Source organism: Malus domestica, chromosome 03 (genome assembly GCF_042453785.1).
Source record: "Malus domestica chromosome 03, GDT2T_hap1".
NCBI lineage: Eukaryota > Viridiplantae > Streptophyta > Magnoliopsida > Rosales > Rosaceae > Malus > Malus domestica.
In genome coordinates this window covers 26,899,010-26,959,149 of record NC_091663.1, presented here as the reverse complement: position 1 = coordinate 26,959,149, position 60,140 = coordinate 26,899,010, and the positions used below count along the sequence as shown (strand labels likewise).

The 60,140-nt window shown below is 39.4% G+C and overlaps 4 protein-coding genes and 1 long non-coding RNA gene across 8 annotated transcripts; 2 read left to right on the top strand and 3 right to left on the bottom strand.

Moving 5' to 3' along the window:
* Positions 1-18,655: 18,655 nt before the first annotated feature.
* LOC114824129 (uncharacterized) lies at positions 18,656-19,897 on the bottom strand. Its single transcript, XR_011579399.1, has 2 exons — positions 19,268-19,897; positions 18,656-18,907 (listed from the first exon to the last, which is right to left on the bottom strand). It is a non-coding gene; the product is annotated as an uncharacterized lncRNA (long non-coding RNA).
* Positions 19,898-24,440: 4,543 nt separating this feature from the next.
* LOC103407948 (psbP domain-containing protein 6, chloroplastic) lies at positions 24,441-26,848 on the top strand. The gene is made up of 3 exons (XM_008346826.4): positions 24,441-24,855; positions 26,193-26,509; positions 26,622-26,848. The coding sequence occupies exons 1-3, from the start codon at positions 24,531-24,533 to the stop codon at positions 26,790-26,792; spliced, it is 813 nt and encodes a 270-aa protein (XP_008345048.1). The 5' UTR covers positions 24,441-24,530; the 3' UTR covers positions 26,793-26,848.
* A 12,507-nt stretch (positions 26,849-39,355) lies between these two features.
* LOC103428719 (reactive Intermediate Deaminase A, chloroplastic-like) lies at positions 39,356-41,444 on the bottom strand. The gene is made up of 6 exons (XM_008366846.4): positions 41,102-41,444; positions 40,787-40,902; positions 40,641-40,685; positions 40,066-40,139; positions 39,931-39,980; positions 39,356-39,649 (listed from the first exon to the last, which is right to left on the bottom strand). Exons 1-6 carry the CDS (start codon positions 41,283-41,285, stop codon positions 39,555-39,557), a joined length of 564 nt encoding a protein of 187 aa, XP_008365068.3. The 5' UTR covers positions 41,286-41,444; the 3' UTR covers positions 39,356-39,554.
* Positions 41,445-43,214: 1,770 nt separating this feature from the next.
* LOC103428729 (NEP1-interacting protein-like 1) lies at positions 43,215-45,497 on the bottom strand. The gene is made up of 5 exons (XM_008366855.4): positions 45,203-45,497; positions 44,898-45,049; positions 44,678-44,761; positions 44,392-44,565; positions 43,215-43,827 (listed from the first exon to the last, which is right to left on the bottom strand). The coding sequence occupies exons 1-5, from the start codon at positions 45,393-45,395 to the stop codon at positions 43,699-43,701; spliced, it is 732 nt and encodes a 243-aa protein (XP_008365077.3). The 5' UTR covers positions 45,396-45,497; the 3' UTR covers positions 43,215-43,698.
* A 7,918-nt stretch (positions 45,498-53,415) lies between these two features.
* Positions 53,416-56,730, top strand: LOC103418992 (uncharacterized). Of its 4 annotated transcripts, XM_070819212.1 has the most exons (6): positions 53,449-53,584; positions 54,034-54,142; positions 54,395-54,696; positions 54,804-55,441; positions 55,924-56,154; positions 56,347-56,730. In XM_070819212.1, exons 3-6 carry the CDS (start codon positions 54,448-54,450, stop codon positions 56,474-56,476), a joined length of 1,248 nt encoding a protein of 415 aa, XP_070675313.1. In that variant the 5' UTR covers positions 53,449-53,584; positions 54,034-54,142; positions 54,395-54,447; the 3' UTR covers positions 56,477-56,730. The 4 variants fall into 4 exon arrangements, with proteins under 4 accessions (XP_008355332.3, XP_008355330.3, XP_008355331.3 ...); XM_008357110.4 differs by lacking the exon at positions 54,034-54,142 and having other exon boundaries at positions 53,416-53,584; XM_008357109.4 differs by having other exon boundaries at positions 53,447-53,584; positions 54,395-55,441.
* The last annotated feature ends 3,410 nt before the right edge of the window (positions 56,731-60,140 follow it).

The window sequence follows — 60,140 nt, the reverse complement described above, 5'->3', positions numbered from 1 at the left end:
TCTCTTTCAATAACAAAGCAAAGGAGATAAAAAGAAGTGAGCCTTCCCACACCCAAGATAGGTACAAAAACACTTTGAGGGAACTGGAACAGAAGGTATACCCTTTTCCAGACTCCGACATGGATGCAATGCTGGACGACTTGCTGGAAAAGAAGGTGATTGAGTTGCCTGAATGCAAACGCCCTGAAGAGATGAATCGTACCAACGATCCCAAGTACTGCAAGTACCATCGTATCGTGGGTCATCATGTGGGCAAATGTTTCATCCTAAAAGAACTCATCATGAAGTTGGCACAGCAAGGGCGGATTAAGCTCGACCTAGAAGACACAGCCGCAACGCATACCACTACGATCGTGTTCGGGTCCTTTGATCCTGTGCCTCTTCAAGAAATACCCGACCATTCCTATCAATGGACAAGTTACACGGCACCTTCTGCACAACCATCATTGGGGGCAAACGACCAGGATGCACCTATCGATGATGAAGAAGGGTGGACATTGGTGACCTATAAGAAGACGAGGAAGCCAAGACCACAAGCTATAAAGCCAAAGGGGGAGCAAGCGAGAAAGCATCGTCGCCGCAACAATAGGAAGCCTAAAAGAAGTTTAAGAGCTGCTAAGTCAACATATGCTGGGGAACCTATGGAGCAAGAGCCACGTATTCCTGTCTCTTTGCACGAATACTTCCTGGAGGACTTCTTCCAACAGTGCACTATCACTGCATGTCACATGGTCGAAGTAGAAATGGAAGAACCCTCAAAAGGCAAAGCTGTCACCACTGAGGGGGAAAAGACTCCTACAACTGAAGAAGGTCTGCCAACACACTTTAGCATCGAGGGAGCGCTCCGGTTGCCAAAAAAGATGCGAAAAGCACTGGCAACGGTCTTGGCAAGTTCCGACGACCATGAAGTGCAAGAAAGCAAGAACGAAAGCTTGAAGCTTCAACCACATGAATGTGCCACATGTTGTGTCGCCGAGGACGCAATCCACTTCACCGACGAAGACTTGCTGCTAGGATCCAAGCCTCACAACCGACCTCTTTTCATCTCTGGTTACGTAAGGGAACACAAAGTCAGCCGCATGCTTGTGGATGGCGGATCAGCCATAAATATCATGCCAAAGTCAACAATGACCACAATCGGCATCAAGGTGGATGAACTATCCCTAAGCCGTCTACTAATCCAAGGTTTTAACCAAGGAGGACAAAGAGCAATGGGCATGATCCGAGTAGAGATGACCATTGGTGAACTCAAGTCAAGCACAATATTCCACGTGATTGATGCAAGAACTTCCTACAGTTTGCTCTTAGGAAGGCCTTGGATCCATGCGAATGGAGTAGTACCGTCCACCCTTCACCAATGCTTAAAATTTTACCGAGAAGGACTAAAGGTGATCTATGGCGACACCAAGCCATTCACCGAAGCCGAATCATATTTCGCAGACGCCAAGTTCTACATGGATGAAGACATGGTGCCCGAAACTCTTCCAAAAGAGATCAAATCCATGGGCAAAGGAACACCTAAAAAACAGGAGTGGCAAGCCGTGCCCAATAAGCAAGAAGAAGAAGTTATGCCATCTTCAAGCAAAAACGACGATGAGCTTGCTAAACCTGCAACAACCAGAGGGAATAGGACGCCTTCAAATGGACCAAACATACCCGTTTTTCGATACATCCCAACGTCGAGAAGAAAGAATGGTCAATCCCCGTTTGAAACTGCAGCAAGCAGAGCCGATACACAGCGGCACATGGATAATGTAAAGTTGCTCAAAACAAATGCAGTTTTGCCTCTGACACAGCTAAGCGACATTAAGGTTGCAAGGCCATCACAAGGCTTCATAAAAGGCCTGCCAAAGGGGGTAGAACCAAGCTTTCTCCCAACCAAGAGGACCGAAGAAGGTTTTGATCCAAACGCCTACAAACTCATGTCGAAAGCTGGGTACAACTTCACCTCCTCTGTAAATTTAGGAAAGAAGGATTTGAACACCATCAAAGACAACGAACGTGATCTTACTAAAACTCAGAAGAAGTTGGAGGAGCATGGTTACGGGGTCAACAACAACAAAGCTGGACTTGGCTTCACACCAAATGCACCGGTGAAGATCTCCAGCAAGGCAAAAAATGCTAGCGCTCAACACATCAGCGTGAGCATTATACAAGATAAAGAGGAGCCTCGAACTGCCCCTCAGACGTCAGTATTCGATAGAATGAATCGTTCAAGGACCAGAGTTTCGGCACCTAAACTCATTGGCGGTCAAAACAGAACTTCCGTCTTCAAAAGGCTTAACACTTCAGTATCTCAAAGCTCTGTTTTCAAAAGGTTATCGAAACCTAAGAAGCAAAGCGATACGACTAGCTTTCCTCCACGACAGTCAGTTATGGAAAGACTTGGAGAAGCCAAAGAGCCTTCCAAAAGGAGAAAGACAACACCAGAAGTAGAAAATATCGATCGTCTGGCAAAAAAGGATGACGTTCGAAGTTCCATTCCTTCAAGAATGAAGCGCCAAGCAATTTTAGAGGTTAACACAGTTGGATCACTGAAAGTGAAAAGGTGCACCATCATCCACACTGGACAATCTTCATGCCAACAAGCTCGAGAGGTCAACACCGAAGAAAAGGCCCAAGACGTCTTCCACATCACAATCCAAGAAGGTGAAGAAGATGAAATCCTCGAGGAAGATGTCATTGCAGCACCGTCACAACTCGAAGATGGGGGGCAAGCCACAGTTGACGATCTCAAAGAACTCAACTTAGGCACAAGTGAGGAACCAAAGCCTATCTTCGTAAGTGCATTACTAAGTGCAGACGAGATAGAGAAGTATTACCAGCTGCTATTAGAGTACAAGGACGTCTTTGCTTGGACCTACAAGAAAATGCCCGGCCTCGACCCTATCATTGTTGTGCATCATCTTGCAGTCAAGCCTGGAACGCGACTAATAAAGCAAACTCAAAGACGCTAACGATCCGAGCCCATCCCACAAATCGAGGCTGAGATTGACAAGTTGATCGAAACAGGCTTCATTCGAGAGGTGCAATACCCTAAGTGGATCTCTAACATCGTCATAGTTCTTAAGAAATCTGGACAAATACGTGTTTGCGTAGACTTCCGAGACCTCAATTATGCTTGCCCAAAGGATGACTTCCCATTGCCAATCATTGAAATCATGGTGGACGCGACCATTGGCCATGAGGCACTATCATTCATGAACGGCTCTTCTGGATACAATCAAATTCGTATGGCTCTTGAAGATGAGGAACTAACAGCCTTCCGCACTCCAAAAGGTATCTACTGCTACAAGGTGATGCCCTTTGGCCTGAAGAATGCTGGAGCTACATATCAACGCGCAATGCAGAAGATCTTCAATGACATGCTACACAAGAATGTAGAATGCTATGTAGACGATGTGGTGGTCAAGACAAAGAAAAGACCATATCACTTGAAGGATTTGCGAGTAATGTTCGAAAGGTTGCGAAAATACAACCTCAAGATGAACCCGTTAAAATGTGCATTTGGCGTCACATCTGGAAAGTTCCTCGGCTTCATTGTCAAGCATCGTGGCATTGAAGTGGACCAATCAAAGATCAAGGCCATTCAAAGCATGCCCAAGCCAAGAAATCTGCACGAGTTGAAAAGTCTACAAGGACGGCTAGCCTTCATCAGACGCTTCATCTCCAACCTTGCAGGGCGTTGTCAACCGTTCAGTCGACTCATGAAGAAAGATGTTCCATTTGTATGGGACAAAGCATGCAACAATGCTTTTGAAAGCATAAAGAAGTATTTATCAAGTCCACCTGTCCTGGGGGCACCTGTACCAGGGAAACCATTCATATTGTACATCGCTGCTCAGGAAAGTTCAGTTGGAGCACTCTTGGCACAGGAAAACGAATCCCGGAAAGAATGAGCGCTCTACTACCTCAGTCGAACGCTCACCGGCGCTGAGTTGAACTACTCCCCAATAGAAAAAATGTGTCTTGCCTTGATGTTTGCCATCCAAAAGCTCAGACATTACATGCATGCTTACACCATCCACTTGGTTGCTAAAGCTGACCCGGTCAAATATGTCATGTCCAAGCCAGTTTTGACAGGACGACTAGCTAAATGGGCATTGCTTCTCAATCAATACGAGATCATCTACGTCCCAGCTAAAGCCATCAAGGGACAAGCGCTAGCAGATTTCCTTGCCGACTATCCAATCCCAGCCGATTGGAAAATCTCAAACGACTTGCCTGACGAAGAGGTGTTCTACATCGACATATTTCCGACATGGACGATGTTCTTCGACGGATCTGCACGAGCAGACGAAGCGGGGGCAGGAGTAGTATTCATGTCGCCACAAAGGCAAATACTACCTTATTCATTCCAACTAAGCGAATTATGCTCCAACAACGTCGCTGAGTACCAAGCACTGATCATCGGGCTTCAAATGGCAATCAATATGGAAATCATAGCCCTTGAGATATATGGCGACTCCAAGCTCATAATCAATCAACTCTTGACTGAATATGAGGTTAGGAAAGATGATCTCGTCCCATACTTCCGGCTGGCAACGCAATTGCTATAAAGATTTGAGGTCGTAACACTAGAACACGTGCCAAGAAAAGAGAATCAAATGGCAGACGCTCTCGCCAACCTAGCCTCAAGCATAACGTTAGGAGAAGACGAAGCCACAAACGTGCCAGTCTGCTAAAGATTGGTAATCCCGCCTGTCACTGAAATGGTACTAAGTGATACAAATGTTATTTCCATACTTCCGATCAATGTTGAAGAATGGAGACAGCCGCTGATCAACTACTTGGAGCATGGAATACTCCCAGATGATCCAAAACACCGTTCTGAAGTACGTCGACGAGCGCAGCGCTTCCTCTATTACAAAGGGACACTCTACCGACGATCTTTTGAAGGAGTACTTCTGAGATGCTTAGGCGAGGAAGAAGCCAATCAAGCCATGGAAGAAGCACACTCAGGAATATGTGGAGCGCATCAGTCCGGACCGAAGCTTTATTTCCAGCTCAAAAGAATGGGCTACTACTGGCCAAGCATGGTAAAGGACTGCCTAGAACACGCCAAAAGGTGCCAAGCCTGCCAATTTCACGCCAACTTCATACATCAACCTCCTGAACCATTACACCTACAGCTACTTCATGGCCATTCGATGCATGGGGATTAGACGTAGTAGGACCAATTGCGCCAAAGTCATCTGCAGGAGAAGCTTACATCCTGGCTGTAACAAATTACTTCTCCAAGTGGGCTGAAGCCATACCCCTGAAGGAAGTCAAGAAGGAAACTATCGTCCGTTTCATCAAGGAACATATCATCCACCGATATGGCGTGCCTTGCTACATTGTCACTGACAATGGAAAACAGTTTTCCAACCAACTCGTGGACGAGCTCTGCGAGAAATACAAGTTCAAGCAGCACAAATCCTCCATGTATCATGCTCCGGCCAACGGTCTTGCAGAAGCATTTAACAAGACATTGTGCAACCTCCTAAAGAAGGTAATCGGCAGAACAAAGAAAGACTGGCATGAAATAATAGGCGAAACACTTTGGGCATACAGGACGACATATAGAACGCCTACCCAAGCTACACCTTATTCTCTCATATATGGCGTGGAAGCTGTTCTACCGCTCGAAAGTCAAATCCCCTCGCTAAGGATGGCTCTACAAGAAGGCTTGACTGACGAAGAGAATGCAAAGTTGCGCCTTCAAGAGCTGGAAGCCTTGGATGAGAAAAGACTCGAAGCCCAGCAACACTTGGAGTGTTATCAAGCACGACTCTCCAAGGCCTTCAACAAGAAAGTTTTCCCTCGTTCTTTTCAAATGGGAGATCTCGTCCTTTCATTGCGTAGGCCTATCATCACAACTCACAAGACAAAGAGCAAGTTCACGTCAAAATGGGATGGACCATATGTAATACAGGAAGTCTACATCAATGGTGCCTACTTAATCATGGCAGAAGACGGCTTGAAGATCGACCCTATCAATGGCAGATTCTTGAAGCGCTACTACCCCTGAAAGGCGACAACTCATGCTCTTTGTTCGCACGAGCCTAAACTGCATGAACCAAAGCTCCTGGCCCGCAAGAGCATAAACTGTGTACGACAAAATCATCATCAAAATTACTGTTAAATTCATCACTCATTTGAACTACGTTATGGCTTGATCTCTTCTTTGGAAGGGTACGTAGGCGGCTCGAACATTCAATTTCGAGTTCAGTCATATCAAAATAAAAAATATATATAAAATTTGTATTAAAGAAAGTCAATTTTATTACAAAAGAATAAATAAATAAATACATATGTTATTATGTATTTACAAAAAAACAAAAAAAAAGAAAGAACAAAACAAAACAAAACAAATGCATTGAGAGAAATAAAGTCCGTTTTTATTTATTTTTTCTGGAAATTTTACATAAATTTGCATTATACATACTTAAAAAAAAAAATCAAATCAAATTTACAAGAGGGGATCTTCAAGGACGATCAGGTGCCGCCTCACCACTCGGCAGAGCTCCAGAAATGAGAGGCGCCGGAGGTTGACTGTTTGAAGCCACACCACTCAGCGGAACTCCAGGAAGAAGAGGAGCCAAAGGTTGATCATTTGGAGCTTCATTACGCGGTACAGCCCCAGAAGACGAAGGCAAATACTGCTGGAACAAACCCACAAACCTCTGATGATCAAGTAAAATCTGACCATCAGATTCCTGCATCTGGTTAATCTTCTTCTTCATGTTTGTCGCATAGCTATGTGCGAGCTTATGCAACTGTTTATTCTCCTGCTTGAGCCCTCTAATCTCCTGTTTGAGACTCATCACTTCAGCCGCCAATGATTCAACTTGACGGGTTCGAGCAAATAGGCGTTGGGCCATATTAGACACAAAACCTGCACACTGTACACTGAGAGCCAGAGAATCCTTAACAGCCAACTCATCAGACCGTTTGGAAAGTAGTCTGTTATCTCTGGGATTGACAAGGTTTCAGGCCACCACCGCAGCGGTCATATCATTCTTCACCACTGAATCCCCAACGGTAAGAGGACCAGTAGGGGATATGAAGGATGGGCGCCATATGTTATCTGGAGAAGACGGGACTACCTTTTCACCAAGGTTCAAATCAAAACGACGGTCGGAGGGTCCAGACATTTTCAAAGGTGTTGAAGAAAGAAGAGGTCGGACAAATCAAGATCTTAGAAGTGCAAGAAGGGAGTTTCTACAAGCGAAAATTCAAGTGTGCTTTGAAACGAACTGCGTGCCTCTATAAAGATCAACACTCGACGGGATTTCAAAGATCGAAGAGGCGAGCTCAGAATTTGAAGAGGCCAATTCAAAAATCAAATAGGCAAGCTCAGAAATCGGAGAAGCATCTTGCTTTTCCAGACGCGTTAGCACCCGTCACGCGCAAACTCAGTTTTGCGGAAATCACGAGCAATTTGTTAAAGCGCCAATCCCAGATATCGAAGAGGCGCCAGTCTTTTTCAGCTTCGTCAGCACCCGTCATGCACAAACTCAGCTTTGCGAAAATCACGGGCAATTTGTCGAAGCGCCGATCCCAGATATCTAAGAGACGCCAGTCTTTTTCAGCCTCGTCAACACATGTCACGTGCACACTCAGCTTGACGAAAATTACGGACAATTTGTCGAATATTTCTGATAAAGAAGAAAGCACGTGAAGCCATACTGATCAATCACGCATTGGTTGCCGACACGAGTAAAAGAATAGTACCTCTACAGGTACTAAAGAATTTCCTATAACTGTCCACATTCACCCTCCATAGCAAGGCAGACATACATAACCTTTCTTCATCTCCGAGAACCTTTCTTCATCTCCGAGAATGCCTTCCCAACAAAGCCTCTCGAGTCACTCAGTGTTTCTTATTCCTTGGGGTACCTCTGCAAACAAATGACACCAAAGCAAAAGTATCTCATATCACCAGGGTAGAAAGCAAGAGTATCTCATATCATGTGTTCTCCCTGTCCTTTCCTTTTTCCTTGTTCTTACCTACAAAGACAAGGATAAAGAAAACAATATGCCGGAACCTCCACTCAAACTCGGATGCCACATTTGCCTGGAGAACAGATAAGGCAAGTGAAAATGATACCTTGCAGCATGTGGAGACAACGTGCAGAAGAAACAAGCAGAGAAGAATGCAGTCTTCACAGTCAGCTCAGCAGAAGGAGTCCGAGCTGAGGAACTCAAGAAGCTGCCACATCTGCCTGAAGAAACAAGCAGAGAAGAATGCAGCCTGCACAGTCAGCTCAGCAGAATGAGTCTGAGCTGAAGAACTCGAGAAGATGCTACATTCTACCAGAAGAATAGATAAGACAAGGGAAAATGATACATTGAAGCATATGGAGACAAGCACAACAAAGCACGTGTCGATTCATCCGCTACTTCTTCAAAATCAAAAGTATCTCATATCATCAGGTTTGCAATCACTATGGGTGGAGGACTCGTTTTGACCCTCAAAATTCTTGGGTCGACTTGCTAGGCATTGTGGGCTGCATGTGTCGTTTCACCACCCTTGAATCAAGTCCTTAAAGATCAAGTCACCAACTGGAAGAAGAGCCCATTAATCTTGAAGATCATACCGTTGACCAAACTGCTCAGGTGTGAATTAGAAAGATTGAACAAAGCAACAAGTCGTCACCTTCACCTCGTGCCTGCTTGCCATATGTTCGAGTCAACCTTCAAGAATCAAGCATCAACGGCCCTTGAAGAAGTTTCCGGCCAAATTCAAGATCAAGCCTCGACGGCCCTTGAGGAAATCACAAGTCTGATTCAAGATCAAGCATTCACCATATTTGAATCAAATCCAGTTCAAGAATAAGCTGTGGAAAATCAACAATTGGAGGAATCCAAAAAATCCTCCTACCCAGTTCAAGATCAAAGCTGTGGAAAGTCAACAAAGCGCAAAAACAAATACGTGTCGATACATCCACTACCAAATCCAAAGATCATCTACCACATAAAGCTCCTTGTGGTCCAATTTCAACCTTCAAGATCAAGCCTCAACGGCCATTGAAGAAATTTCAAACAAAGTCCAAGAACAAGCCTCAACGACCCTTGAAGAAATCTCCAGCCCAATTCAAGATCAAGCCTCGATGGCCCTTGGATTGACAACTACATTAAGGGACTTCAAAACGCATCTCCTACATGTAACAAGCACATGTATACAACGCGCCTTGAAGTGGGGGCATTTGTAGACATTGAAATTTCGGTGGCATAAATGTTAGCCATTGCATTAAGATTACATTTGTAAACATTGAAATTTTGGTGAAATAAATGTTGACCATTGTATTAAAATTACAACCTTCATTCACTTCACCTACATCATACACTAAGTTCACCTACAACATCCACCAAGTTTCACCTACAAACATCCACCAAGTTTCACCTACAACATCCACCAAAATTCACCTACAACATCCACCAAAACAAATGGATGGTGGTGATTCGTTCCCAAAGCCTATAAATAGGCTCCTCCATCAAAGAATCAAGGAACCAATTCACAAATACATTTCTCTACTCCCAAATTGGAAGAGAATCCCCCAAATCTTTGAAGCTTTGAAACTCTAAAGCTCTCAAGGTTCCCGAAGAATCAAGAAAGCTCTCTTCGTTCTTCGTTCTTCGTTCATCGTTCTTCCAAGATCAAGCCCCGACGGCCCTTGGATCAACCATCCACCAATTCAAGATCAAGTCCCAAAGGCCCTTGAAGAACTTCCACCAATTCAAGATCAAGCCCCGACGGCCCTTGAAGAAAGCACCATCGTTCATCATCCGTTCTTCCAAGATCAAGCCCCGACGGCCCTTGGATCAACAACATCAACAAATCCACACATCCAACCGTTCTTCAAGATCAAGCCCAAAAACCCTTGAAGATCCGTTCATCACCGTTATTCAAGATCAAACCTTAACGGCCCTTGAAGAAACACTCATCCTCAAGATCAAGCCCCAACGGCTCCTTGAAGATCCGCTCAAATCCACCTTCAAAGATCAAGCCCACGGCCCCTTGAAGAAACTTCCAACAGTTCATCCAAGATCAAGCCTCGACGGCCCTTGGATCAACGAAACATCCACAAATCAACACCTTACGGAGATCGAATCAGAGGATCAAATTTGAGAGAGATTGTAACCCAAAATCATCAAACACAAATATTATTTTGTGCACGTTGTTCTTGTCTCTTTCGTTTCAGGAATTTTCTGTGTTCATAATTATATTACCTTAAATTGGGCAGTGATGGAGTGGTGGCAATTTGGAGAGATGACGATGATGGTGGTTGTCACTCATGATTCGCCAGAAAAAGGGAGACAAGGACGAAGTCGAGGGTTGTGGTCAGAGATGGTGGTTGTTGATGGATGGCTGCAGTTGAGGACTCGACTCAGGCTCAAGTCGTGAATGAATGGGAGAAGGGGTCTGTGTGAAATCCCGTCCCCAAAATTTCACTATTCATTATGTATCTCGTAATTTAAGTTCGTATTTCACGTTTACATTATTTTTATTACTTAATTTTAATTCCGTAAATTTTGGGTATTAAATCAAATAGTTATCGCGTTTGAATTTTTTAAATCAATCTTTATATTTTGTTGACTTTTTGAAGTTTTAACTAGTGTTTTTAAATAGATCTCGAACCCACGAACGCATAGGCGAAAGCCGTTTACGAGTCCGAGTTATAACGGTATAGTTACGGACGTTTGAAGTTGTGAACTATAGATTGTGGGAATTATTTAATTCCCACATGTAGGTTAAAGGTTAAGTTAATTTAAAAGAGGACCAAATCAGATTTTTAGGAGGAGGAAAAAGGACCAATAAGGGAAGAATAAAAAAAAGGGGGATTTTTCCCCTTCCATTTTCGTCATCCCGTGCACCCACAAACCCGACTTAAACCCGGCTGAATTTCGACCAATCTCCACCATTTTTTCAGGTGATTCTCAACCCTCCACCACCTGCAATTTATTCCACAACCTCTCATCTACCTTATTTGCTCAAATTGAAGGGTTTTTAAGGTCAAATTCGGGTAAAACTCCACCGGAGAACCCGGGGGTTCTCAACGGCGATTCGTCATTCTGGTGAGTATCACCATTCACCATCACCCTTGATCAACTTCTCTTGGACCCAAGACCAAGACCCAATCAGTTGTAGGGGCATTGGAACACCAAGGAAGCCGAATTGAAGAACACCCACCTTAGGGTTTTCGACGGATACGAGTCAATTTGAGGGTCTTCTTCGCCAAATTGGACTTGGCCACAGGTATAAAGTTTACTCTACTTGTTGAGATCTTTATTCCTGTAAAATTTGAGAATTTTTGGAAAAAGTCAAATTTCCCGGTGTGTGACATCTGATTTATGAAATGCTGATGGTTAACATTATGTATGTATAGTCTTATTTGAAAATTTCCTATTTATCATGTTGCATTTGTTGCTTTAAAGTTAGTGAATGCATTAATGTAATGTTGATGATGGGGAATCGACAATTATATTGTCCCATAATGTGAAAATGTTTCTCTTCATATTTGGTAAAATTTTGCTAGAGTTGTTAGTATACATTTAGTCAGATGTGGTCCAGATTTTATCCTTGTGATGACAGTGAATAGACATTGTTGATGAGCATATTGATTCCATCTCATTGGTTTAGCATTATCAGACATTTCTGCTTATGTCTGAAGTTGAACGAATCCTTATATGTATGTATAAATTAATGAAGGGATGAATTTGTTTCCTTATTTACCGTATACATATATCTATGTATGCATATTCAAAGGAACTTACTTATATCCCTGGATATATATATATATATATATATGCACCAACTGCCAAGGCTTTTATATACAGGTACATCTATATTTATAAGTAGCATCTTCACTTATTTTCTCTAAGTGTTTTCATTCAAATGTTACATTTATTTTGATCATGTTAATTCAAGTTAACCAAAATAGTACTTGGATCTCATAGTGTGAATTAGTAGTTCCAAGTAATCTAATTAAGACTAGAGTCAGAAGTGATGCATTTAGTAATTACATATACTTGAGAATAGGAGTTGATTGAGGTGATGGATGCTTGTAGTAATAATTCGAAACAATGCTTTGGAACCTAGATGGGAAATACAGAAATGGATGGTGTATGTGCTCATGTTGTAAATCATAAGTGTGGAGGTAGGAGGTAAGTTGTGTGTTGGTTTGATAGCACCATGTAGCATTGGTACATTGATGACCCTGCTTGGTTAGTTATCTTGACCTTGCTTGGTTAATCCGCATTGGGGGGTCACTGCCTACTTGGTTACTTTCTCAGGAGTGGCTCTGCTTGGTTGATTCACTTTGGGGGGGGGGGGGGGGGGGGCACTTCATATTTGGTTACTTGCGTAGGCTTCGGCCAAACAACGTCTCTTTAGCTCTATTTTGAGTGTATCTGTGAATTTTGGCTTCGAGAACTTTGAGTTTGATTTAGAAAAGTTGTTGGATGTCTATGTGACTCCTTCGGAGTTTGCAAAGGTTTGGTATTAATTTCTTATGAATGATTTATATTCAAAGTTTATAAATTGTGATTGATGGTTGGTTTCATCATTATTATTACATGCTTTGTATTATTATCGCTCACACGAGTTTTGCAGCTTATCCGGGTTGTTGGTTGCTCGATGCACCATTTCCATGATGTAGGCACTTATTTCACATGCGACAGGTCTGGGTAAATTATGAGAAACCGTTCGATATTTTGATTCCAAAGTGGTCCAGAATCCTTGCTCTTGCTCATTTCCATAAGGTTATCTTAGAATCCTAGATTCGTGTGAATGAGAATTACCCACGATGGATCTTATGAATACAAATTAGAATGACCATGTTATTATCCATAACCCAAGTAAGGAATTACGTAGAGTTCTTTAATTAAATTCGTGAAATGATATGCTATCTCACTGATTGATTAACGTGATTAAATACTAATATTGTGCTTCATGATTCCTTGATATGTTACAAGCTATGGATTGAGATATAATGTTAGAAGCATAGTGATTGGTATGATGTAGTGAATTGTGTATTGGAAATGGTTGTGATATGTGATTGAAATGCATATTAAATTGCTTGGGAGATATGAGGTCTAGTAATGGACCGATAACCCATTGTGATGGGAATTTATTGCTCGATATTGTTTCATTTCGTTGAGTCTTTGTGAATTGAGTAACTTGAATCATGTCTTATTCTTTTGAGCCGTTGTTATGCTTCCTGGACTTCCGTTCAGTTCTTTTGAGTAGTCCGGAACTGAGTTCTGATTGGATTTCGTTGAGTGATGGTCCGGAATCCCTTCTATTTCACGATTCCGTTGAGTGATGGTTCGAAATCATATCCTGATTGGATTCCGTTGAGTGATGGTCTGGAATTCCCTTTGGTGCCTTGGTTCCGTTGGGTGGTCCAAAATTCCCTTTTTCAGAGATGTAGTCTTCGGCCGAGCTATGGCGCTCTAGCCCGCATTTTAACGTGTTGTATGTGTTATTAATGATGTGATGGTTGGCATTATTGATGGATGTGATTATGGAATGATGTTGGTTATGGTAATTATGATTAGACTCGTTGAACTTTATGACTAGTGAATATGATTGTGTTCTGTTGTTTGTCCCTTGTAATGTTACATGTTATGTATTGTGATATATTGTTGAGACATAGCGATTTAATTGATGAATATTCGAGTGTAGTGAAATGACAAACTACGAATGGCTTGATCCCTAATGAGGGTACGTAGGCAGTCTAACGAGGAGGTTAGATGTAGCCATAAAGTATACGAAAAACTACTATGCGATTCGATTCTCGAGTTGTGCTTTGTACCATATCCTAGAGGCGGGGTATGTTAGATATACGGGTATTGGTGTCATCACGTGTCGATCCTGGATGTATGTTGGGATCGGAGCGTGACAGTCTGAGACTCAAACTTTGAGTCTGTGAGATGAATGAAAACTTCCAATCAACAATGGAGAGTGTATGACTTGATAATCATAAAATCCCAACCAATTACCTCAAGTTAGAAACGGGCTGGGCCGGGGGCATGTGCCCTTTTATTTTTAGATCCGCCTCGCCTCGTTTTGTGTTTTGAAATTTTGGACCCGCCTCGTACCCGCCCTGAACTGCGAGTACCCGACCTTACCCGCGGGTACATGACTTGTTTGCCCACCCCTAACTGAATATTTGTTCTAGGCGACGATTGTTCGTGATGCTTCGACATTCGTGCTAGGGAGTTGTAGCGCGGACCTCAGGTGAGTGGGTCTTTTTCCTTTTTATAGTGTGTGTGTGTGTGTGTGTGTGTGTGTGTGTGTATAAACTTTATGGTTTCCATAAATGTTTTTATATGGAACTATGTTTTGCTTGCCATGTCGTAAATAAGTTACATTTTAAATATTGCATTATTACACTTGTGAATTGTATTGTGTGATGCTGCGGAGACTCGGGCGAGTATTATGTGATTAAAATGGTTGAATTATATAAGCATGCATATATTCATTAGAGCTCATCATGGTTGCACCCTGGTATTAGTGCTCCCACCCGGGGCTAGGGCTAACCTTCACATGATTGTTCACCTCCCACACCGCACGCTCACCTTGGATTCAAGTGTAGTGCTAGCCTGTTGTACAGACCACAATAGGTGGTTCCAACTCGTAAGTGACCCGCGATTTATCGCACAGCTTTCACGTGATCGTAGCACTTGAACGTACATATTTATACCCAGCCTGTCGTACAGGTCACACTAGGTGACTCCAACTCATGTGCTAGCCTAGGTTGATGAGCTACAGGTCTAGTTGTACAGGTCACGTTAAGTGACTCCGATTGGCATACTATTTTATATTGGTTTCACACCTGGCTTACATTTATTTTGCTGAGATATTGTGACATGGCATGCTTTTGTTGTCACTGCTTTTATGCATTGGTTTTTCATACTTATGTAGTATGATTTTCTGAAAACTATACAGGTTTTACGACGAGGGGTTATAACGTTTTCAAGAGGTTTTTATTAAAACTTTATTTTCAAGCCCACTCACCTTTGTTTTTCGCCCCTCCAGGTGTTAGTAGCAGAGTTTTCGTACTGACGATGATTATTGGCAAATCTTGGTGTAGGCGATTATCATCGATGGTATAATTCTCACCTTATTTTACTGTACTATATTGTACTTATGCTCTGTCATCACGTGTGATTTGGGTTCATTCTCGCTCACATCGCACTCTTGTATTTAGGCACTTTTAGGTTTAAATTTATTCACATTTTCCACATCACTACACTTTATGGCTTGGTCACCTTCCTGATATCAGCCAGCACAGCTCGATTCAGAGTCCTAGTTGACATTCTGGGTCGGGGTGTGTTACTCTGTCTTTGCAGTCGAATTGAATTATTGCATTTATATATACTTCATTCAAGGTATTAAATATCGATGATATCGGAAATATCGGTAGTCCAAAAACACGGAAATTTCGATGGAAATATCGGGATATTATCGATATCGATAAAAATTGAATAAAAACCACGGAAATTGTAAGAAAAACTTGGAAATTTTTATTGAAACTTTGCAGAATGTTTATTTAGTCAATTATCTATTAGTTTATCACAAAAAATTGGAAGGAAATGCATTGCATGATAGATATAACTGATTTAAGTTGATTATATAGCGAGCTGACAAACATTGTGAGTGTAGAAAATATGTAGTAATTAATGAAAGAAGTTTAAACACATCATAATCATTTATATATAATGAATTAGTACTATATTTTACACTTTATACATTGCATAGTAAGATACATGAGTGACTTAGTAAGGTCTAAAATATCGATGATATCGGAAATATCGGTAGTCCAAAAACACGGAAATTTCGATGAAAATATCGGGATATTATGGATATTTTAGACCATGACTTCATTCAATTCGGACTTAGGGTCTGTTTCACTTATATATACTTCATTCAATTCGGACTTAGGGTCTGTTTCACTTATATATACTTCATTCAATTCGGACTTAGGGTCTGTTTCATACAATTTTTAATATACTTAAAACATAATCTTTCATACAATTTGTAATATTGTGTTTAAAGATGTGTTACAAAATTTCGAATAATTTTTTATTATCATTAATACATATTTACCAATTTATATATTTATCATGGTTATTTATTTGATCGCCTTCTTTTGTTAAATACTTTGTTGCTCCTACATTAATATTCTTACCTGCTTTTGTCCATATACCATATACAGGTTATCTTCATTGGAATTACTTTTTTTAGTTTCCTTGCATAACAAAAAAAAAATGCTAGAATAGGTATGGTCTGTATCTCCAATCACAATGCAACGACTTAATGGTATGTTTTTTTTAACTTTCATTTCTTGTTGACTTCCTTTTAAATTCAATATTTACTGATCTTTCTCTTTAGGGGAATTGGTTGCTACCGATATATATACAAACTGTCTTCTTTTTACCTAATCTGAATACATGTGGCTTATTCCTTGTTTGACCATTGATAAGTTAGGTTGGATATATGTATAAAGTATATCTTCAATCAAAGTATCTGCATTTATACTTGTATATGTCCAGCTTAAACTTCTCATTGGACAAGCAACCAATTTACCATGTGTTTACAATAGGTCAAAAGAATAAAGTAATTGGGTATAAATTGGTGGCACCAATTCCTCTAAAGAGAAAAGATGTAAGTGATGATTGAGCTGAAATAAGTCAACAAACAGTCTCTCTATATTGCAAAGAAACACTGAACTAGATATATCTAATCCATCTTTTTACACATATCATTTCACTTTTCAATCTGTTTGATTGAATTCTACCATTTACACCAAAATACCTAAATATTGACATCAAATTTTGAAGTCAAAAATCTAATAACATTACTATATTTTCAGTTTGATTCAATAACACAATCTATTACCTTTCTTTTAAATTACTTAGATTTTAACATATTTCACTTTCTTTACAATCAACCAATACTTTTTCTTACGTCACCAAACAGTTATAGCTTACTATATCCATTTTCTATTTGTGTTGTTTCTCTCATGCTCTATCACAATATACAGTAACCTTAATAAATTGGCCAAATTGGATTATTCATCCCCTTGGTCATAGGAAACTTGCATGATGACCCCCGTAGTGAAAAAACTAGGAATTAAACCCCTGTGGTCAAGAATGTTAGGAAATTTAGTCCAAAAGTAAGATTTCTGTTAAATGACTGTTAAAAGTATAGGTAAAACTGTATTTTCAGTTCCAATTGACATTTAAAATAAATAATTTTTTTATAACAATTAACAAAAAAAATAATGCTTAATTTTTTAAATAAAAAAAACCCCAATTCAATGTCAATTGGAACTGAAAATACAATTTTACCCCAACTTTTAACAGTCCTTTAACAGAAATCTTAGTTTTGGACTAAATTTGCTAACATTCTAGACCACAGGGGTTTAATTCTTAGTTTTTTCACCACGGAGGTCATCATGCAAGTGTCCTATGACCACAGGGATGAACAATCCAATTTAGCCTAATAAATTTAATCTTTCAACATAAATGATCTTACAAAACTCACTGATGTATTAATCTAATTTTTAAGTTTTCAATCTTTTTAATGGATAGTATGCTATTTGGGCAGCTTTGATCTTTGATTTCAAATATGTGATTTTGTCTAATTCTTTCTCATCCCCGATTTCTATTGTCATTTATGGTTTAATAGAGATTCTTGAATGACGTTCTTTAAATATCTTTATATATTATGCTCACACATTTTGTAATCCCACATCAACGCACATGCACTATTTCTATACTAACTATTTGACCGCATGTGTGATAGTTGCATTATTGTCAGGTTTTGAAGTGTTAATTATAATCTTTTCAAAAAAAAAAAACTCTATGGATGTGATCGTTCATTATATGCCGATACAAAGTGATGATTATTGATCTTGATGCACATCAAGCGAACAGTCGATTTCTCAATAAAAGTAAGGTACTTCTCAGTCCTCATAGGGATTGAATATTTAACTTGACCTTCTTCTAGAATTTGAATAATTGTTGTCCATGAACAGGTCGAGTCTATATACTAGATATGTACGACCCTCGAATATATCCAATTTTGAGTTTCCTGCTCTTCTAATATTCTAAGATCCAAGATTTTTCCACCAAAGTTACCACCTGTACTGCTATAAGGCTGCGTTTGTTGCACCGAACTGTCTCGGACTGGACTAGCTTCATGGACTAAGCTGGACTGACTTAGACTAGACTAAGCTGGACTAACTTAGTGAAGCGTTTAATGCAGTGTCAGACTAAGAAGCAGGATAATAAAAACAATACTGTCACCAGAAGATTGGGACTAAAAACATAACAAAATCTGGTGAGCAATCGGCAGAAGATTGGGACTAAAAACATAACAAAATCTGGTTCAAAGCACTACTACTGTGATTTTATCTAACTCTACCATAACAGTAGCAGCTCTTGAAGCTCCATTGTCAAAACCCGAAGAGAGCCACAGCCAGAAGCACTCGGTGACCGAGCGAATTGACAAACCCTTACCTTAGAAAGCAAGCAGCCGCGACCACCGGTCTGCAAGCATCTCTGGTCCTCGCTGACATAGCGAATTCAAAAATAAGCGAAGAATAAACATTGTATAACTAGAGCAGACATTCGGTAGGGATTCAGATAAACTTGATACATATTAAAGACGTCTTAGTTGCATTCAAATTATTTGCCCAATAGCAGAACAGTTTTACACGTTCTCCTTCATCTAATATATAAGCACATAACAAATTTAAACAGTAGGGCATTAACAAAGATCGACTCCATGCTACGGAACTTAAATCCACTAGAATAAATCATGAACAAAATTAACACGATCATAGGTCAAACAATACATCAGTCGTGCAGTGTTCCCAGTATATCCTCATCTCGATATAGATGGTACCTAAAACAGCAAAAAAATAATAATTAATGAGCATCTAATCGGACAAAGGAAGTGAATGGTATAGACCAAAGCTTCCAGTCGCCAAAGCTCAAGTGAAAAGTTTCAAGTCGCCAAAGCTTGATGAATGGTATAGACCACCTATCATAGAATGAGATTACTTTACACTGGTGAGGGTAGCATCTGGAAGTGAAAGTGATAACCAAAATGTTGCAAATATGCAAGAGCACATATTTTCTATTTCTACAGAAAATTTATCAACATTATTAGTTCATTCCACCATTTAATTTCCATAACTTTCTGTGCAACTAAACACAAAATAAACATGACAGAAAAAACATACAGATTAAGAAGCAAACTTACTCGAATTGATAGGCATAATCGACAAGGTCGATGTTGGGAATAACAACAGGGCGTCTCGAAGGACATGCACGGAACGATTTTCTCAGAGGAAGACGATTGTTCTCTGCAGGATCAAACATTCTCCTAAAACAATATGATTGATTTGTAGATCAAATTAAAACCCAGAAATCAATCAAAACCCAGAAATCCCAGAAATAAATCAGAATGCAGAAATCCCAGATGTAAATCAAAACCCATAATCGATTAAACCCACTAATAATTTCACGAATCTTCAAAACAAAATCGAAGAAAATGAAGAAGATGAAGTGGAAGAGGAAGCTCTGAGAGACTTATGAGGATGCGGCGTTGGTCGAGGAATGGTCCGACAATGCTATGGAGCAAAGCGGGACGACGAGAGAGATGACAGTCTTACTTGTCCGCTAGAATTCGGGGGGTCTTGCTAAGACGATCTAGCGAGCCCCTTAGTCGAGGCAAGTGAAGGGTAATCCCACTAAGCTAGTCCGGTTGTGTAATAAACATAGGACTACCCTAATTTATAATCTAGTCTAGTCCAATGAAACCTAGTGAAGGTAAACAAACACACCCTAAAGGTCTATGAGAGCAGGACTCTAGCATAAACAAAGTGTTTAAATCCACCTTTACTTAATCCTCTCTAGGATTATCAAGCAAGGAGATACATTGACCAGAAGGTTCAAGTAGGTGAGCCATTACTACCACACTCACATATCATATATTAGTGGTTAGGTTTGTCATTTAATTTAGATCTTTATTACCTGCTAATAATAAGTCATCAAAATTTTCTCACTTATATATGTTTATGATACGTATAATGAGGTGTAGAATCGTCTGAAAGCTTTTAATTGTATAAAACATTACACTTGGAAGATATAAAAAAATTGCGTTGCAAAGATTAATGTTGTTTCTTGGAAGATTTTTTTTTTTTTTTTGGTTGTTTGAAAGCACTGAAATTTTAAATTTTAATTTGGAGATTTTCAGTTGTGGAACAGACCCTTTTGAAATTAGGGTTTCATTAACACTCATTTTTCTTATATGAATTTATATTATCATAAACTCTAATATCTTCCTTTTTTTCGTTGCTTTGCTATTTCAAGACAATTTACATGTACTCTTCTGATAAAAGGTAGAAATGACTCCTTCAACATGGAACATAGAGATGTGATTAGAGTTCCTGCAAGGGCTTCTATTTACTTAATTAACAATAACAATAATGAACCTCTTCACATTGCAAAGCTCATTTGTTCTATTAACAGTTCTCGACGATTTGAGGCAACCAAGATCATCACTTTATTTCATCAATATTAGTTTTGGTAATATATATATATATATATATATATATATATATATATATATATATATTGTTTGAGTGATTAATTAACTACAAATCCAATTAAATTTTCACACAGAAACTTCAATTTTGTTTTAGTTTTAATATTTGCCGTTTGTAATTTATATCATTGCTTTAATTTCTACTGAAATTCTTCCCTGCTGGTTTTGGAAATCCCAAGTCATACTTCAACATTTCAGCAATGACATTTTTCAATCTGTCTTCAATGTAAATTACAATAATTTTTGTTCTTTGTCCTTTACTTGATTTAATTTGTTCATATAAATTAATTATGCTCTAATTTACAAGTTTTAATTATTTCATCGGACCCCAATAAAAGAGCTAAGAGCAAAACTTTAGACAACAAAAGGGCCAACAAGGGGGTCAAGGCATAATCATGAGCTCCCCAAAAGAACAACTTCAAGCACTGTTTGGCTGGTCACCCAGCATTGGTACCTCTAATCACTGCACATGTATAGTCTCTTTTTGTATTACCTTCAATTGATGACAAACAGTGGTTTTTTTCTCTGCCACAATTCTTTTTGGTTCCATGATTTCAAGCATTTACAATTCCATCTATGTCATAATTAATTCATTCACGCTTGCGTTCTATAAAATGGAATCCGCGTTATGAAAATGCTTTAATACGCTACTTCTCTATTTCCAATCCTGCTTAAATATTGAAAAATGGCTATTCTTCCATAGTTGACAGTATAGCAGTAAGTCATTTATCTTCATTTCTCATTGACCTTAGTTTTTCTTGATAACATAGTTGACACTTTTTTTAGCCTGTTATTATAATCACTGTTAACAATTACTCTTAGAGAGAGAAATGGATATACCAACTCATGCATTTTCAAGGAGTACTATAACAGCATTATTGCAATTGGATAACAATACTTGCTATAACTTTGGTAAGGAATCAGTTGACAGTGTGGGATTCATGAATTTGCATTTTGCATTCTATGATATTAACCAACGAGTGCAAACTTTGATTGATTTGACAGGTAATTTGGGTATCCTGTTTACATTCAACATTTTATAATTATGATAGAAACCTAGATTATTGTATTATATGTTTTATTAGCATTCAACATTTATAATTGTGAACCATCTTTGTCTATTTATCAATTTATTTTTTGGTAAATCTCATATTACTACCCTCAAGTCTTGTGGTTTTCAACATTTAGTACATAAATTTTTTTTCGTCTCGGAGTCATACCTAAGATGTTAATTTTGGAACAGTCTCATACATCTGTTAGTCTGGCTGTTAAGTCTCCCGTTAACTGATGACGTGGCGCCCACGTAGACAATGACTGGGCACCACGTGTCAATAAAGGTCCTATGTGGATATTAAAAAAAAAAATTAACATTAAAAAAAATTACAAAAAAAAAAAAAAAAAACTGTCTTCTTCCTCTAACCCCCGACCCTCCCTCCCTTCTCCCTTCCTTCTCCCTCCCTTCCATCTTTCCCTTATGCCACCCCCCCCCCCGACGACGCCGTCTAACGCCATCGCTTGCACGCCACACCCTCACTCATACTCTGCCACACTTACTACGCCAACCACATATTCCCCCTTGCCGCCGTCGAAGCCCCAAAAAAATCGAAAAGCTCCACCTCAAGAGGATGGACAGGGGAGGCAGGGCAAGCCAGATGGTAGATCTGGTCAACCTCAAGCATATGGTAAATTCAACCCTGCCCGTCACCAAGGTTCTAAAAAACGCTAGGCACTAATTGGGTGGCGGGCTAGCGCCTAGGCGGATTTTGGTAAATTTCTTATATATCTTGTAAATAAGTGCATATTGACACCTAAAATGGATAATAAAATAATGATAAAATGCAAATTAGGTACACTATTTCCATAAGTATTGGATGAACTTGTAGTAAATCCATCATTTGCAAATTAGATACACCATTTCCATAACTATACCACCATGAAACCAAAAAAGAAAAAAGCATGCAATTAATAAAAATAAATAAATAAATAAAAACCTCATAGGACTGCTTAGGACCACCTAGGGCCACCTAGGACCGCCTAGCCCGCCAAGCCATCTAGCCCGCCTAGGCCCAACCCGATTTTTCCGCTCGATTTGCCTAAAAACGCCTCTGTTGATAGGCGGCCGCCTAGGGCCTTTTTTTTATAACATTGCCCGTCACGACGATTCGGAACCCTTTTTGTTTCAGCCCCAGTGGCACATTCCCGCTAGAACCCCAACTATTCAACCCGAATCTGCGTTTGTAGGCCGGCTTGTACTGGGTCGTCGTCGACAAATCGAAGTCATACTGAACATAGTTCGAGATCGGGACGTTGCCGGATGCGTAAGGAGAGCAGGGGGAAAATATATGAAAATGTAGAAAAATTATCGATAAGTGGAAAATGCCCCTCGTTGATTAAACGTAATTTTACAAGGACATATTTTATCGTATTTCTTGACATATATGGATGGCGTTCGATCCTACGAGTGTGTAGGCAAAAACCGTTCGTGAAAAGGAGTTATAGCGAAGAAATTAGAGATGTTTTTGTTATTGGGAAAAAAAGAAATAAATAAAAGAAATGGGGTTTGAAGCTACTAGGTGGCAGCAAGAGAGAGGGGAAATGAGGGATGCGGGAGAGAAAATGAGGAGAGGAGAGGACCAATGGGCAGAGGGAAAAGGGAGAGAAAGGAGGGAGGTGAGGGAGCACCGGATCCTTTTGGATCCGTGCAACCGAACCGACTTGACCCGGTTCCTTGACCCAGTCTTATCTTCTCCGTTTGACCTCCATTCAAGGTGGTTCAAGTTTATATGGAAAGCTCTCGTCAATCCCAACGTCACTATGGTGTTAGATTTGTAGATTTCTAACCCAAATTCACAAATCGAAGCCACAAAACCCACGAGTGTCTCGATGGTTTTATCCTTTTTCCGGTGAATCATACAGTGATTACCATCGATGACCATTACCAAAAGACTCCCCTCAACCCTAGGGACAAGGCTCAATCCTTGGATGAGGTGTCGGAGTTCGTTTTGGTGGCAAATCGACAACTACCCAAATCGAGGGTTCGGGCGGTTCAAGGGATTTTCCGGCCACTTCCCGGCCGAATTGGACTTCGTCCCAGGTATGAAAGTTGTTCCTCTCATTGAACCCTACAATCTTGTAAAATTTGGTAATTTTTAGAGTTCGTCGGAATTTGGAGTTTCCATTCGCCGGAAACCACGGGCGGCGACGCGTGGACAGTGAGCCGACGCTGTCTTTCTAAGCTAATTTCGATACTCTGAATCTATATTTGATATGCAATTGGTGTGAATTGCTTGTTTGAACTTAGTGATTGTTAGTTACTTGAATGATTTTGGAAATGAGTTAGAAATTGAATTTGTGAACTACGTAAGCAATCTAACGAGACAGTTAGATGTAGCCATAAAACAACCCAAATTTATTATTGTACTTGGTTTCTTTAAGGAAAGAGATTTATTATGGTTAACAGCGTAGAGATTAACCATGATTTTAATTTTGGCCTATCACCGGATATTAGCTTCCAAAATGAACATATACGCAATATGACAATTTATCTTCATTTCCATTCTTGCATTAAACTTGCAAGTCAGTTTATACTAAATGTTGTTTAATAATTTACAGAAAACGTTTGAATTGATTGTCATACAATGCAGTTGCAAACTTGATGATTTAGAATTAGCTTATCAATCTTCCCATACAGTTTATGATCTCGCAGCAATACACGAGTAGCAATTTCTAGTGTATAAACTAAAGAATGACGTGCCAAATAAGAACCTTTAGATATTGTTGGTGAAGTGAAGTGAAGTGGAACCAAGCAAAAACCAAAGAAAATGGATATATTGGATAAGGGCGGGGGGGGGCCATCTCCATCGGCTAAAATATTATACCTATCATCGTTTCCTCCTTTCTTTCTCCTCTTCCAAGTATGGCTAGCGCTCCTTTACCTCCTCCGATACCTTCCTCTCTCGCCTCCTCCAAATGCCACTCTTCCTCACGTTCAAAACCGCCGCCACTTGTCTCGCCTTCTCCTCCGAATTCAATTCCATTACTTCCCAGACAAAAACGAAGGGAGTTGCTGCTGAAAACAGGACTTGGTCTGCTTCCTCTGGCTCTGGTTGAATCAATATTGAAAGTGCCTTCCGCAGAAGCTAAGGATGCGGTCGTGGGCTCCTATCTCCCGCCCTCACCTTCCGATTCTTCCTTCGTCGTCTTCAAAGCCACTCCTAAAGACACTCCCGCCCTTCGCGCTGGTACTCTCTTCACTTTTATTTCATGTTTCGTTAAAAAAATTTCTTTATCAGTAACACTCGAGTGCTAACCAGTTGGTAACGTACCAAGTCAACTCCGCAATATTTCTCATGATCTGAACGGATGATATTGCGCCTAGTTTTATTTTGCTCTTGTGGAACTACATTTTGATTACTGCTTCATCACCTACCGACCGCGTTTGAATGTGTCTGGCTCCGTTAGCATTATCATGCTTCGAGTAGAATTGCGGATAAATCTTAAAGAATTTCCAAATTCATAATCACAGTTTTCACTGAGTGGAGAGAGCATCCTTCAATTACAGAAGATTTCGTGGTTCAAACTTCTGAGATCTTACACTGTTTGGAGTGCAAAAGTAAGGAGCATTTTGTATAACTTAGGAGAGAACTGGAAAAGTGGCGAAGATAGCAATGTCCGGATGAAAAAGAGGAAAGGAGTATTAGGAGGTATCCCGATAGGTACATGGTGATGTTCGCGTCATATTTTGAGGGCTGGTTTGAGTTGAAGAAAATCGACAGCTCCTTAGGTGAGGTACTTTCTTTTTGTTTACAAAATTGAACTACAATGACATGTTAACAAGAGTTTTCATAAATCAGGTGAAGTAGTCCAAGAAACATGTACATTCCAAATATGTACAAATTGGTTACACAATGTTGGATGTTCGACTGTTTGTGCATAATCTCTATTTATGCGGAAGTTAGTCTCAACCAACGGAACCGGGCTCCTTTTGTGAGGATATCAGAATATGTTTTCTAATTTATGTGTCTATAGAAAGTTGGGGCTGAGCAGGGTAGGGTTGTTGAGAAAGGGGAAATTTATGTTAGCGTCCAAGAAGTAAAAGAGGTAAGGAGAATGTTCAGGAGCAGAAAATCGGCTCTTCCTGCAAAGACATGCTAAATAAAGGAGAAGGGAAAACCATCGAGTTTCAGAACTGGACTTTCGAACACTCTTAAGAAGAGTGAAGTGCGCTACTTTGGTAAAATGACAGTTTTTGGATATTAATACGGACTGAAAGAAAGCAAAAGGAGTAGAGTTTCTTGAAGCTGGAGTTCAAGTGATGTTTGGTCTGTCCATAGAAAGTTGGTTTTTTGGTAGGTAGTTACTGAGTTCATTTCATTTTTGACCTCCATAGCTTCCCGTGCAGATTTCGGCATTTTGAGTTTGTTATTGGTCGTTGCATTTTATCTGGATGACATTCTATGTTACCTACAAAGACGAAAGAAAATAATAACAGTAATTCCTTAAGTTCATCATGTTTTCGTCAATAACATGTTTTTCGTTATGTATATACTGATGATACTCGAAACTTGGTTCTTTGCAGGAAATGTGGAGCCCTACCAGTTCATCATTCCCCCAACCTGGAAACAGATGCGCGTAGCAAACATTTTATCTGGTAATTACTGCCAACCAAAATGTGCAGAGCCGTGGGTGGAGGTAAAATTTGAAGACGAAAAACAGGGAAAACTTCAGGTTGTGGCTTCACCTTTGATACGCCTGACCAATAAACCGAACGCAACAATTGAAGACATTGGAAACCCTGAGAAGGTAATTGCTTCTCTTGGCCCTTTCGTCACTGGAAACACATACGATCCAGATGAGCTCCTTGAGACTACAGTTGAGAAGCGTGGTGATTTGACGGTATACAATCTCTCTTGAAGTAAACTACTTGAAAAAGTTTTTTCCTTTTATCTACCTTCGTTCACAAGAAAGTCAATCTCAACATGAATTCAATCTTTCCTTTCGTATGCAGTACTACAAGTATGCGCTCGAGACCCCGTTTGCTCTCACAGGTTCTCACAATCTTGCAGTAGCAACAGCAAAGGGTAACACTGTTGTATTATTTGTGGTAAGTGCAAGTGAGAAACAATGGCAAGCATCTCAGAAGACGCTAAAAGCCATGCTCGATTCCTTTCAAGTGTAGTTCATTCACTGCTAAATGAAATCGAAAAGAAACTTGTTTTGGCATGGAGAGAAAAATTGTAGAGTTCATATCGGGTCTGTTTATTAATTCAGAAATGATCAAATGTTCCTTTCGAAAAAATAAAATTGCAACCTGTTCGTGGTGGAAATTTCCCGTGGGGGATGCTTCCTGTCCGACGAGCACACAGCTTCCCGAGAGGTTTGGCGCCGGTTGATGCTTTTCTGTTGGGCTCCTGCTTTACTGGCCAGCTTGTCGGGCAAGGCTGAAAGAGAAGGACAGAGTTAACTTTGAAAGGTGCCTTTGTGAGGCCTTAGGTGTAGGCCTTAAGGCTCACAATCAAGATTAACTTATAAGTGTTCAGGCGTGCAACTGCCATCTTCAGTATGGCAGATGTAGAACGGATGTTTGAGTTTAATTATATATTCGAAAGACTATGTTAGTTATTGACAGGTGCTTTTGTGGGGCCTTAGGTGTAAGCCTTGAGGCTTCCCATAAATAACTAACTTAGTATTTGAACATATAAGGTTCCTTTTCTTGGTTCTGTAGATCTTATAACCATCATACTTCTGATTACCTGAACTTAAAGAGCAGAATGGATCCAAATAGGTGCCTTTGCGGGGCCTTGAATAGGCCTTGAGGCTTCCCATTAGAACCCCTTCCATTCTCAATGTTCTTGCCCGAGAAACAGGATGAATCCAAATAGGTGTCTTTGTGGGGCCTTAGGTGTAGGCTTTGAGGCTTCCCATCAGAATTCATCCCGTCCCCGAATGTTATATGGTAATCATAATATCACAGCAATAAAACTAAGTGACAGGTCAATTACTTATGCCCCGTAACTTCGGACTTCTTGTTATCAAAGCTTGTAGTGGATGGGTTAAGTCCACTTCAGGTTCTTTTTTATGCCTTGAGGCCAAGGACTTTTAGGGTGATCAAATCTTATATGCCCGAGGGCTTAGAACTTAGATCTGACTTGAACTGTGGAGACATATTCAAATCAGATCTAAGCACTGAGAGAATCTTTTGATAGCCATATTACTAGAAATAACTTGGATATAACTTGTAGTATACAACATATTGCTAGGCTAATGAATGCACAGACAAAAACAAAGAGGGTCGGGCAAGGTTTAACCTTGTCGGGCAAGGCTGATCGTCTTGCAATAGGTTTGAAAGCTTAGAAAAAGGGTAGGGAGGTGAGTTTACAGGAGGAATCGATACTACAACAAGAGTTGAACAGGGTAGCAGAGCTATTACAAAAGGTTTATCCCGAAAGGGATGAAGGCTTGGGCTGACTACAGCTTCGTTTTGAAGGCAAATCTGGCTTTTGAGCAGAGTTTGTGCTTGTATTTGTTTGTTTTAGTGTCCTTGATTCTGACCTCTCCTACTCCTTTTATAGACACCTTGGCTTGGCATCCTGTAGCAACAATCTTGTCCGAATGCAATTTGAAGGGTAGTGACTCATCAGCCATTTTACTTGTACTGCCATGTAAAAGTACTTTTTTGGGCTGGATAGCTGGCTGGTCTATACCACTTGGCCTTTGGGTAGGTAAGCAAGTGGTCTGCATGGTCTGCACCTACTCAGAAATGGGCTTCTCCTATCTTCTGGACTTCGGCTGGGTTCTGACTGGGCCTCCGAGTACCTTTCCCCTTTAGGCTGCTCTTTGGGTCAACTTCCCCCAAGCCCAAAGTTTAAGTTTTGATCCAAACAGTGCCCCCTTCAATTGATATTTAGCCTGGAATTTCAGGCGCCAATATTAATTGAATAGCTGCATGCGTCTGTACCCTTGCTCTCGGAATTTGTATCTTTTGATTGAGATTGACGTCACCCGGAGTCTCTTGATCTTCCCACGACCCCTGAACTACCTTCTGGCATTCCTATAAATTCTAGTTCTCCCCACAAATCATCTTCAATCTTATCTTCTATCCGCTTTAAGTTTTTCTCCCAAAACTGTGAAATGAGTTCTTCAGAGTTTAAGTGGGGTTTCTTAAAACCTCATTTTCGTGAGAAAAAGAGTCCTCACCAGACAACTACTATCCCCAACACCTTTGGTCGATCACCCCGCTATCTCCAACACCCTTGGTCAGGCGGTTTCCTCATGATGGCTTGCCTTTCTGCTTGTCGTCGTGATAAATCAGGCTTCACCATCACACGTGGTGGTAATTCTGCCTGAGGATCCCCTACCAAGGATGTGTTGGCCGCACAACCCGATCACCTGATCGGGTCCTATCCAGGGAGACATTGGAAAACCAGTTGAAAATAACATTGTATCCCGAAGGAATCGAATGTAGTACTTCGGTCTTTAGATCTTTTTGTAAATATCACCAATTTGTCGAAATGAAATAAACATTTGTTTTTAGCAACTTTTTGTTTTTCTGTCTTCTTGAATGGTTGGTATCATACTCTGCACCTTGATATTCTGATATCTGCTCTACCTTGCATCCTCTTCAATGTAACAATCTTTAACATCCCATAATGTAGGACAATACTTTTTCAAGAATTTAACATTAATGGGATGTTTCTGCTCCTTCCCTTCAAGGTCTGCCAAGTAGTATCCCCATTTGCTCAACACTTGACTAACAGTGAAAGGACCTTCCCATGTCGGGCTCCACTTTCCAAAGCCCCTAAGCTGAGCTCCTAGAGGGAGGATTGTCTTCCATACTAAATCTCCCTCTTTAAAAGACTTCATCTTCACCTTCTTGTTATAAGCTCGGGCAACATCTTTCTTTCCTTCTTGAATCTGATTCAAGGTTTCAATTCGAGCTATATCTAAGTCTTCAATTCCTTGACACATGGCTTCGATATATTCCTCGTTGTGTAACCCAAACTGATTTTGAATTCTGACAGAACTTACGTTGATCTCCATGGGAAGTACTGCGTCTTGCCCGAAGGTTAAAGCATAAGGAGTTGTCCCTGTTCCTACCCTCTTGGAAGTCCTATATGCCCACAAAGTGTTTCCCAGCTTTTCATGCCAATTTTCCGGACTCTCAATCACCATTTTTTTAATAATGTTTACCAAAATCTTGTTACTGGATTCTGCTTAGCCATTTGATTGTGGGTAGTAAGGACTGGACTGGACCATCTTTATTTTGTATTTACTTGCAAATTCTTCAACTTCCTTTGAAATGAAAGATGGCCCTCGATCAGTCACAATAGTTTTGGGTACCCTAAATCTGTACAGAATCTTGGTTTCAATGAAATTCTTGACTGTGGCTGAGGTTATGGACTTTACTGTTGATGCTTCCACCCATTTAGTGAAGTAATCCGTTGCCACAATTATGAAAATGTGCCCCTTACTAGAAGCTGGATATATCTGCCCGATGAAGTCCATCGCCCATCCTCGGAAGGGCCACGGTTTGACTACTGGATTCAAAGGTACAGAGGGTACATGTTGGAGAGGACCGTGCCTTTGACATTCTTCACACCCTCGGGCATAGAACTTGCAATCTTTTTCCATGTCGGGCCAGAAATATCCATACCTTCTGAGCAGCCACCTCATCTTTGTTCTGGCCTGATGTGCTCCACATACTCCTTCATGTACTTCGGCCATCACTCTCATGGATTCCTCTTGGCCTAAGCATTTCAATAATAACCTGTCCGGAGTCTTCCTTAGCAGGTCTTTCGCCCACAAGACATACTTAGTTGTTTGCTGTCGGTTCTTTTTGCTGGTAGGTGAAGAATGATCTTTCAAATGGTGGATGATGGGCGATCTCCAATCTTCTACCTCGGTTTCCTGAACCATTACATCCAGGCTGAATCTTCTTTCTAGGATAGAATGAAGATTTCTCCTTTGAATCTCGACATCCAACCCATATCTTCTCTCCTGTATTGGTATACATGAGGCCAATTGCGCCATCTCATTGGCTGCTAAGTTGGTTCCCCGGGGAACATGACTCACCGATATCTCAGAATCCCAATATCTCAGCAACTGCGTGGCCGCCAAATAATATCCGGCCATGGCGATATGTCTGCACTTGAACTCCTCTTTTAGCTGGTTTATCACCAATTCTGAATCACCAAACACCTCAACTTCCATTGCCCCCAGCTCCATCAAGATTTCCAAACCAATTATTAAGGCCTCGTACTCTGCCCGATTGTTGGTATTCCCTTGATAGTTTAAGATAAATGAGTAATAATGATAAATTCCCTGAGGGTTGATAATCACAATCCCAGCTCCTGAAGCTTTCTGAGTATAAGAACCATCAAAATATAGCTTCCAAGGAGTAATCCACAAACCAGCCACTCTTCTTATCTCCTGCTGGATCCATTCCTCCTTGCCCGATATCCCTTTGCCTGGCGGGATCCAAACATTAATAACTTCCAGGGTTCCTGGTATATTGATTATCTCATCTCGAGATTCTTGATGTTCTGCCAAGAAGTCAGCAATTGCTTGGCCTTTTACTGCCCTTTGGGGAACATACTGGAAGCTGAACTCTGATAATGCTAGAATCCATTTCCCGATCCTCCCTGTTAACATTGGTTTTGATAACATGTACTTTATCACATCTGTCTTGGCGATGATGTGCACGTGACAAGGTAACATGTAATGCCTCAGCTTATTGGCAGTAAAATACAGAGCTAGGCATAATCTCTCTACTGGGGAATATCTTGTTTCTACCTCGGTCAGAATTCTACTGAGGTAGTACACTGCCTGCTCTTTCCCGCCTTCGTTATTCTGAGCCAGCAAACTCCCAATTGATTTATCTAAAGCGGAGATATATAGTTTTAAGGGTTTTCCCCTCTGAGGTGGCACCAATACCGGTGGAGAAGCCAAATAAGCTTTGATACTATTGAAAGCCTCTTGGTGTGGTGGTCCCCACTCAAAATTCTCCTTATCCTTCAGTCTTAATAAAGGAGTCAATGGCTGGATCTTGCCCGCCAGGTTGGCAATGAATCTTCTTAAGAAATTAATTTTTCCCAGCAGCCTCTGAAGTTGCACTTTGTTGGTGGGTGAAGGTGACTCCATTATTGCCCGAGCTTTATTCTTGTCCACTTCTACCCCTTGTTGATGAACCAGGAATCCCAAGAAATTGCCCGCTCTTACTCCAAACGCACACTTCTTTGGATTCATCTTCAATTTGTGGACCCTCATTCTTGTTAAGGCCTGCCTGAGGTCTATCAGATGCTGCTCTTCCGTCTTGGATTTCACCACAATGTCATCAATATATACCTCCATGTTATCGCCAATCAGATCATGAAAGATGGCATTCATCGCCCTTTGGTAGGTTGCACCAGCATTCTTGAGCCCGAAGGGCATGACCAGATATTCATATGCCTCCACATGCCCAGGGCACCTAAAAGTTGTTTTATGTATATCTTTCGGAGCCATCTTTATCTGATTATACCCGGCATTTCCATCCATAAAAGATAAGACTTTGTTTTTTGCTACCGCATATATGGAAAGATCTGCCATAGGCATAGGATATTCGTCTTTAGGTGTAGCGCCATTAATATTTCTATAATCAACACAACATCGTACTGCTTTTGTTACAGCTTTTAAAACGGGTACAATGTTGGCTAACCACTCCACATATTTGGCTGGCCTAATAAATCCAGCTTTTACAAGCCTTTCAATCTCTTCTTTGACCTTCTCTTCTATCTCCTTCGACATCCTTCGTGGTGCTTGCTTAACCAACTTATATCCTTCCTTGATGGGCATTCTATGTTCCACCAAGGTTGCATCTAAACCCGGCATCTCAGTGTAATGCCAAGCAAAACAATCTCTGAATTCTTGCAAGAGACAGATAATTTGTGCCCGATCTTCTTTCTCCAATAAACCACTGATTTGTATTGGTCTTGGGTCCTTCTTTGTTCCTAGCTCAATAACTTCCAAGAGATCTTGGACCTCTGGTGGTGGCTTATCAGGTTCTGCACATAAAAATTCAACTAGCTCCGGGCTCTCGGGCAAGTCGTCTGGTTCATCCAGGTCATATATACATTCGGCCATTTGAATGGCCCCTTCCAATTCTTTTTTACAAGATTCCTCACTGCTTTCATCCTGGCTGGTTGAAGCTTCCACCTGCCATTCCTGCTCTTCTTTGTCTAAGAACTCTTTTTCTTGTCTTCTTTCTTTCCCATACACCAACAGTCGTTTAATCAGGGATCTGACTGCCATTACCTGATCTTTCCTTTTTTGTTCTATCATTGGTGGTGTAGGGGTGTTGGGATAATAAAAGGTCTATCCCACTCCTCTCTAGTAAGGAGCATTCCTTGTTCTAGAAGCTTTTGGGCCGTTACATTGGTAGGGCGGCCGTTCTCATCTGCTCCCAAACACTTCAAGATTCCTACGTTGGGATTGTAGAAACTTGCTTCCGCTATATTGGCTGTGGGAAGAAATGGCCGCGATTCGGCCTCTACCATCTCCCAAAAGCCTGGTTCTTCTGCGCTTGCTTCATGATACACAGCCACTTGTTGATGTAGGGTGAAGGGCACAGCAAGACTTTGGTGGATCCAATCCCTTCCAAGTAAGGCTCCATAGGTGATGGTGCAGTCCACAACAAAGAACGCCATCATGATCTGTTTAGACCCCAGAAGATCTTCTTCCAAAGGCAATATCCCAAGAGTTTTGGTGATAGCGCCCGAAAAACTAGAAACTGTGAAGTCTGTAGGAATAAGATCTCTGTGCCTCTCCCCAACTTCTTCATCTGCTTAATTGGTAATACATTAACAGCTGCCCCTCCATCAATCAACATCCTTCTGAAGGGCACCCCCTCCAAATGAGCTGTCACATATATGGGTTTCAGATGATTGGCAAGTGACATATTCGGGCGACTGAACACCATTGTGTCTGTATAGATCCTTACAGGACCTTCTTTGGATGTTTCAGATGATGCATCTTTTCCTGATGCTCCTTCTTCCGCTACCTCCATATTAACATGAGCCATCATTGGTTCAGTTGTGACATAATCTCCTTCCATGGCGGCGAGCTGATCAGGTTGGGCAACAAACATAGCAGATAGCACATATGCCATGTTTATATGAAAGTTGCTAGGCTCTGGCAGTTCCTCTTTTTTGCTCCCAATCTGGTCCATAAATTCATCCAACCATGCCATAGCATCTGGTGGAAGCAGTGGTTCTGGTGCCCCCTCGAGTTGATTCACACCTGGACATGGTGTTTGTTTTGGAACTTCTCCGAATGGATCCCCCAATGATGGAGAAGGTTGTTTTTCCTCAGGGGAGAGAGTCCCAAAGCAAATAGGCTGCTCTGCCTTCCATCCGGGAGTTGGTACCATAACCATATCTTCTTGAGCTCTCCTCAAGATTCTATATTTCCCAGGGTGCAGGCTTTGTGGCTCATGATTTCCTTCGCCTTCAATTTTGTTGTTAGCCCTCTCCACTTCCTTCTTACTTCTCCAGCGGAGCTGACTGCTTCCTCAAGACGACGTTTTCTCTACCTTTTGATTGTTTGAAGCTTCTGACGTCGCTGGGGTTTTCAAGGAATTCATGTAGGCTTTATGTTGCCTCTAAACCCTTTTGACCATGGAGGCTCCCATTTGCTTAACGGGCTGTCCGTTCTTCCCGACCACATATCATTTCCGCCCGAGGCGGGCAAGATTATCTTTTGTAACAGGGTTTATTATCCTGTCATTCCGCCTGACCTCTCTTCCCATATGGCCGTACTGAGAGTGCCCTGTACTTATTTCTTTTGGCTTCTTGGCATCTTTATCCTCTGCTTCCTCAGAAACCTCATAGTTACGAAAGATTTCTGATAAAGCCTTTGGTTGGGAATCGCCTCCTAACCGCTGAAAGACACTTCGGGAAGTATCCCTTCCTGCAGTCTGCCGAGCCTTCTCTTGTGCTTCTTTTCTCTTTTGCTCATCATTCCTTCTGATCAATTCATGATCTATGAAGGTTCCAGTGGGTGGTATTTCGAGCTCGCACTCGCATTGGCACTTACTGCACAGCACCCTTCCTTTGAATATGGCGGCTTTTGGATATTCGGGCAAGTTAACCACCCCTTTTATGGGTTTGTCAATCAATCTTCTTTCTTCCTCTCTTGTGACCTTCTCTTTTCCCTTCTCTGCCCAGGCCATACTGATCATATTGATAGGGGCTTCTGAGAAGGGATCCGTATGTTTATTAGTCACCGCAGCTTCTTCTAGTTGATTGGTTTTAAGCCCCTTTTTTTCCCTATCACTTTTCTCCCCAAGATGAGGTAAAGACATAGGAATAGGTGGTCTGAGAACAAAATTATTTTCTTTTCTGGAGCCTGCAGATGTGTTCTCCAGTCTTTGTAGCATGTGCAACAAAGCAGTTTGGAAATCTTCTGATCCTCTTGGCATATTGCTTTGATCAGCGGATCCCATCGGGCGTGCCAAAAATATGTTCGTGGTGGAAATTTCCCGTGGGGGATGCTTCCTGTCCGACGAGCACACAGCTTCCCGAGAGGTTTGGCACCAGTTGATGCTTTTCTGTCGGGCTCCTGCTTTACTAGAGGGCTTGTCGGGCAAGGCTGAAAGAGAAGGACAGAGTTAACTTTGAAAGGTGCCTTTGTGAGGCTTTAGGTGTAAGCCTTGAGGCTCACAATCAAGATTAACTTATAAGTGTTCAGGCGTGCCACTGCCATCTTCAGTCTGACAGATGTAGAACGGATGTTTGAGTTTAATTATATATTCGAAAGACTATGTTAGTTATTGACAGGTGCCTTTGTGGGCCTTAGGTGTAGGCCTTGAGGCTTCCCATAAATAACTAACTTAGTATTTGAACATATAAGGTTCCTTTTCTTGGTTATGTAGATCTTATAACCATCATACTTCTGATTACCTGAACTTAAAGAGCAGAATGGATCCAAATAAGTGCCTTTATGGGGCCTTGAATAGGCCTTGAGGCTTCCAATTAGAACCTCTTCCATTCTCAATGTTCTTGCCCGAGAAACAGGATTAATCCAAATAGGTGCCTTTGTGGGGCCTTAGGTGTAGGCCTTGAGGCTTCCCATCAGAATTCATCCCGTCCCTGAACGTTATATGGTAATCATAATATCACAGTAATAAAACTAAGTGACAGGTCAATTACTTGTGCCCCAAGTAACTTCGGACTTCTTGTTATCAAAGCTTGTAGTGGATGGGTTAAGTCCACATCAGGTTCTTTTTTATGCCTTGAGGCCAAGGACTTTTAGGGTGATCAAATCTTATATGCCCGAGGGCTTAGAACTTAGATCTGACTTGAACTGTGGAGACATATTCAAATCGGATCTAAGAACTGAGAGAATCTTTTGATAGCCATATTACTAGAAATAACTTGGATATAACTTGTAGTATACAACATATTGCTAGGCTAATGAATGCACAGACAAAAACAAAGAGAGTCGGGCAAGGTTTAACCTTGTCGGGCAAGGCTGATCATCTTGCAAGAGGTTTGAAAGCTTAGAAAAAGGGTAGGGAGGTGAGTTTACAGGAGGAATCGATACTACAGCAAGAGTTGAGCAGGGTAGCAGAGCTATTACAAAAGGTTTATCGCAAAATTGATGAAGGCTTGGGCTGACTACAGCTTCGTTTTGAAGGCAAAACTGGCTTTTGAGCAGAGTTTGTGCTTGTATTTGTTTGTTTGAGTGTCCTTGATTCTGACCTCTCCTGCTCCTTTTATAGACACCTTAGCTTGGCATCATGTGGCAACAATCTTGCTCGAATGCAATTTGAAGGGTAGTGACTCATCAGCCATTTTACTTGTACTGCCATCTAAAAGTACTTTTTTTGGCTGGATAGCTGGCTGGTCTATACCACTTAGCCTTTGGGTAGGTAAGCAAGTGGTCTGCATGGTCTGCACCTAGTCAGAAACGGGCTTCTCCTATCTTCTGGACTTCGGCTGGGTTATGACTGGGCCTTCGAGTACCTTTCCCCTTTAGGCTGCTCTTTGGGCCAACTTCCCCAAAGCCCAAAGTTTAAGTTTTGATCCAAACACAACCCTTCTCCTTCGATATTCAATGCCCTGTAACTTGCAGATGCATAGAACGTAGAAGGATTTGGTATAATTATACATTTATGATAAGGGAATTTATCTTATTTTGTAAGCTTGTCCGTAACCAAGGAAATGATAAGCTTGTCCCTTAGGCGGGCAAATGTTAGTGACCCAACGCCTAGAGGCCTAGGCTGCTTTTTTTTTTTTTTTTTTTTTTTTGAGTACGTTGATATTTTTACATTAAGGAAGAGACCATAGTACTGAGTGACAGCGTTTTCTTTATTTTAATTAAATTTTTATATAATATATAAATAAGTGTGTACTTGCACTTAAAAGAAATATATAATTGTAAAATAGAATTATATATCAATTATAAAGTATTATACCATATTGAAAACATTGGAAAGCATAAAATGAGAGTTTATCCAAGCTAACAAGTTTCTCACAATTTATTGAAACATAAAATGCAAACTAAAAGTTATTTATTTAATGTTTAAGAGAGAGTCGCGACCCTAAGCCATTTTCTTTATAAAAAAATAATAAAAATTAAAAAAAAAAACCACAAAACCACCTAACCCACCTAGACCCCTTAGTCGTCTTATGTCCACCTAGGTGGCTAGGCACCTTCTGTCTTTTAAATGTCTAGGGATTAGAGCCATGTGCCCATCTCTTCTCTCCCAAACCCTAATTCTGCAAGCCTCCTAGGAGAGAAGAGATGGGCTCAGGGCTCTATTAGAGCCATGTGCCCATCTCTTAGGAATAGTTAGACGGAAAAAAGGGGAAGAAAAGAAACTGAGGGAGGGAGAGAGGGGAAGATGGTCGGAGAGGAAGGAGGGCTAGGATGCAAATGGGGGAAGGGTTAAGAGGAAAAAAGGGAAAGGGGGAAGATGGTCGGAGAAAAATGATGCAAAAAGGGAGAAGGACTAGGAGACACGAAAGGGTGGAAGGCAGGCAATCCTTTTTGCCTTCTGCTTACCCCCTTTTTAGGTCTTTAATTTCTAGTTTCCTTGAGCTTGAGTTTTGTCTCAACCTCCCTGAGCTTGTCTCAGATTTGGGCTTTCATGTCCCTTTTTACTTCCGATGTTTCTCCCTGTCGTCAATTTTCATCGCCAACCTCTGCTCCTTAGTCCATCGTGTGTCTCTTCGGCAGTGTGTGGCTCACTCACCTCCATTTTCCATTCATTCAGTTTTTTCATGTCCCTTTTTACCTCCAATGTTTCTCCCTGTCGTCAAACTTCCACCGCCAACCTTTGCTCCTCAGTCCATCGTGTGTTTCTCTTCGACGGTGGGTGGCTCGCTCACCCCCATTTTCCATTCATTCAGTTTTTTCCAGGGTTCTTCCTCTTGGTGGTGGTGTCAGATTGGTGACGGTGGCTCAACTGGTGTGGTGGAGTCTGCATCCTTCCAAATCTAGGGATTTTGTTGTGGGCTTGCTATTTTTGAGCTTTTCGGTTGTATTTACTTTTAATTATGCTTGTATTTGGATTGCCTCTGAATTTTCTATTTCTTATATTAGTTTTTTATTTAATGAAAATTATCTGTTTGAAAAGAAAAGCAAAACGTCTACAGATTATAGTTGCGGGCCTTTTAAAACACTGTTTATGACTATCCCATTTATTCCCTATTTTTCAATTAAAAACATACATTGTAAGGTTAATATTAGGGATATTTGGCTTAAAATTTTGTTCAAATAAGTTTTTAATACTTTTAAGTAACTAAGGTTTTTTTTTTTTTTTCTGAAGTCTGCACATTTAATGACTCGGCTCAAGCTTTGGCATGTCTTAATGGGCTAGGACCGCGGCCTGGGCTAGGGCCGCGGCCTGGGATAGGGCCGCGGCCTGGGCTAGGCTTACTATTTTATTAAGTGGTCAGCCTAAGCACAATTTGTTTATTAAGTGGACTAGCCCAAGCACGACCTAAGTCTACATGGGTTGAATTAAAATGGGCTGGGCCGGCCAGGTTGGCCCGTTTAACACCTCTCGTCACGAGAGAATCTCTTTGATCTTCTTACCCAAAAAAAGTCTTTAGAAAAAGAACTCACTTTGCTAGTCCATCGTAAAGTTAAACACACCCTATCCCCTTAGTGTAGATAATATTGTTTGTTAAATAAATAAAAGAAGAAGAACAATCACTAACAAATGATGCATTTTTTTAACACATGACAAATATCTATTGAACGGCAACACAACTGAAACCATATCTTAGTTGCAAGAGAAATCACTTCTTACTTATACCAGCTCTCAAATTGAACCAAAAAAAGTTTGAGAAAAAAACCAAAAAGAAACATCTGGTTTCTATAACTCCAATTGAAGCAGATGGAGGAAAGTCAAGCTTACTCTGTTCCTCAAACTAGAGGAATCGCCATCCTCCAAAAACAACGTCATTGTAGCCAGGCTTTGCAACGCTGGTTTCGCCATCCTCCCTGATTTCTCCATCCGCGACACAACTTGGCTCACTGATTTCTCAGAAAAAAACATCAATCCAACTTCTCTGCTATCAATTTTCTTCTCGTTTCTTTGATTGTTGTCCAGGTGAACAATCTGAGAAAGAGCCCTTCACATTGCTCTTAACAAAACGAGACAAGCTAAATCCAAGAGAGAGGCACAAAGCACGTCGGAAAGGAGGGCACAGTATCATAAAGTGAAATATAAACCCAATTATAATTACTCAAGACTGCCACAAGGAAAAGGAGGGAAAGTTCCATTTCAATAACGTCGTTGGTCTCGCTCTTTAGGTTTTAGAATACAAAACACGATGTTACAACAACAACAACGTGCATGAGGCCATTGAGGAAAAAGTAAAACCCAACACTGAAAGATGTCGCCTCCTACGTTATTATCTAAGTTGCTGAGAAAAAGCTGTAGGTTACGAGGTTACAGCGCTGCAATGCACTCAATTTCAATCTTGGCATCCAGTGGCAGTGCCGCTACCTGAAATGTTGAACGCGCTGGGGCTGGAGATGGAAAATCTGCAACACAAAACCATACAAGTCAAGTTAAATGAACAAGTAAATGGTTGCCAAAATTAAGCAGAGGCAGATCTGTTTCTACAAGGTAATTTGAGCGTAAGAATGTGGCGAATGAAATTAGCTCAAGTACACCAAAAATTAAAGAGTTAAAGTCAACTTCATTCTATCTCCTATCAATACCTCAATACGCTTATGGCTTACAGTTTTAGGCAGATAGAAAACCCACAGTTTAATTAAGAATTAAATCTCCAATAGCAAATTTGTATCTCTAGATAACTCACATTTAGCATAGATTTCATTGACTTTCTTGAAGTCTTTCAAATCAGCCAACCTGCATGGACATAAGAGACAACTAATTTCATCTCCAACACTTAAGTCTCTAATCAAGGTTGTGCAAAGAAAAAACAAATCCATACAGAATAGTCGTTTTAACCACAGAGGAATAGCTGGCCCCGCTTGCTTTCAGTATTTCCCCCATATTTTTTAGAACCTGCATTAGTTTCGTAAACCCAAATCCATCAAACGCAGTCACACAGCAATGCTATGGACTATACTCTTTTGTTAAGACGATAACGCTTAAAAACAGCAATTGCGTTTAACAAATTTAACTTCTGCTCAATGAAGGTTTGCAAGGTTACTATAATTTAAGATGTTTAGTGTTGGCAATTACTAAATAGAGACTCAGACTAGATATATTAAAGAGATATAATTATAAGGTATACAGCAATAACCGGCATTTAGTTTTGTCTTTATGACTTGGCTTAGTGCCACCATCATTTTGCAGAAATGTGAAATTCTCGACAGTTCAAGATCCTGCAACCACTAAATTCTCAAACAGCATATAAATTTCCATCAACTGTCACTTCTAAATCGCCATGAAGTTATTGGTTTAGAAGGTTTTCACCAACCAAATGCGTAAAAATAAAAGCACAAAATCGATGAACATATGATTATCTCAAATCCTAACCAACACAGAGAGCATCAACAATACCTGCTCTGTCTGATCTTCAACATCAACGGATACGAACTTTCCGGTCTGCAAATAAACACACAACATAAGTTCATAATATCATCGAGTTCATACCAACATTGATGGATTACAATGACAAAAAAAGGACGAAAATCAAAGACACAAACCTCTGGAATCAGACCAAGACAACCCGACACATAGACAAAGTTGTTGGCTTTGATTGCCTGAGAATACGGTCCCAATGCAGCGGGAGCCTTTTCTGTGTGGACAGCTTCCTTAATTCCTAAATCCAACCAAATAAAAGCTGCCCATGTTAATTTCAAACGAAAAGTTGAACACTTTATCCACAACTGATCAAAAGGAGATTCAAATTATACAACCAATAAGAGGAATCGAATTTCTAATCCATGTAACCAAAAAGGGTGCACGAGAAATCCAATTAAATTAAAACAAAATGAGAAATTAAAAGAGTTGGAAGTTACGAGCGTCGGTGGAAATGGCTAAGCAAGCGAAGCGAGAGGAGGGCTTCGATGAAGCCAAGGATCGCCAGAAAGTGGAGCCAGCGACCGAGGCAAAGCCCGCGCCGGCGGCTAACGGAGCTCGGGTGCGCAATGCCCCCATGTCAACCGCCGGCATGTGGAAGGTCCTTGCCGCACACCACGCCATCTCTCTCTCTCTCTCTGGGAGTCTCTGTTGGTCTCTGTTCGACTTGTGCGACTGCTGAAGTGCTGCTGTACTGATGGTTGGTGAACGGCGACTGGCGACTGAGTCACTCACTCGCTTTTAATATGTTCATTTTTTTTTTGTTTTGTCTGCTCAGATTTTTTTCCTCTTTGGGCTTTACTTCATTTTTGTTATGGGGCTTTTATTTTGGGTCACTTTGGTTAAACTCTAACCATCCTATCATCAACGTAAAAATTCTGCAAATTTTAATGACGATACTTTAGATGCGATTCTTAGTTTTTAATATTTTTTTGACTAAAATTTTAATGGCATTCAAAATTTGATCAAAGTCCTTTGTTATGTTACTTTCAGGGCACTAAAACTTTAATGACTTTGTACACCTCATTATATTACTATTAATGTTTATATTTCTATGGTTTTGACATTAAGTGTTATATATCTTATGAAATTTATAATCTTATAAATTTAAAATCCCTCAAATAATATAATTAGAAACTGTTATAATAAAAAAAAATTCAAACTTTTTGATTGATTAAATGGATAAAAACTATGTAACAATATGAAATAATAAATGGCAAAAGAATGTGCCTGTCAAAAAATTGGTACATTTTACGTATAACAAAGTGGTAGATTAATAAAGAAGAATGAGTACATTATAAATAAATTAGGGTACAAATAGAAGATTAAAAAGCTATGAGTACAAATGAAATTTTAAAAAATATGGGCACAAAAAGAAATTAATACATGAGTACAAATTAAAACTAAAAAGAAAATAGTACAAATTTGAAAAAAAAAAAAAAAAAAAGGGTTGCAAATTAAAAGTGGGTACAAACTAAAAATATAAATATATGATACAAAGTTTAGCCATAAAATATAAATATACCATATATAAATTTTTTTCACACTAAATGATTATTATAGAAATTTAATGTAATTATGTTGTATATTGAAATAATGACATTCATTAAAACCTAAGGACCTTGACAAAAAATTACAAAGAAATAAGGTTTTAATCAATGGAATAAAAAAAAAAAAGATGAGAACCTAATTTCTCCCCTTAATTATAAACTCACTTTTTGTCTCCTTCTACACACTCATGCTTAATTTATTTTGTTATTTTCATTGATGTATTTAATCAGATGATCGGAAATAAAGAAAAATAAGTGAGGTTAAAAAATGTGTGAAAATCAGCTCCCTTTTTCAATATGTAATGCACATTAGATGGCGGGGTAATATAGATTGTCATATATGATTGGCTAGTGTTATTTATACACCATTTTTTCCTCTCACATACTCTTGTTAATTTTTGTTCATTGATCTTCTTCAATTCATTCGTTTCGAGTTCCGACGATCAAAATTGAGAGGGTGTGTTAGAAGTAAAAATAATTGTATGGATAGCGTCACTAGTATGATTTGATTCTTCTAAAAAATTTGGATTCAGCGGTCTAGTTTGCATGCATAATAGTAAAGCTCCGCGAAGGAGTTGCAGATCTTTTCGTTAATGTGCTTTTTACCAATTTGTTTAAATCCAAATAAGCTTGAGTAAAACGTTTTTTCAATAATTTAGTACCCGATCATTGGTATTCCTTTCTTAATTTCTTTGTCGAAAAAGTAGTATGGGATTTACGAAAATTCTACTCTCCGTTCTATACATCGAATTTTGCCCCCATTAGATTTTGGTAATTGAACGCTTAATTAAAGTTCTAATTGTTAAATGTTATAGTATAAATTTGAATTTAAAGAGATAATGATAATTTAATAGTGTGTTTAATAGAAACGAAAATGATTCATGCATGGATGTTAATAAAGAAGTATTTTTCCTCGAACAAAAAGAGTACAAAACTATGGATCCAGATCCTCTCCGGATCTAAGGATCTGAGCCTAGGGATTAATTGATCTGATTGGTTGAAATTTGATCCAACGACTACAATTATTATAATTTTTTGTGGAATCTTCTGTTTGTAACCGTTCGATAAAATTTCAACGGGCCGGATCAATTGATCCCTAGGCTCAGGATTCTTAGATCCCAAGAGGATCTGGATCCCAAAACTATGTACAAGATTCTTGCACTTTACGAAAGTACTACATCTTTTTGCAATAGTTACAGAGAATTCAACGACTAATAGAACACCTTGGAGGCTTGGACCATACTAGCAATCCCTAAAATCTACTACGTTTTTGTTTTCAAAAAAAAAGGGAAGACGCGTGTCGCTTTCACCACAGCATTCCATCATGTCAGGAGTCAGGAAGACTCATAGAAGTATTTTAGCTTTTTTCTGGCCACCATCGTGTGATTCAACAGCATCATGAATCGAACTCAAAACGTACCATGTAGAATACATGGCTGAAATTCGTCCACAACCATCGAACACTCGTGGTAGTTATCTACTACGTTTTAAATGTGTACTTGTAGTCTGCACATAGGACAAGAGGCTTGTCGCTTTAGCCATTGGTCTATGCATCCCACGTGAAACATATGGCCACAAATGGGAAGTTCTCTTGCATTTTCTCCGTCCTTCAATTCCTGCGAATATAAATAGACATCAAAATCACATCGTGATAAATAGTGATTAGTGTTACCTAATTGGTTAGGTTATGGTCTGGTCTGGTCTGGTTTGGTGAAAAAGACATGAAACAAATTCAATTAAATGAACATGTTTTCTAGTCTATGTTTGGTGATCTTAAAATTGTTCGGGCTTAGACTTATTAAATTGGACAATTATCCTACTTATTAAAGAAAACAAGTCACCTCTGGCTCTATGAGACGGACTTAATCCCATTATGTTTTGGCCCTCCCACCAAAGGAGGCTTATAAGTTGTAAGGACACCGTTGCAGTTGCGGTGTTATTAGAACTTTTCTTTGTTACATTAGAGGCATTTGAACCATTTACCTAATCTATTTTTAATTAATTTCTCCACCCTCCCTCGTCGCTTGGGGCATTATTGGAACAGAATTATGGTTGTCTCCTTGAAATGTTAGCTCGCAGATGTATGGACCAATAGATATCTATGAAAAAACGGATGCAACAACTTTTCAAACGTTTTGCGTGATAATTTAGATTGCAATTAAGATATGTTTGGAACCCACCTGTAAGCAAATTGAGCAGCAAAATTCACTGCATGAATCAATGATATTGCTGCTGCTGCTGCTGTAAAATGTACTTCGAGGGTGCTTTTGAATGCAATCCTGGGATAATCCCTTCACTCCAGCAATGTCATAGATATCAGAAATCTCTCTGTAAGTTGTTTCCAGATTGCTAACCTGCTCAATAAGTTTGCCATTGTAACCCTAATTAGTTACTAATTAATTATTTAGAAAGGGCAAAAAAAAACCTACTAAATGATGGTTTAGGTAGAGAAATGATGCTACTCACTTGCCAGTGATAGGCTTTTAGCAATGAAGAATTCACCCATTCCATAAACACCTTCCCATTTACCATCCCACCCAAGAAAGCAACCTATAAAAGGAAATTAAAAATATTACTATAAGAATCGAGATTTCGACCAATTTTAATATTCATGTAAAAATGAGAACAAGGGTTCAACTCTAGTCGTATGTGCGGTTATTTGCTCTTTACGTGCACAAGGGGTTACCTTAGACAACGACTCGCCGTCCACTGCCAAATCCATCAATTGAATGGCAGCAATAGCCCCTGCCAAACCGCCTATGCCGGCACCTTTAATAAACCCGGTCTCCGTCGTCTGGCCTTTAATGGCTCCATGAATTGCTCCCACTATAGCTCCTCCTGCAAAACGATCATATGAATTTGTTTAAGTTTCACAAACCAAGACAATAGGCGGCACCAAAAATTTTTTAATTTGGTTTTGTTTTAAAGAAACCTCGACGGTACTAAAATGCACCAGAATACATTAAGCCAAGAGCTTAGCTAGAAACATACCTAGTGCAAGAATGCCGGTATATGCAGCAAAAACAACTCGTTTTGTGACTCGACCCAAAGCTCCGCCGCTGGAATCGCCAATGGCAGCCAAAACCCACAAAGAAACAACCTCTTCACACCTGAATGCGGCTCTCAATAACCCTGAAAACCACCCCTTCATCATCATAGGAGGAGAAATGCAAAAACTAGACATGCTTGTGTTGAGTGGAAAGTGGGAGCACACTATAAGAATTTAAAGGGTGAGGTGCACTTCAAGGGTAAGGAGCTGAATGGCTAGGTATTTAAGAGAGATAAAGCTAGCTTTAAGGAGCTGAATGGCTAGGTATTTTAGAGAGAAAACTAAGTGCCTAGGAGCAATTTTTCGGTGTACCTAGATCACGGCCACATGTCATTGTTAATGTACCCTATAAGTGGAAAATAACAACTATGTCGTCATTCTTATTATAATATGTGAAATAGTACACTGCGTGAGTAGTGTTTTCAATATCTATAAAAAAATTATCAATCAGTTTACATGTGTTGGAGGCTTGTATCTTACCATAAACAAAACAAAAACAAAAACAAAATTTAAATTTTTAGATTTTTTATATTATTTTGTTTAGGGGCCAGCTAGGTGGACAAGAATGAGACAACACGAAATGCTACTGACTTGAGCAAGTAAACCTCTTTGGTTAATGCATAATGCATGTTTAAGGTATGTCTTTCTTCATTTCCTTTGCCTTTTTTAGTGCGTCCTCCATTTCCCACTTCCCACTTCCCGAATCCTAATCTTACTGTTTTAAACGTTGCTATTGTGATTGGTTATAATCTTATCTCTATGCAACCAATCTTCTATGTCATAATAATATCTTTTAACTTTATGGTGCAGGGTGGGTATCAATCTGGTTGAACCAACTAAACCTGTTAATCCATTGTAGTAAACGGTTTAGTTTGATTTTTGCCAAATGGTCCATAACCAAATTCAACCATAATGATTTGGTTCGGTTGTAGTTTTGAGCTTTTACAAACTAGCCTGAGTCAATCGTACCGATCACTTCTATGTATTTGTTTTGAGTAATGTTGGGAAGATCAAATTTGTAAATAATATGATGCGTCACTAATAAGAAATAAACATATTAATCAATATTTAAGTAATAATTCAATTATCAATAACCACGTCATATGATTTATAAAATTTATCTCCTAACATTATGGCTAATAACCATATGAGAATGTTGAAGACAAAATGTCACATCCCGGCCCGGGCCCCCACCACATCCCAGGCTCGACTCCGCCGTAGCACGATATTGTCCGCTTTGGGCCTCGACTACGTCCTCATGGTTTTGTTTCTGGGAACTCACACGAGAACTTCCAAGTGGGTCACCCATCATGGGATTGCTCTCTCGCTTAACTTCGGAGTTCCGATAGAACCCGAAGCCAATGAGCTCCCAAAAGGCCTCGTGCTAGGTAGAGATGAGAATATACATATAAGGCTTACAGGATCCTCACCCCTGGACGATATGGGATCTTACAATCCACCCCCTTAGGGGCCCGACGTCCTCGTCGGCACACTTCCAACCAGGGATTGGCTCTAATACTAAATTGTCACATCCCGGCCTGGGCCCCCACCACATCCCGGGCTCGACTCCGCCGTAGTACGATATTATCCGCTTTGGGCCCCGACCACGCCCTCACGATTTTGTTTCTGAGAACGCACACGAGAACTTCTCAATGGGTCATCCATCATGGGATTGCTCTCGCGCCGCGAACTTACTTAACTTTGGAGTTTCGATGGAACTTGAAGCCAGTAAGCTCCCAAAAAGCTTCGTGCTAGGTAGAGATGGAAATATGCATATAAGGCTTACATGATCCTCACCCCTGAACAATGTGGGATCTTACACAAAATTCATAGAACTTTGAAGTTACTAATCTATGAGTTGGAACTACATTAGTTACTGAACTTTGAAGTTTTATGACATGACTTTAAGATGATATGATGTACTAGAAAAGGAAATAACACTAACCTTTTTGACAATCTAAATTATATATCTATATTTTAGATCCTCTTTCTCATACTACCTACCAAAAATCATTTAGATCTAAAATTATTTGGTCATCTAAAACATGTAGATTGAAATAAAAATACAAAATAATCAAATGGCTAAAAATTTCAAATTTAGTTAAGGCTAAATAGCCAAAATGGTTCATGAGATTTGCATAACTCACCACTTTGGTTCCTAACATTTCAAATCAAAAAAAGTGATCACTGAGATTGTCCACCATCCATCATTTTGGTCCTTCCATTAAAAACTCCGTTAAGTGTCCCGGAGCTCTTAGTCGGAAGTTTGGGCAATTTTCAAAGCTTTGTAACTCAATCGTTTTTTAACCAAATTTGACCCATAATATATCAAAATAAAGATAGGAAAGTGTAGAATAAGATTATACCTATTTGGAAGCCCAATAGTTACCGGAGATTACCAGAAAATAGCCTCAAAGTTGACTGGTCCGAGGAAAAACTTGAAAACTCGCCAGAAACGGGGTAAACTTTAAACGTTCATAACTTCTTCAATACTCAACAAAATCAAGTGATTCAAAAACGAAAATCATACTTCTCAACGAGAAAAAGAGAATGGTATATTTTTTGATGGCTAAATAGCCGTGGTTGGGTCGGAAAATGGCTCGAAAGTGGTTGTCTTTGTCTCGAGTTAGCCACTTTCGAGCCGGTTTCCGGCCAAACCACGGAGATTTAGCTGTCTAAAAAGGTACCATTCTCTTTGTCTCATCAAGAAGTATGATTTTTGTTTTTGAATCACTTGATTTCGTTGAGTATTGAAGAAGTTATCAACGTTTAAAGTTTACCCAGTTTCCGGCGAGTTTTTCAGTTTTCTCTCGGACCAGTCAACTTTGAGGTTATTTTCCGGCCATCTTCAGCAGCCATTGGGCTTCCAAATAGATCAAATCTTATTCTACACTTTCCTATCTTCATTTTGATATATTATGGGTCGAATTTGGTTAAGAAACGATTGAGTTACGAAGCTTTGAAATTTGCCCAAAACTTCCGGCCAATAGCTCCAGGACACTTAACGAAATTTTTAACGGAATGACCAAAATAATGGATGGTGAACAATTTCAGAGATCATTTTTATTGATTTAAAATGTTAGGGACCAAAGTGATGAGTTATGCAAATCTTATGGATCATTTTGGCTATTTAGCCTTTAGTTAATTGTTTACATGAATAACCCTTCAAAAAGAACCTAAAAACTAAACGTGTTCTAATCATTTTATTTTCTATCCTTAATTATTTGGGATTTGTCAGCCAATTAAGTGGTATAAGATAAGTGGAGTGAAAACATGCTCAAATTTTTATGCTAGCAAGGACAAGAAAATCGAGGGAAGATTTTCTGCTTAATAATTATGAAGAATATGCAATCCAAAATCAATTGGCAATGGATATACGTCTCAATATTATTATTATTATTATTATTATGTAATGCAAGACTTTGAGTTTCACAAGTGGGATAGTTATGAACAATGCTTCATCTAGTTCTGGATATCAATGGTTTTAATACTAGCAACAACCAAATACAGATTGAATAATCCAATCCAATCCAACGTGCCAGTTGAGCATATATGGTATTACATGCTTGCTACCCAGTTACTATCTACAGTGCGATCAAGTTGCAGGCAGGCCATATTTATTAAAGATATATGGGATGGGATTTGATACCAGTTGCCATCCCTAAATATTTTGCTTGTTAGTTTGGGTTGTCTATTTACATGCATTAAAACAAAGCTTGGGGGTCTAAATCTAATTAATTAAGTACTGAAGGAGACAGGAAACTAAGCAAAACCAGGTGCTGGGAATAGGCAGAGGGTTAGACCTTCTGTGGGTCAGGGGAAAGTGGTGCTATAAATTAATATTGCGTATGGTTAGGTATATATGTGTGTATGTGTGTGTGTGATAATTGAAGGCTAGGGACGTTCCACCTTCCTTCTAGTTTGTCATGCAGCCATCACCTACAACGAACGAGGATCCTCTTTGGATCATTTTTTGTGAGGATTTCAGATATCTATAAATCGTGTTCGTTCATCGTACATCATACGATCAGTTTTCATCAAGTACTATTTGTATTCAATTTTAAATAAAAAAACTTAAAATAAATTATGAGCGTACGATGCACGATGAACCGACACAATTTATGAATCTCCGAGATCCGCACAAAGAGAATCCAAAGAGGATCCTCGTTCCCCTACAACGACCCCACAAAGATATTTGACAAGTTGTTATTTCACTATACTGAGAAAAAAATGTTTAATATAATATGTATGCCACCAAGTATTAGTTTTTGCGTATATATGGAGGAAAAACTAGTAGGATAAGCAAGGTATCGTAAGAGAAAAACAAAGGAGTACGATGGCTACAAAAACCAACCAACTCACTTAAATTAGTGGTAGCGGTACTATTACCATGGCAACTTTGTTTGGCAGAACAGCACTCATGTCATGTGCTTCTCACCACCTTTAATTAGTTGATTATGATTGAGATTAGGTTAGGGTTAGGAAAAAGAGAGTGAAGGGATGTACGAGAATAACGGGGCGGGGAAAAGTAGATTAATATGATTTGAAATTTAGTGTGGGTGGGGGACATCAACGTTGTTGTGAGTTATATATTTATGGGTTAAATTTTGTTTACTACTCTCATATTTCGTGATTTTCAATATTTAATACATCAAGTTTTTTTCGTCCCAAAGTCATACCTAAAGTGTTAATTTTGGGACAGTTTCATACATCTGTTAGTCAAACTGTTAATTCTCATGTTAAGTGATGACGTGGCGCCCATGTGGATACTTTACTTTTGTGGGTGGTAATCTAGTTACTTGGAGAAGCAAGAAACAAAAAGTGGTGGCTAAGTCAAGTTCTGAAGCTGAGTTTCGTGGTATGTCTCATGGTGTATGTGAGTTGTTACGGTTGAAAAAATTGTTAAGAGATCTTAGATTTAAACCTAAGGGTGCTATGAAATTCCATTATGATAACAAAGCTGCTATTGAGATTGCTCATATCCAGTGCAACATGATTGAACAAAACATGTAGAGATTGATCGATATTTCATCAGGGAAAAATTGGATGCTGGAATTATTAATTTTCTGTTTGTGAGATCTCAAGATCAACTTGCTGATGTCATGTGCTTACTAAGGTTGTGTCTAATAGTGTGTTTTCCAACTTGCTTGACAAATTGGGCATGCGTGACATCTTTGCTCCAACTTGAGGAGTAGTGTTGTTGCGAGTTGTATATTTATATATTAGTTAAAGTATAAATAATAATATGTTGTCCTATTGATGAAATGCATATATATTACCAATTGTAACTCCTATATATACTCCACTTTGGAAATTAATGAAAATACAAGAAATTCCCAAATATTGTCATATATAATTTTGGTATTTTACCATGTTTAATTCAACTATTAAGTCTCTTGAAACAACGTAAATCCGACCGTGAATCTGCAAGAAAGTAAATAACACAAGATGTATCGTGGTTCACCCCAATGTTTGGGCTACGTCCACACTGATATTGTATTTCTCTATTTGTGAGAGGATTGAGAGGGAGAGAGAGCTTCCTTATGTGAGGATGAGCTTCTCTGAATATGAGAGGGGATGTCAGGCTTAGGAGTTGGCCTCCCTTAATGAGGAGAGTGAGGGGTCCTTTTATAGAATAAGGGCTCCTCACTTATTACATATTTACCCCTTCATTTATCACATAATTACATTTGAGTCCCCCGAGTATTTATACAAGATCTAAATACGGATGCCCTAAGTATGGTACAAACAAACTCATTAAGTCATAGGCCTCATTTTCGGCCGAATAAGATCAAAATACATGATCCTAATGGCCAGTTTATGATTATTGTATTTTTTTAACTACCTATGTAGTGTTTTAAGAATAGTTAGTTGTAAAATAAAACAGTTGAGCATTTGATAAACTATATTTTTAAAAGTGATGTGAGTATGAAAAACAAAGCAAAGGCGTTGGGTAATTATTAATTTAAAAGTGATATAATTGTAATATAATCACGACAAAAATGGACATAGTAGTAGGGGTGATGGCATCAACAGAGGTAGAGGTAATGGCGGTGATGGCAGCGATAATGGTAAGGGTGTAGAAATAACAGTCGTGGCATCGGTAATGGTGGAAATTACAGTGTTGTTGGCGATAGTGATGGCAACGATGGTGGTAGTGCTGGCAACAGTGGTGTAAGGTGGGTGGTTGCAATCGTGGGTGGTGGACAGTATGTGCATCGTAACTCTTAAGCCTCATTTCAATTTTATAACCAAAATTTCATAATTTTAAAAACTTATTATGGGACCTAATTTACACCTTCCTGGAATAGTATATATACGAGTTTACTCCACGGCTCCAACCTGAAGTGAATACTGGACTCTCCAACCCACTATCGGAGAGTGTTACACCATTTGTGGTTCCCAATACAATCTTGTGTGCCTACTCCGACCATAGTGCGTATTGTAGGTACCCCACGTCAGATCCAGCTATGCTCATTTTTTTTGTGCTAACCAACCTTGTCTAGTTTAAACCCCTTGTTATCTGCCACATGGAAACCTAGCTAGAGCAGAGGACGTGAGTGACGTGACGAGCCACTACGCGCAGGGACAAACAAAGCTAACCTTAGGTTGCTATGTCAGGCAGTTGTGACACCTGAAGAGATAGAGTCAAGTGGATGAGTGGCAGACTCCCTTTTATGCAAACCATCCATGGAGCTACCAATCCCCACAATGATTCATAATCACCTATAGATAGATGTTCTGACTCCTCACAAAGGGTTAGACAATCTGAACTCATCTTATACACTTATTATTCATTTTCCCCATCTCATATCATACCTGACTTGATCGTCGGAGTGCCTACATCGGGAACCACCATCTCGGGAGCTCAGTTTCACGACCCTTTGTTTGTCTTTGTCTTTACAAATCCTCATTCAACCTTGCGTAGAATTGGGTCCAACAGTTTGGTGATTTCATTTTGAGGCTAACCTATATTCCCCTACAAACACTCTACCCATACACATGGCAGATCATACTAACCCATTAATGGCTACCAGCGCAAATATGGATGCTACATTCATCGAGGCAGGAGAACTACTCTAGGAATCTCGTCCTAGAATCCCAACACGGTGGAGAATCCTCTTTCCCAAACTATGGTGCTCCTAGATCCCATTCAAGGAATGCTGGAAAAGTTGAGCAGCAACATAGAAAGCCTTTGACGCAACCACGCGTCCTCCTCTCTTGACACTCAGAAGCAGATGTTGGTAGTGTAATTTGCGCAAGTCTACGATGCAAAAACCGTATTCGAATCCTAATTTGGTTTCGCAAAAAAATATGATGGTGTTTCTCAACATGGTTTTGTTAGTGTGGGAGTGAGAGAGGATGGATGAGAGATATGAGGAAGAATAGGGGCAGAAACGACGTTGTAGGGTATGGAATCAAAGACCAACAACGGTGATTGTTGAAGCTGGGAATGCTGAACAACGTCGGGGTGAGGTAGGCGACGACGTCCTTCCAGTTTGTATGATGTGTTGATTTAATGGTTTAAGGTCATTTTGGATATCTGAATGTTTCATTAAAGGTCTCCGTGCCTTTTGAAAATTAGGTTTACGCAGAAGTTATGGAAGCACCAAAAGCCAATTTTTTTAAAGCTAACCGTTGCTGCTTTGGTTTTTTGTCTTTTGTCTTTTTTCACCCCAAAATTGTGAAAAAAAAGAAGATTTGATTTTGGATGTTTATCAAACACAAAAAACTAAGAACCTTTTTTTATACCGGTTTTTTTTTTTTTTTAAATTAAAGCAGTACCAAACTGGTACTTATAAGCCATTAGTTTCCACACGAAATTGACTAATATGCGTACCAAACACTCGTACAAAATTTGGGCGCGATCAACTTCATACCTTGACGGCTTGATGAACTAATGAAAAATCTAAACCCTCAAAAAATCATCCCCGGAGCCCAACAGACCTTCTAAAAAGTTGTAAAAGAAATAAATGTTTTTGGGAACAAGATGGTATTCTCCTTGGATCTCTATTTATTTTAATTCTATTACAACCCGAATTTGAATGAGCCCCGAACCGAACCAAGCTCGATTCAAATTCGAGCTACAGCCCATTCTGATACCTACATAAGCCCATAAAAGCCCACGAAACCCGAAATGGACTCCAAAACAAGTTTTTAGACGGAATTGATTACGCTCCATAGATCCGACGGAAATCATAAACTTCCTTTCTTCTTCCCGTATTCTTGTTCCAGCCATTAACGACCAGTCTGAAGCTCAATCTCTTATCTTTGGACGCTCTTCCGAAACCAAATTTCCCATCAAAAAAATAAATCTGTAAAAGGTACGTAATTCGAACTCTTATACCATGAGCGATGCTTGATTTTTTGGAATCTTCCCATCGAATTAGATTTGTATTCGTAATATTTAGCATAGTGTGAGTAGTGTGTAGCAGTGTGGGTGTGATTTTCTCTCGAAATTTAAAGGGTATTTGTTTCTTAATGTTTGTAGAGAATTAAAATTTGACATTTAGAAATTGGAATGCTGTTTTGTTCTTGGTACTCATGGGACAAGCTGTTAATTAAATTAAAGCTTTAGTTTTTAGGGTTTTTTAGGGTGGCCATAGCTGCATTACACAAATTTGAGATGGTATGGGTAATTGGGTACCTTAGCCCTGGGGCTTAAATTGAAAGCAAGTTGCTTTCATCTGTTTATTTTTTATTTTATCGTTATTATTTTGGTTTTGTGATTATTTTGGTGTCACTTGTAATGGGTTGTTTTGGGCTCCCGTAGAATGATGTGAGAAGGTTACATTGTGGAGCTTGGCTATATCTGTGGTATCCATTATCCTCTAGTATGCTGAAAATGGTTTGCTGGTTTCGGAGGTTTGACATCGAAACAGGTTGCAATTTGTCATAGAAATTATTGATTGTTTTGCAGTATAAAGACCAAAGTTGGCATCAATACCGTTGGTTTCATTACATAGATTTCAATAAAAGATACTCATGTATAAGTAATATATGACTAGCAGGCAAACGGAGATCTATGTATGCAATATTGTTCAAAATTTGTATATGGAACTTGAATATGATATCTTTCAGTTGTATGTTCAGGACTCCGTTCTGTTTACTTATTATGATTGAATACATTGCAGGGATATTGGTTCTCTAGGGAGAACAATGGGAGATTTAGATAATTGTGTTAAAGATGATTCAACATTGGCCAGAGAATCGGACCTTAACTTTGCAGTTGATGACGATGAAGAAAACTTTGAAAGAAGAGGTGACTTCGATCAGGATCAGAACCAACATGAGCAACGTAGTTCCCCCTCACTCAATCCGGAATATTCTTACCTTGTGGCAACTGAATCTGGTCATGACAGTGTCGTTGAAACAAAATTTGCCCATGATCCAGAGAGGACTCAGTCTCCATTCAAGGACAATAACCAATACCAAGGTGAGATGGATGAGTTGCATGGAAGTAATTTTCTTAACCCCTCCTCTCATTCTAAGTCGCAAACATTCCATAATGAAACGGGAGCTGAAGATTCTGCTCATTCACAGGAGTCTCCACTAACAGCAAATGCAAACCGGGGAGCTGGAGAGCAGAGCGAATCTGACATGGGTAGGCCAATTGATGCTCCGCATGGTGGGGGAGAGAACAGATTTTATTCAGAGAGATCACAATATGAATATGGTGAACCCAAGAAAGATGACTCCCTAGGTGAGAACAGAAACCCTGGCATATATCATTCTGATCTTCATTCTCCCAAAAGAACTGCCGGAGGATCAGTATCTCCTAAGACAAAGAGACAAATGTCAATTTCACCTGAAGGCTCGCCTTCTCATCAAGGTTCTCAAGCACAAATGTCACATTGCCAGAAAATTTCTTCCCCTGAATTGCATAAAGGAATTTCACTTGATCAATTATCTCCGACCAGGCAAAGTTCTGCTTCAACACAGGGCATTCAGCGCCAGTCCCAGCGTAAGGATAGCTCTTCTCACAAGCATATAACTTCGCCCCCAAGGTCCCACCGCTCACCCCCAAGGTCCCATCGCTCACCACCAAAGTACCGGAGAAGGGATAGATCAGAGTCACGATCACCCATTCGACACAGAGATTCCTATGGTTCCCATAGGGATTACCGTGACCGAACTCGATCACGGTCCCCATATTCAAGAGTCCATCATAGGTCCACAAGGTTAACTTCTATAGTCTCTCCATTATCATATGTTAAAATTCTAACAGTTTCACATGGCAACAACTTTTTTGTAAGATTTGGCTTATCTCTTTCATTTGGTACTCCTATCCTTGAGCCATGACCACCTCAAAAATTGCATTTCTGAATCAACCACTGTTATCTGATTGAATTTTGATAAGAGGATTGTAATCTCTCAAACCTTCATCAACATTTATATATAATAGTAATACCTTAGACTTAACTAGCTTTCTATCATCAATCATGCTTTCTTTATCTCAAATTATACGAAGAATATTCTTGACTTCTAATTCATATGCATTACCATAAAGTTATGATTATGTAAATTGAATAGTCCAAGATTTTTGAGGTAAAATGGATTACTTAATGAGTGGAACTTTCACACTTTGGTTATGTCAAAGATCTCTCTACCCTCCAAAACATATAGTTCGGTTCCTAATGTTTTATCCCTTAATTCATATTAGGGAAAGGCATTCTCCAAGGCGAAGGTCCCCTTTTCCAGAATATCATTCTCCTCACCGATCTCCTAGAAGGAGACCTTGGTCACCACCTCCTAATAGGAAAACTGGATTAGGGAAACCTGGGAGAAATTTATTTGTTGCAGGTTTTAGCTTCGCGACTACAGAGAGAGATCTGGAAAGAAAGTTTTCTAGGTATGGCAGAGTACAACATGTTCGGATCGTTAGAGACAAGAGGTAATTGTGCAGTTTACAGTATACTTGCATATATTGAGGTAGTTGACATGGATACATGATGCGTTCTGTGTCAGTGAAACATCTGCTTTGCTTAGCTATTACCTTGTGCACGCGTTTTCCCTGTGATACATACTTGGTAGAATCTTATTTGAGTTGAGTTTTTATTTTTGTTGCAAATTTGTTTCTTCTAAGGTCGGGAGATTCGCGTGGATTTGGATTTTTGACGCTGGAAACGGATGAAGATGCTGATGCAGCTATCAGAGCTCTAGATGAGACTGAGTGGAATGGTCGGATTATTCTTGTCGAAAAATCCAAAAGTTGAGGGCTTGAGACTCACCTTGATCACAACTAGCCATTGAAATCTTTTTTTCAGTCGTGTAATTTTGTTTTCTGAAGTTAGTACTGCCCACCAGTGTTGTATAAAAAATGAGTACAGATTATATATCACATCATAAGGGGTTCTCTTCATTTTTCTGTATTTATTTGAATGAGTAAATCTCATCAGTCATCTTCTCTGTAAGTTGTTGGGTCTGTCAAAGATTCAAATAATACGTGATGCGTTCTGTGTCAGTGAAACATCTGCTTTGCATATATTGAGGTAGATGACATGGATACGTGATGCGTTCTGTGACATGGATACATAACAAATAATACAAAAAATAAATTTGGGATTCATGCATTATGGTGAATGTATCATGTTATTAAGGCTGATTAAAATATCGAAACTGAAAACGTGTTTTGGAAGCACTTGATTGAGAAACTAGGGAGGCCCTTGATGGTTGTGAAGATCCCTCTCTTCCGTAGTGCAACGTCATGAGCGTGCTAATAACGTGTTGTAGGCCTATTTTAATGAGGGAATGGAGAGAAGATGCATTATAGGGACCAAAAAAGAAAAGAGAGTTGAGAAATTTCTATGGCGTAACTTCTCACCACTTTGTGTCTTTATTTATAATAAGCATAACCAGCTTCCTTGCTCTCATATTTTTTTTTTTAAATTTTTATTCCAAAGCGTTCACATAACTTGTACAAGACAAGGATAATGAAAAATGATGTAATAAAGTCGCATGACAAGCACACAGTTATGTTGAGGGCCTTAGGCTGCTGATCGCTACACAATCCTTGCTTGCAAGCTTCATTCATGTCAGTTTTTGTTGCTTCTAAAAAGTCATATTATGTCATCAAAGCGCAATAATACACCCAACACACTCAATAACTTTTTCCGGACATAATCTATTGCCACATGAAAATGCATGCTATTATTAGCAGTGCACGTGTGGGTGTGCTTACCATCCTAGCCTTATCTACTTTTTTAGTTGATTCTGGCCGTTTTTGCTTCGTCGGTTGGCATGATCCTCCTCACTTACAAAAGTATGAACGACTAGATCCCTGCACATATGTATACGTAACTATTCCTATCACACTTCGTTCATGATATAATTGCACAAGAAAAATGCTAAAGTAGTTGCTCACGTGACTTGTCTTGATGTCTTATTGTGAGCTGATATTAACTAATGCTTGTTCGACTAATCCTAGCAATCCTCATTCATATTTTCAGTATTATTATTTTGTGGATTTTGTTTGTAGTTTTGTGATGCTTATAAGACAAGATCTTTTCCTTCATGTTTGGGCTTCAAAGCATGTGGATGCAAGCACGAGCACACAACACAATCAAAACCAAAAACGCCTAGTTGTGAATGTAAAATTGCATTTCCATTTTCTAGCAAACAAAAGTTTGGTAATCCCTAATGGGGTCCCATACGTACTCATTGATGTCACACGTTTCACGTTTCCAGCTTCTCTTACAAGAATGAGGATCCTCTTCTGATCCTTTTTGTTGAGGTTTCTTGGGATTCTCAAATTCTGTCCGTTTATCGTATATTGTACGTTCAAATACTGTTCATGTTTAATTTAAATAAAAATATTTAAAATAATTTTTGATCGCACGATATCAATAAACAACAATAATTTAAGAATCCCTAAAACCCTCTAAAAAAAAAAAAAAAAAAAGGGAAAGAAGATTCTCATTCCTCTTACAATAACCACGACAAATAGAATACCCATGTGTCCCCTGTCTATAGTATTATCCACTATTTTAGTGGAATTTTTGGGTCCCACAATATGAGTCCCTGTGTTGATCGAACGCGACTTTTGGGAGCCCATGTTGGATGATCTTCACATTCAAACCCTTGATGCACAACATTTCATGATTATGTGAAATTATTAGTGTTTCGAGACACAAGTTAGTATATCACGTGTGGTTTAACAATGATATATGCAGAGGTCTAGTATCATATTATGATAGATATAAAGCTTATAATCTTTAGTGTGGCTAAAATATTTTGTGGTTTAAAGTGCACTAGAATATTAATAGAGTAGCTGAAAGTATGATTTAATTTTTAAATCTCAAATTTTTATTTACTTTGTACTGAATGTCACGTAATATTATAAATTTTCCTCATGTTACAAAGTCATGTAACATTTTCTCATCGGACTTGTTGTTGGACAAATTATTACTATTTGAATCACACGTTTAAGAAAATAATCATTCAAATAAAGAATCAGATTTAATCTAACAGAATAACTATATTCGTAATTTAAGTATATCTTGAGTCCCCATACAGTTTGATAAGAGCACATTTACTCATGTTATATATGAAAAACGATATACTTATCAAGTGTTACTGTAAACTATGTTTTTACTTTAGGTAAGGTAAAATTATCAAGCAATTTATTCAACTAGTACTTGAGTTCACACTCACAACTCAAGATGTTACAAAATCATCCACTCAAATGTTTCCCACCATTTCTTTTTTCACACATTGCTTTCAAAACACTCAAATTTGTGTACACACGTATGAACAACTTATCAAAACTAATTTAAATTATCCACTATACTAACAAAATATTAATGTGATAATATTTTTCTTAATTTTCTTAAGAGATATCAACTTCAAGGCTTTCATTCTAATATGAGAAAAGTATAAAACAAAGACCAAAAGGAACAACAATAATTAATTAGAAAGAAAAAGAAAGTTCCATTGACACTTGATAATTGTTCACCATAGACTATGCAAAAGTATAGTCTCTTTGTAATAATTCAAGTTTTTTTTTTTCCTCGGGAAGTCATTGCGTTTTGTGAAATGATTACAATATTTTTTTTTATTCATAGTTGTTCAATCATTATGACTTTTTATAATTCATGTGCAGAGTTCGATTTATTAAAATGTTTACATTGTAAAATTGGGTTTAAATCATGTTCTCAAAGTAGATCTAACACACACAATCTGAATATTCAAGTGAAAATTTAGATCATGTTGTGTTAGTCAATGCCTGTAAAGTGACGCAAGTTAAAACATACATAAGCGATATGAAACTATAGGTTCAATACTTGGGGCCTACTAAAAAGTTGGGATAACTGGCCTTAAAATGTGATTAAAATCAACCTGCATAAAGAGTATAGTTCACAAAGAGTAGTTCATAATTATTTCACAACAAAACATCCCGAAGGCCACACTTAATGGGTCTCAAACCTCATGGGATCCGTATGATCTTTAGGAAAAGGATTGGATCCTTTTCCATAACCCACCACTTCAGATATAATGAGCACAAAACCACAAACAAAAGTAGCAAGAAAATATAAGTAGTACCGACTCTGAAAAGGAACTTAAAAGAAACAAAAAGTGTAGCGACTACTGGTTTTGTCGCTCTCTGTGTGTGAAATTTGTTAATCAACCATAATCCGAGGTGCTGCGTGACATAGTGTCAATTACATTAGAGACAGACACTTTCGGCACTTTTTAATAATATTGACAATGAGGATGTTGTTATTAATAGTTAACACATATGTAATTGTGTAAATCTCAGGTAGATTGAGTTTAGGATTGTTCTTTATACGAGTGATTCTTTCTTATTAAACTTTGTATTACTTAGAGGGCAAATTTCTCTCTCCTCATGGTTTACTATAAATAAAGGTACTGGCATAGGGG

What these genes read in the sequence shown, in the direction of transcription:
- LOC103407948 (XM_008346826.4), top strand. Translation starts at nt 24,531, where the DNA reads ATGGCTAGCGCTCCTTTACCTCCTCCGATACCTTCCTCTCTCGCCTCC. An exon ending in CACTCCCGCCCTTCGCGCTG is followed by an intron (nt 24,856 to 26,192) that starts GTACTCTCTTCA and finishes GGTTCTTTGCAG; the next exon opens with GAAATGTGGAGCCCTACCAG. An exon ending in AGAAGCGTGGTGATTTGACG is followed by an intron (nt 26,510 to 26,621) that starts GTATACAATCTC and finishes TTTCGTATGCAG; the next exon opens with TACTACAAGTATGCGCTCGA.
- LOC103428719 (XM_008366846.4), bottom strand. Translation starts at nt 41,285, where the DNA reads ATGGCGTGGTGTGCGGCAAGGACCTTCCACATGCCGGCGGTTGACATG. An exon ending in GTGGTTAAAACGACTATTCT is followed by an intron (nt 39,981 to 40,065) that starts GTATGGATTTGT and finishes ATGTCCATGCAG; the next exon opens with GTTGGCTGATTTGAAAGACT. An exon ending in CAATGAAATCTATGCTAAAT is followed by an intron (nt 39,650 to 39,930) that starts GTGAGTTATCTA and finishes TTTGTGTTGCAG; the next exon opens with ATTTTCCATCTCCAGCCCCA.
- LOC103428729 (XM_008366855.4), bottom strand. Translation starts at nt 45,395, where the DNA reads ATGTCTAGTTTTTGCATTTCTCCTCCTATGATGATGAAGGGGTGGTTT. An exon ending in ACGGCGAGTCGTTGTCTAAG is followed by an intron (nt 44,762 to 44,897) that starts GTAACCCCTTGT and finishes TTCCTTTTATAG; the next exon opens with GTTGCTTTCTTGGGTGGGAT. An exon ending in GCTGCTCAATTTGCTTACAG is followed by an intron (nt 43,828 to 44,391) that starts GTGGGTTCCAAA and finishes TTATATTCGCAG; the next exon opens with GAATTGAAGGACGGAGAAAA.
- LOC103418992 (XM_008357108.4), top strand. Translation starts at nt 54,420, where the DNA reads ATGGGAGATTTAGATAATTGTGTTAAAGATGATTCAACATTGGCCAGA. An exon ending in GTCCATCATAGGTCCACAAG is followed by an intron (nt 55,442 to 55,923) that starts GTTAACTTCTAT and finishes AATTCATATTAG; the next exon opens with GGAAAGGCATTCTCCAAGGC. An exon ending in CGGATCGTTAGAGACAAGAG is followed by an intron (nt 56,155 to 56,346) that starts GTAATTGTGCAG and finishes GTTTCTTCTAAG; the next exon opens with GTCGGGAGATTCGCGTGGAT.